The 59,692-nt window shown below is 38.2% G+C and overlaps 1 long non-coding RNA gene across 2 annotated transcripts; it reads left to right on the top strand.

Annotated features, from left to right (window-relative positions):
* The first annotated feature begins 996 nt into the window (after positions 1-996).
* LOC123478379 (uncharacterized) lies at positions 997-37,614 on the top strand. 2 transcript variants are annotated; one of them, XR_006653571.2, is made up of 3 exons: positions 997-1,122; positions 9,873-9,977; positions 36,520-37,614. It is a non-coding gene; the product is annotated as an uncharacterized lncRNA (long non-coding RNA). The 2 variants fall into 2 exon arrangements; XR_006653570.2 differs by lacking the exon at positions 36,520-37,614 and adding an exon at positions 31,297-31,913.
* The last annotated feature ends 22,078 nt before the right edge of the window (positions 37,615-59,692 follow it).

The following is a 59,692-nucleotide window of genomic DNA, read 5'->3' as shown; positions in this document are numbered from 1 at the left end:
TTTGTTGATGAGATCATACCTTACTTCCTGTAAAGGGCATTGTGGGGCTGCAGAGGTTTCTGGACAATGAAGTAGAAGAAAAAGTGCCAAATGGGGGCACAATATTAATTTCAAAAACTACAAATACTAGTCTTCCAACCGGATGCTATGCAAACAATCAGCGAGAATCGTTTGAAAAGACATCGCTGTCCAGAGGTGGCCACAAATGACCTTCATGTGCAACACCCTGGTTCTTAAAGCGAAGACGTTGTCCCTGGTCCTCACAGTCATCGTATTCGAGTTGAGAGGGGACCTACAGGAGTTGTACCTTTCCATGACACTGGTCCTTTTCCCTCCCGCAGCACCGTTTCCACTGTGCCGAGGGTTAGCGCTGTGCTTTAATGCCAGAGCAGGGAGACACAGTCTACCCGCTTCCACCCCAAACTCACCAAGGAATTAAAAGTGATTCAGAGCAGACCACACTGTAAGTGCTGAGAAATCACGTAAGTGCTTTCTAAAGTGATGACTGACTTGGTTCGTGCAACAATAGAATGTCTAGGTGCTGGATATTCACTGGGGAGCAAAATGGCGGGAAACAACTCCCTGTCTTTAGGACACTCAGCATGGTACAGGTGTCTGTTTCATTTTACCTGCTCTGTCCCCTAGCTTCTGAATTCCACAGCAATGGTTTCATTTATTTGATAAAGTGAATTCCAGAACAATCTGGGGAGCTGGCTAACTTGCATTCTGCAGAGAGAATCAGAGAAGCAAGTGAAAGCTTCAGAAATAAGAACTAAATTTGAATTGGGCGTTAGTGTGATTGAAACAGCTCCAGGTGCCCGTTGGCTAACCCTGGCAATCTGACCCTGGGGATTCCTTTTTCCTGACAACTGGGTTCAACGGCCTTCGGCAGTGTGAGTGAGGTGCCCATAGCTTCCAGGAACCTGCAAAAAAACCCTGTGGGGATCGTTTCAGTTCACCACTGAATCCAAAAGACAATGATTTCAATGACAAAGGAGTACCTAAGCCAGATAAATAATTCATCTCTTTCTTCTTTTAGTGTGAAGCTCACTCATGAAGAGACCACTGCCTGGACCTGCAGCAAGAATGGGTGCAGAAGGCTCTACAGATAATTTGGAGGAGGTGAGTTGATTTTTCTTAATAAAATTCTTCATTTATTATGGAACTCATAAGGAAGACTCAGAAAAATCAGCTTGTCTGACGAAATGGCCCTAAAAGTTTTTTGCAGCTATTTAAAAGGTTCCTTTCATGCCTTTGCCTTCAATGATAGGGAATAAAAACAGCAATAGCAATTTTGCTTTTTTAATAACTGAAAATGTAGAGCAAAACTAAACAAAAAAAGAGTATTAATTTTAAAAAAAAGCACAACAGAATTTCCTTTATTCTTTCTTAATTTATTGTTTGTTAGTAGTTGCTTTTAGGCATTTTAAAGCCTCTGGGGATCGCAGTCCCCAGGAAGACACTGGTCTGCTCAGAGGCTCCCAGTGAGCGTGACCCTAGAGATCAAGGCGAAGCTGGATGTCTATCCGATTTATCTTGAGAGTCACACCACATCATTGGTTCCACATCCAATTTGTTAAGCACGCCTTCAATATCAAGTCAGACATAAGAGGAGGGGAGTTAGATTCTACCTTTCAATGGAAGGAGTAGCAAAAAATTTTCAGCCATCTTTAAGTTGCCACAAAAGAATTGAAAACCAGAGGAATAGCCTAAAATCCCCGTGTCGTAGATGGAGGTGCTGCGACAGGACATCAGTTCTGAGTAAGTGCCGTTAACTCCGAAACCCAATACATGATGCTTAGGACTTCGGGAAAGCTTTAAGTAAAAAATTTTCTTAGAGACTTGCCACATTGCTTGTGGCCTCTCTCTAATAAAGAATACCTTTAGTTGGCTGCTTCCAAGTTCTTGGGAGAAAGCCTTTTAATTCCTATTTACTTTTCGTAAGGGCTAGGGAAAAAAACCCAATTTTCAAATTGAGTGGTAAATATTAACAGAACCTGTGGAAAGGGGAGTGATCATTGCAAATACTCTGCTTTCCGGGTTTTCCGTCTTCTGTCACCAGCAGTTTCATACTGCAAGCCCAGTTAGGGTATTACCCGGAAAGGAAGGCTGCCCTTCAAAACGTCTGAAAGGGATAGAGATCATTGAAGAGGGTACTGTCACAGATCGGCTTCTCAAGAAGCAGGATCTGATGAAAAACCTCTAGAGAAGTTGTACAACAATACAACAACACGCGTTTAATTAATGCTACTGTACATATTCTTCAACGTGGTAAATGTTACATCAGGTGCTTTTGGCCATAATTAAAAAAAAAAACCCAGAAAGTAGATTCTGGGATGATTTTGGAGTTCAAGACATTTACTAAGGATCCAAAACTATGAAAAGAAGGAAAGGCAGCAGCAGGATTGGGTAGAGGCAAACAGTCGAATTGCTTATGCAGGCCTCATGAGAGACTTAGAGAGAGAACCCAGCAGGACAAGCCCCAGAGCAAATGTTGTTGTCCCACCGAGTGTCCACCTTCAGACTCTCACTAAGCTGCTGGCTGCAGGCCACCTCAGGAGGGGTGTGACCTTGGTTCAGGCAGCTCCAGCAAGTTCTTAGCTGAGGAGGGGTCTGGGCAGTGGAATGGCATTCTACTGCCATTGCTTGAGACAGAAAATATGACGATGACAAAAAAAAAATGACTTTACTTTTGCAGACATCATCAGAGATCCCTGAAGGAATGAGTCACACAATTTAATGATAATTTTAGCACACTGAAAATGGAATTGAAGAGTATTTACTATTGCTTATAGCTAAAAAAAATCTGCTCCTCTGTTTTGACACACACAGAAATCATCAGTTGACACGACAGTTAAAGGTAAAAAGAATATGTCACAGGGTATGAGTATGAAGAATGTAACATATTTAAGCTTTTAAAATTTCCACACTATTATATTTATTCTAATATCAATTCTTATGGATTTCTTCTGTGTTTTTTGTGTGTATATTCTTTTGTGTATGTATGTATATGTTTTTGTAAAAACAGAGCATCTAATCCAACATATGATAATAAGATAAAATTTGAAGCTTAAAAATGTTACTAAAGAGAAATTATGTTGATTCAGTTTTTAATATTTTCATGTAATTTTGCACTTTCAGATAGAACAACGTTTTCACATTTTTAACCAGAATATTTTGAGGTTTCAAAGATCTCACTTGCTCTCAGCATAAACTTAAACAAATTCTTATTCTCTATAAACCTCAGTTGCTCATCTACAAAATAGAGACATGATGGCCTGCCCTCCACAGGATCACTGTGAATGTTAAATGATACTGATACACTATTATAGATGGTTTACAACAGTGGTTGGCACAAAGAAACAAGTCAATATGTGTAACTGACTATTCTGTGATACTGGTAATTACCCTTTCATTAGCAAAAATCAGCCATTACCATATGCTACAGTTTTGCAAAAGATATTTGTTGAAAAGTAATGCTTTAGTAATGGAAATCAAAAGCTCTAACCCCAGGGTTCTGTCTCCAAGAATTTTCCAAATCTGTCACAAGGTGGCCCCAAATACATATCCTTCCTGACTCTGCACTCATGGAAAATTAATCAAACAGAAAGAAGATACTGCAGCAAATAATCCATGGTAATAATAACCCAAAGTATAGATGGTCCACTTAATAATCAGCTCCATTTGGCCAGAAGAGAGAAAAGCAAGCCCCATGTATTTGAAATGGGCAAGAAGGCAGCAAAATGTGTCTAGACATTTTTCTTCAAGGCTGGTTTCAATAGAAGTGGTAAATAAACCATCCTGTGGGTGCTGAACACTTCCAGTACATGGCCTAGCATGTCTGAGAAAAACCTCTAATCTTTTACCTTTCCCCTATTTTATAAATTGGTTATTTAGCAATTACTTACCTTTTGGCTTTACCTGAGTACTTCTTTCCTCTTTATCCTCTCCTACTTGTAACACAGAGAAAAACAATGGATTATAAATGATGTAAGACCCTGGCGGGAAAGCCTCAGATTAAATGTTTTATAAGATCATGACTAATTCATTACCTCTTCCTCTCATCTCAGAATCCTTGAAGTCTTTAGATGGAGCCTCGAAATTTTTTTCCTAACAGTAAAAAATTCTTTCCAGGCTAGGTAGTATAATACTAGAGGCAATGCTTAGCAACTGATAGCAACTAATAGATACTATTTGGGCAAATTGTAAACAATTAATATAGGGGAACTGAGCATATAAGAACAACTGCATGTAGTTAAGGGTCTTAGCACTAGAGTCAGATATTTGGTCTTGTAGTTTGACGTAATAAAAGTGTAGGTTGGATAAGTCTCTTCAAGTAAATCCTACTTAGTTCATAGAGGTTTTGTGAGGATTACATGAGATAGCATGTAAAATGTTGAACATTTTGTTTGGAACGTGGTGAGGACGTAATAGTCCATTTTATTACCATCACTGCTCTCACTCATGCTACCGTGGGATAATGAAAAGAATTCATTTAATTTCCAAAGGAAAGACCCAAACATATCCCTGCTGAGATTACTCAGCTGATCCTGAACTGAGCCTCAAAACCCACCTCTAAATGATGCGATATCTTCCGTGGTTCTTTGTTTTGTAGATGGACAGGTGGTCAGCAGGGTAGACAGACAAACAAACCTTGCCTGCAAGGTTCGTTTGAACAGGATGATCTGAGTATAAACTTTAGCCAAAAAATATAGAAAATTATACTTTTGAGTGAGCTTATAGATTTTTCAAAGCAAATGAGAGAGACCTGATTTGATTGTGTATACTTTATCACACATTTGATTTTTATCTCAGGAAAAGAAGCAGAAATAAGATGGAATTGTTAAATTTGGTAATCATCAGAAGCCTTTCCTGTACCTGTCCTGAAAGTAAAAAGACAAAGCTAGACAGTCCAATTGCAGTGTAGGTAAATCACAGTCCATAATCAAATGTGACTCGCCTTATACTCGAAATTGCCACCTAACGTTTTACATGAATTGTGAAAACTCTGCCGTGGATGATTTATGGCGAGGGCTTCTGCAGTCAGCCGCCAGGACCAGAACCTTGGACAGGATTTGTAACACTAGTTGTAAGGCACGTGTTTGATATTCTCCTAGTGTGTCAGAGAAAGGGATCAGTGCTTATTTTCCACAATGAACCTGTTATTAAGACACAGTTGGTTTCATCAAGAATGTAGCTGTATGCCTAATACATTTCCAGATGGATTCAAATGCAATATTTACACATGATCTTTTGAAACATATCAAAAACTAAATTATGCTGTTAATGACTAAAAACTGGATTGAAGATTAGCATGTTTATTTATAGACACACATGAATAGTTAATGACGTGTGCACACACACACCAGGCACTCTGTTGCATGTTTTATATATTATTCCATTTAATTTTAACAATAACAAGTGTTATTATCTCCATTTAACATATTAGGAAACTAAGAGCTTGATACATTAGATTAGTGATTTCCAAAATGTTGGCTATGTACTATCTTATGATGTAATAATTAATACACATAAAAAACATTTACCAAAGGTGTAAAGTGTCAAGCATGATGAAAAGTATAATACAGTGAATGTGTGTGAATGCATACTGTAAACATCAAAACTAGAACTTTATCCCTATGATCAAATCTGTGGGCTCTACCAATCAGTCTTCTTTCCCTCTGCTTCCAGGGACAATTACAACCCTGAACTTTGATTCATTCTTATAGTGAGACATGTAGCTATTTTTCAAAATTAGCCTAGGCATTAATTTATTGGCAACATTTCTTTGTATAAAATTGTATCAGTGGTTGGGCAGTCATAGATTTAATCTAAACACTGGAAGCCCAATTCTAGGATTTTATACTTTCTGCTCAAATGTCATCAGTTTGTTCTGTGGTTTTAACTCAGTACTTACACGTGATTTCTTGACAATCAGTTACTTTGCCCTGACTCAATCAGAAAAAACTGAATTTAGCATTACAGTTCAAAATAGTTTTCTTAAACCTTTACAACATTGGAGATTAAACAGTAAGATAAAATGCACTATCTCATCATTTTTTACCAGTTTTTTATGGTGCGAATGAGAATGTGGAAAATGTAAGAAGCCAAAAAATGTTTTCTGCTGTTCATTGTATCTTAGAACCAGCAGCTTGCAGAAATCTCTTCAGCTTTTACTTTGGTTACTTTTGCAATATACCTGCTACTTGCGAGTCACTGGCTATAGGCTTTATGTCCATATCATTCAATAATTTCTATCTGAATTGTTGATAGAATTGATTAGATGACCCTTCCTTCCCCTAATCAAATATTTATTAAGCACCTACTAAGTGCTGGGAACTATACTCAAATCTGGGGCTTCAAATATGAAAGGCTACAATCAAGGGTTTTAGAAAATCATACAATATTTGTCCCTCACCACCTGGCTTATTTCACTTAGTATAATGCTCTCCAGTTCCACCCATGCTGTTGCAAAAGGTAGGAGCTCCTTTCTCTCTGCAGCGTAGAATTCCACTGTGTAAATATACCATAGTTTTTTGATCCACTCATTTACTGATGGGCACTTAGGTTGCTTCCAGCACTTGGCTATTGTAAATTGTGCTGCTATGAACATTGGGGTGCATAGGTTCTTTTGGATTGGTGTTTCAGGGTTCTTAGGGTATAATCTCAGCAGCGGAATTGCTGGTAAAATAAATAAATAAATAAATAGAAGATCATACAATATTAAGATAATATCAGTGTATTCATTTTTAATTCATTTAAGGAAATGTTTACAAAATCAAATAGAATCCAGATGTAAGAGAGTCCTAAGTGAGTTTGCGTAGGCACTGTGGGTGCCTGGAACTCTGGAGTATGACCCTTGTGACAGGCTGCTGTTGCCTTGAGCAGGTGTCCGTGGAGGGTTGCAGGTTGGGCACCTCATCTCTCCTGTGTCATCCCTTGTGGCCAAAAAAATGCACACACTGAGTAATACGAGTGCCCAGCACTTTAATGATGGCTTGGGAGCAGCTAAAGGAGAAGTACGAGGTGGGCCTGGTGTAGCTTCTTAGGCCAGAAAATATGAAAGTGCTAAGAAACAGAGGGATCTGTCAAAAGGACATGGGAGCCAGCTTGAGGAGTAGTCCTCGTGGAGGAGGGGAGATGTGAGCACAGGTCTAAAGGAAGTGAAAGATTTAACCAAAGAGATACCTGGTGGAAGAGAATTCCAGGCAGAATAAACATTCCTGAAATGGAGGCATGGTTGCTGTATGTTTAAGGAAGAGGGAGGAACCAGTGGGGCTGGAGTGAGGGAGGGGGAAGTAGTCAAAACTGCCACAGCAGGCAGGGCCTTGTGACTAATTTGTAAGGACTTGGGCATTAACTCTGAGTGAGAGGCAAGCCAATGGTGGATTTTGAGTAGAGCAAGAGTCCTGGTCTGGCTTATATTTTGAAAAGACCCCACAGGAAAGTGTTGCGAAGAACAGATACAGGTGAACATAGGCGTCAAGTTACCAGTTAGAAAGCTATTGCAGTCATTCCGTGGCTGAAGACAGCAGCCCAGACTGGAGGGTCAGACCAGGAGGGTACCAGTGCAAGTGGTTAAAATCTGAGAGTAGAGCCAACAAGATTTCCTGTCGTGTTGGATGTGGAGTGTTTAGAAAAGAGAGTTGAGGATGACTTTTCAGGTGGCTTACAATAATATCCCAGGTGACACATGCGCAGATAGAGACCATGGAACTGGAGCGGTTGGCTTGCACTCAAACGATGTTGTGGAGTAAAGTGGGTAATAATTGGTGATAAAACTGCCATTTTTATTTGAAATGTAGGTACTTATCAGTTTAGGGCATATTTTATTCTGCCTTCAGCCTTTATTTCAAAAGCAGCCTCATACTTAACTCCACCCCACAGACAACCCTGCACTAGCTGTCTTATTTCTCTTGTTCTGAACCATCAGTTTCTTTTGTGCATTCTTGATGTTTTGCATAATAATTATAAAAGGTAAATATTTGGGGATATAAACCCCAATGTTTTTAAGGTATTAGTAATTAACAATGAGGGGAAGGGGGAAATGTGCCCCAATACTCGTGTGTGTAGTAGTAGTAGTAGTAGTAGTAGTAGTAGTAGTAGTAGTAATAGTAGTAGTAATAGTAGTAATGTACAGCCTTTTAAAGTTAACCTTTTTCTCTTTCTCTCTTTTTCAAATTGGGGACCGGACTTGACTGGGAAAGCTAGAATCAATTGATAGGGAGTTTGTCATTTTCATACTAACCTGGACATATTATTATAAGAGTTCACTATGCAAAATTGCAAAGCCAACAATTGTGAAGCTATTTTCCTCTTTGTCACCTTCCCACCTTTATTTCCAAGCTTTTTTGCCCATCACCACCCTTTGTCCCTGAACTCCCTGCTAGAGCTTTGTCACTTTGTCATGCTCTCTGGTAGACCAGAACCTGCCTTCCAGAGCCTCCACCTCTCCTTCCAAATAAAAATTACCTCCCCCCACATGCCCCAGCTTCACCCCCACCTCATTGCTGCAGATCGATAAGGAATTGATCTGGTTATAGTGCTTGATCCTAAGATTAATGAATGAGCCAAAGCTTTTCCCAAAGAATTTGAAAGAGAATTTGCAGAATGAAAAGCCATCTCTAATAAGATAATATGTGGGGGTAATATTTTATTGCAGACTACCTCTTTTTGAAAAACACCCAAACAATGCACAGACACAAGCCCCCCCTCCCACACACTCCTATGCTCAAAGTAAAATTGCTAAAAATGAGCTTTGTGGCCACATGAGATTCTTTGCTCCCATACCCTTCCCCTGCCTTCCAACTCACCTTGTCATAGACAGCTTTAAGTGTAGGGTAGGTTTATGTGTATGTCATGACAATTTGCTCTTAAATGCCATTCTCAGCTTCCTGGAAGTAACTGTGAATCCGTGCATTGTTTTATCTGGAGGAATGCATCCTTATGAAATTTGAAGGCAACATAGTCTTGACTGGGTCAGGGTGAAGGGGATGTAAAGAACGAATGGGCCCTTCAGTATTTTCAATGACTTTGTTTCCTTCACTCAGAAATACTTTACTCTCTCTGTATCAGAATTAAATTATTGCGTAAAAACAAGAAAGGTCATTCTTTCTTTTTTTGTAGTCCAAGAACATTTCCAACTACATCAAAGTAAGATAACTAATGGAAGTGTTTTAGATTATAAACATAAGAAAGTACAGCAGAATTAGGCCCATTCCTGATTTATGTATTGAGGAGGCTCCCAGTGCCGTTAACTCTGTCTCTCCTAGTTTGGGGTACAGATAAGTGCTGGGAGGCTCCATGAGAGATGGACAAACTGCCTGAGAGGGTAGGAGGTTTCTCAACATAATAAGTAGAATCATGAAAAGGAATCAAGAGCCTCTGACTCACAGCCTGTGTTTTCTAAAACGAAACCACATTTAGAAGTTTAAATTCATAGCCAAATACCTCCAAGCACCACTAATCAGAGGGACTGTGAGGAAATCAGCCATCTGGGAAAAATACCTAAGAACTGTAACTTCTTGCACCAAGTGTTAACCACATCCCCAAATTGTGGCGGTGCCTTAACTTTGTTTACTGTGATGTAAAGCTAAAGAAAGGAGGGGCAGAGCTGGGCATGGCACTATCACCATCCTGTCACTAAATGAAGATGGGCGTTTGGGGGTACCTTGATCATTCCTAAAGGCAACATAGGATCAAAACAATACAAGCCAAAGAACTTTAAATTGGGCAACTGGATAATGGAAAGCTAAAGGATTTTACAATCTATGGAATATCCAGAGAGAAAAGTATTTCTGTAGACAAACTATTTTTTGCCATGTCCCCATTTTTAAAAAGAATTGCCATGCTTTTCATTCTTTCAAAATCAGAGCTTGAGACAAGGCCTTGCGTGCTGTCAGTTCACTTGTGAAGAGGTCCAGGACACCGGAGTGAGGAAGTGAAGAGGAACAAGGTAGGATAGACAGCCACTACAGGTAGGTGCACCTCATGGAGTTGTGGCTGTGGGCAACAGGGTTTCTACTTCCTAGAAATTTCTAGGAAGCACACAGACTGCCTCCTAGAACTGTTTGTTATAAAGGCCTGGAGTCTAGAATATGTAACCGTCAATTCTCCTCATCCAACAGTTGGTTCCCTGGGGGCATTAACTCCTACCCCTACTTGTAGCTGTCCTTCTCCACTGGCCAGGCAGATTCCCGTTACCTCCAGGAAAGTTGTGAAGACAGAGTGCAGAGAGATACCTGCTCTCAACGTGGGCAGCTACCAGTGCAAGGTGAATCAGAGATTGTATGGGAGTCATCTACACAGTTGTGATTGCAATTAAGGGTGAGTTTAGGGTATGTGATGTGGAAAACAATAAATGAATGTCAGGCTGCCCCCTGCACCCCTCAGAGATTCACTAGCTCACCAGGTAAGTTCACTCAGTCACTGAGTGTTAGTGGGACAAGCTACACTCCCTACTACTGCAACTAGTCCTGAGCCATCGTCAGTATTTGTCATCTCCCTTCTGCACACTTGCTCAGATTTTTGTTTCCCTTGGTGAGGAATTGAGCTGATTTCATTTGCTTACCTGGAGGGATAACATAGACCTTCATCCCTGAGGGGTTTTAACTTGTAGCTGTCTTGCCATTATTTGTCCAGTTTTTGAAATTGCCCATTTTCTATTTTCCCATGGCATAGAAGCACCACAAGCCTCCATATGTAACAGCAGTGCTAATTTCTCATGATAATCAGGGTCAATTATATCAACCAGAATAGTAACTCTTTTATTTATAGGCTGGTCCATGAGCATCAGGGGTCCAAAGTGACCAGAAGAAAGTTGGAGTTTTAGGTTCAATGGGACACTTTGGTGAGTTCTGGTACCAATGCTCTTGGAATCAAAACTTTGATTCGTCAGATCTTAGCATTGTGAGTTCCAGAAGCACGAAATCTGCATGTCGGCTGCTGGGCATGGTGGCTAGAAAGCTGAGTGCTACTTCTCCCTGGTATTTCCCAGACCCTGTATGTATTCCAGCACCATATAATGACCATTGTTCAAATACAAGCACCACAGCCCGGAGGATAGCACCCCTCCCTGCTTTGAGTGTCATCCGCAAGCCGGGGGTGCACTCTAGGTAGAATGTAACATCAGTGTTTACCTACGTCTGTCATCATTGTCACAGAGCAGGATCACGTGGTTTAGGTCAGAAATCCACTCCACTCCACCATCCTCCTAAAACCCTAACATTCCCTTCCCCTAAATAATCTTTCCTCTGCTAAGTCCCAAAAATTCATGTGAAAAACTTTAGCCTGGCTCACTTAACATTCTTCTCAATTCTTTTAGCCATCTTCCCCTTCAGTTTTTAAGCTTCAAGTGGCTTTTCTTAGATGAGTTTACTGCTCTTTCTAATGAAAATGAAACTGGGTTTTAGTTTTAGCTCCTTCCAGACCTCCTAGTATTCCCTCCTCCGACCAACATAACAGAGATCCTGAAACACACTAGCTCCATCCTTCGATGAAGGAGGAAAGAGGGAGAAAAGAAGAAACATGGAGAATACTTACTCTTCTCATGCCTGTTCACATTGAACAAACATTCAAGTGTACAATGAATTCGTATATAGTTTCTCTTCCTATTCAAGGGAACCATTCACCAGAGTGTCTGAGGAAGGGAGCATCTGTGCTGGGTCTGGTCCTTTCCTGAATGTTCCATGCTGCTCTGTCCTACACTGTTTTTGCAGGAACATCCATTTCTGGCTTATTCTATTTCCTAGTCTATATTATTAATCTCATATCATTCTTATTCTATAGTTAAATATTTATTAAAATCAAACTTCAGTTATTGAGTTGCCTTTATTATTTCACATCTTTAGAATGTTTTGCTTTCCTTCAATATGATTTGTAAAATATTATACAATACTTTTATCTTGGAAAAGAGTTGTGTGATTTTGCAATTCTGTTTCTCTAACCTAAACTCCCTATGTTTGGCGGGGAGGGGCAGGAGGAGGGCTTTGCCCCAATGAGCATTGTCAGCAACCTGTGACAATATAACGTGTCAGTTCCTTCAAGGTCTGCTTGGGATGCAAGCTGGAAACACCCTCATTTCACACTGTTACACTCTTTCCCTGGGTCTCCATTAAGCACCCCCTCAAAGCAATAGTTAGAGTTGTTGCTATTTTATCTCTTCATTCCCAAAACAACGTGGGCCATCTATTTTCATTCCTCAGAAATTGTATCACTTTACTGAGAGTAGGTAAAAATGTGTACCAGGCCTTTGACAGTATTTCTGGCCTTGTAAAAACATATAGGGAACTACGCACTAATAAAGAGTGACTTATTCCTGTGATACCACATTTCTCCTCCCAAACAAAAGCTTGGATAAGGCCACAATATGAAGAATTTTGTGTATTTTGTTACAACAAACAAATGAATCATATTGTGGGAAAGAGCAAAGGGAAAGGAGAGAAGTGGAGAGAAAGCCAAAGGGTACGTGAGCCTCAGCTCTCGACTTAGGATGTTTCTTCCTTCTTTTGGCAGCTGGAGCAAGGGGGGAATGGAAGTGTAAACAAGATTGGGAGAATGGGACAGGGACTGACTTGTATCTCCCTCGGAGAAACATTTGGCTGTTTGAGTAGCTATTTCGAGTTGTTTTCCTGTTGTATTAGAACATTGACAGATGTTTCACTTTAACTGAGCCAAAGCTCCTTATCCCAATTCTATATGAACATTTTTTATTTTGAATATTTCTATTGCCATAGCCAGATCCAAAGTGTTGAATATTGGAGTAGCTATACAAGTTATAGGGTTGCCCACAGGGAGAACTTCATGTGACTGAGCATAATTATCATCAAATTCAAAAGAGGGGCTACCCCTGGAGATGCAATTAGGGAGAGTCCTCAGCAGCCACAGCTGCAGTGGTAATATTTCAGTTCCTAAAGGGAATGGTAGACATACTATTTATTAGATTATTTTTATAGTGCTTTGAGTTTCTGAAATATTTTCCTATAACAATTCTTAAACTAATCAATTGAATAAGAATAAAGAATGTACACTTTATGATTATTTATCTGTCAATACTGAGGATGTCTTACTAGCTCTACACTCACTAGTAAAAAGGTAATAATACAACAGTATGATAACTCTTGCAAAGGCTTTATGCAAACTGTGTTCTTCATTTACTCAACAGGAAGGCATTATTACGTGATCACGACGGGGTGTCATGAAAGGATTTTTTAACACACCCCTTTTTTCCCTCCTTTCATACATCATGCCCCTGCTTCTAGTCCTGATGTGCTAGGAGAAGCCCAAAGGACATTTTGAGGTTTTAGAGCTTGGACAACATATTTAAAAGAAGAGAGATTTGAAAAGGGGCTTCCCAGCTGGCGTGATTTCCCTCCCCCCACCCCACTTCCTTGCAGGGACTTTAGGCCACGTCCAGAGACAGTTCTGACCGTCACCACTTGGGAAAGAGCTATTGTTGCTATCTACTGGGCAGAGGACAAGGATGCCGTGAAACATCGGACAATGCACAAGACAGCTTCCTGAAACAATTGTCTGGCCCACAATGTGAATAGCACTTAGGTTGAGAGACCCTAAGATAAGAAGGGGTTCTGAAGATAAGAAAAGGTTTTGCTGGTGAGGGGCTGAAGTGGATTGAAGGATGGGAGGGGGTCATGACAGAGTGGGTCCTGGTGGGCTCCAGAGAGGGGGGGCCCGGTGTTCTCTCTCCCAGAAGAGTGTTGGAAAAATAGTAAAACCCCAAATAAGTTTGTGAGATCTGATAAAAAGCTAAAGAAATCTGGGCAAAAAAGGCTTCAGATCACCTCACAGAACACGGAAATATGCACCAGCAATGACATGGAAGAGACGTAATGATTCATCTCTTCTCGGTCCTTTGCCAGGAGCTGCGGAGAGAGCCATGCACCTGAGGGCTTTGGACAGATAGGAACTGTGGACATAACATGGATGCCAAGCAGAAAATTGATAGTGATGTCCAAGGGGTTACCCTATGATTTCAGTTCTGTGTCTACCTCCTAACTTAGAAATTATCCTAACTTAGAAAAGGAAAGAACCTACTATCAAGTGAGCTCATGTGTCCACCACCCGGGTGGAATAGGATTAAGAATAGGAAGTGAGGTAGACTACAGAAAAATAGATATATTTCTTGTATACTTGTGCTTATAGAATAACATTTTATCTACTTCACCATATATTCTGTTACTTAATTGATGTTTTATTTGAAAATTAAGCTAATGATAATAAATGTTATCCATTTCTTCAAAAATTACCCATAATCCTTTAGCGGCTCCACAGACCCCAGATCTTACCATCCTTTGCCTGCATGTACAGGTGTGCACATCTCAGGTAACAAGTGGAGGGAGTGAGTTCTGCAGTTATCAGTAATTATGTTTTTGGGTAGAGTTCTTCTTTGGGACTCGAAAAGTTGCCTACTATTTCCATTGAGATGTTTATTGGTAACCATTAGCATAGGTTGTTGTATCTCTAAATTAGGGTGGCTTTTCATTACCAAAGAATAAAAGTCTAAAGTAAATCATGAGCTTTACTGCCTACTCTGTGTGTCTGTTGTAATATCAAAACAGATTCCTGAACAACCATAGCATTTTAATAGCCAATAAAATGGTGATTCAGAAGGTTAAATACCCACAGCCACAAACCACTAACATATGAATATTTTAGTTATCTGGAAGTCCTATTTTTTAAATATACATAAAATTAGAAAACGAACGTATTGTGTAAAAATCAGTTAGTCTCTGACTCTTCCCTGAAATGTCCAAGGCCATTCATTGTTTTCAAAAAATGCTCTTCTAAAGATTTTCAGAGTTCAAACGGATTTGTTATAATGACTTTAAACATTCTTTGGCATTTGCTTTCTTTGATGTCATAATGCTGAAGAGAATTTTTGCCAGTATGCATTCTATTGCATTGCCTCCAGTTCACTGATGTGCAAATCCCAATGTGTCTGACGTCAGCCATGCTTGTGGCCACTCAACCAGATTCCTTGGGCTGTGGCCTGGTCTCTGGAGTGGTTATATCTATTGTCTAATAGCTGGTTCAAGTGTGTCTACATGTTTTATTTGATGAATTATGTGGACATAGGCCTTGAGCAAAACCAGATTAAAGACATGGACTATACTGTGGTTGATTTGGTAGATTCATGGAAATAGCAGAAAATGTTGAAAATACTGAATCAGCAGCACAGAACAAAACGTAGCGATATAATCCATAACACCCCACATAAAATCTGTAGTGAGTTTTCACTCAATACAAAGTGCTGAATGATTTTTTAAAGTATTTTTATTGATTATGCTATTACAGTTTTCCCAATTTTCCTCCCTTTATCCCCCTCCACCCTGTCCCCAACCCTCCAGCAATCCCCCCTTAGTTCATATCTATGGGTTACACATATAAGTTCTTTGAGTCCTCTGTTTCCTATACCATTTTTTATCTCTCCCTGTCTATTTTATGTCTACTAATTATGCTGCTTCTTCCCTGTACATTTTCCCCCCTACTCCTTCCCCCTCCCCACTGAACTTCCTCTGTGTGATGTCCATTTCTCTGATTCTGTTGCTGTTCTAGTTATTTGCTTAGTTTTTGTTTTTGTTGTTTTCCTTTCCTTTTAGGCTCATTTGTTGATAGTTGTGAGTTTGTTGGCATTTTATTGTTCATATTTTGATCTTCTTTTTCTTAGATCTTCTTCATTTATAATACATATTTTCATACTCCTTTATAAATTACTATAAAATTCTGATCTCTAAGTGTGAAAATATGTATTATAAATGAAGAAGATACAATGAATTCAGTTCTTTGTAAGCACTGAAACCTTAAATGAAATGAATTTATACCTGAAACTAATACAAAATAACACTGAATGTAGACTATAGTTGAAAAAAAATGAAAATAAATAAAATGAATTTCTGTACAGAGTGTAATACTAAATTCTATCCACAGAGACAGATAGGTTCTCTTTAGAATATGTTTATTGTCTACTTTTCATAAGTCACGAAAACTTGGAAATAAAAAGATATGTTTTTTGTCATTCAAGAGTTCACAATCAAGAGTGAGAGAGACATTTTATTATTATGTTGCAAGGAATGACAAAATTACTGCAAATAGAATTACATAGTTAATAGCCCTATTTATAAAATGGAGAAATTTAATATTGGGTAAATTAATATTATCCAACTCTTAAGGCTATTGTGATGATTGCTTGTATTATCTTAAGTGCTCAAAATAATGTTTGATGCATATTACATATTACCAAGTGTTAATGCTTGTTATCATTATGAAGACTCTACTTGTTCCTTTGTTCCCTGGTTCTTGTACGGCAGTAGCTACCATTAAGTGCATGCCTAGTATGTACCATATAGTTTACCCCAAGTAATATTTTATTAGTTCTTCCAATATCTCTATTGAAGTGTCTATTATCAATCCTGATTTACAAAAGGGAAATGTAATGTTCAGAAATCCAATAATTTACCCAACTTCAGCTCTAGTAAATCCAGAGCTGAAATTACATCTATGCTTGTAACATAGATGTTGGTAACATCTATGCTACCAACGCACACAGATTACCACAGAGAACATAGATGAAATGGCTTAGTTCTTCAGGAGTTCTTTTCTTTTGGAGATTGGCTCTTTCAACCCATTTTGCTCCCCTTCAGATCAAAGAAAAACCTCAAAATAGAGACTTACTATAACTTGTAGGGCCCTGGGAAAATATGCAAGGTCAATTCAATGCATTTATTTTTACTTTTTTGTTTTTTTAATTGTATTTTTTCCATTACCATTTTGTCCCCTTATACTCCTCCCCTTCATGCAATCACCAAACTGTTGTCCATGTCCACGAGTCCTTTTTCCTTTGTGCTCAATCCCTCCACCCTCTACTGTCTCCAACACCTTAGCTGTCATCCTGCTCACTATCCATGAGTCTGTCTCTATTTTGTATATTTTTTCAGTTTGTTCATTAGATTCTACATATGAGTGAAATCATGCCGTAATTTTTTTCTCTGACTGGCGTATTTCACTTAGCATGATGTTCTTCAGGTCTATCCATACTGTCGCAAAGGGTAGCAAAGTGGGAATAGAAGGAATATACCCAAACATAACAAAGACCAGTTATGACAAACCTACTGCCAGAATCATACTCAATGGGCAAAAACCACAAGGGCTCCCCTTAAGATGGGGAACAAGACAGGGAGGTCCACTTTTACCTCTCTTATTCATCATAGTACAGGAAGTCCTAGCCATAGCAGTCAGACAAGAAGAAGAAATAAAAGACATCCAAATTAGAAAAGAAGAAGTAAAACTGTCTTTATTTGCAGATGGCATGCTACTGTACATAGAAAATCCCAAAGATTCCAACAAGAAACTACTAGAACTGATAAAGGAATTCAGCAAAGTAGCAGGATACAAAATTAATATCCAGAAATCAGTTGCATTTTTATATGCCAATAATGAACTAAAAGAATAAATAGAATATTCTAAAAGAATATTTTTCAAAAAGAATAAAATACCTAGGAATGAACCTAACCAAGGATGTAAAAGACCTGTACTCAAAAAATTATAAGACACTGAAGAAAGGAATTGAAGAAGATACACATACGTGGAAGCACATACCATGTTCATGGATCAGAAGAATTAACATCATTAAAATGCCCATACTACCCAAAGCAATCTATAGATTCAATGTAATTCCTATCAAGATTCCAATGACATATTTCACCGAACTAGAACAAATATTTCAAAAAGTTATATGGAACCACAAAAGGCCCCACATAGCAACAGTGGTCCTGAGAAAGAAGAACAAAGTTAGAGAAATCATGCCACCTCATAGCAAACTATACCATAAGGCTACAGTAATCAAAACAGCATGTTCTGGCATAAAAACAGACACATAAATCGATGAAACAGAATAGAGAGCCCAGAAACAAACCCACACCTTTATAGTCAATACATTCTTCTACTATTTCTTCCCTTTCTACAGCCAGCTTGTAGAAAAGACTGTATTTCTAGCCCTTCGTGAATAGAAAAAAAATTATTTGAGCATTGTGTTTCCCACATTCAATGCTTTGTAGAAAAACTTGTATTTCTGGGTGAATCATGTCACATTTAGAAAACATTATTAATGATCTCAATTCATTCCAAAGTACTGAGCAATCAGGAAAGTAGTGGACAAATGCGATCTGTGAGGATCAGTGCTAAGTGAAGCTAGAGGGTTGAGGCACGCTTTGCTGGGCCAGGGAGTCCGCTCATGGCCCTGTCCAGCCTACCCTTCCTCAGTTTCCTCCCTGTACATTTCTCAATGTAAACTAAATATGATTAAATTAGATTTTTAACAATACTCAGCTCTCTTATTGAATGGGAAGCTGTATTTTTATTGTGTTAAAACCTAAATATGTGTGTGATTATATGTATGTGTGTATTCATACATGTGTGTGCACATACACATATATATTTAAAGGTAATGAATACCTAAAATTGCTAACTATGTGCCAAGATTGTTCTAGGTATTTACATTTCATTTAATCTTTAAAGCAGCTCTGAGATAGGTATTATTATTATTCCATTTTCACAGATGAGAAAAGTGAGACCTAAAAAATTTTAAGTAAGACACCCAAGACCATAAGGCTAGTAAAATAAATGAAATTGAAAAGCTAGTAAAAATGAGAAGCAAGACAGCCAAACACTGATCTTGAGTTTTTACACATTATGTTAGACTACTTCCTATGTTCTTTAGAAAGTCTGGAAAATAATGAGAAATAAATGTCACCCATAATTATACTGCCAAGAAATAATCATTGTCTATATTTTTAAAATTTTGTGTACATATAGAATATTATGCTGGTGCAAAATATTCATATTTTTATTGATATATCATAATGCACAATTCAAAATATTATGAAGTGCTTGCATATTATTACTTCATTTTCTATGGGAAATTGGTATTTAACTAATTCCCTGTTTTTAAGAATATACATTGCTCTCATTTTTTACCATAAAAATATTACAGTGATATTTTGTGTTTAAAATTCTTAGGCAATTATTTAAGATTATCTTTTAGGATGTATTTCTAGAAGTTTAATTCCTATGCCAAAGACATGATTTTGTTTTAAAGCTTCAGACTTTTCTGAAGGAAAATTTATTCAGAACTTCCTGCAAGACTTCCTGTCTATTCTTTCTGCCTGTGGACCCCTTGTTTACTCTTCTGTAGTGGCTTGTAACCCCAAATAATTCTGAATTTCCAGTCATTTAAAGGACAGCTTAGTTTCCAATATAGGTTATTTTACCCCTTAAATGCAGGCTTTGGGTTCTTTAGTGCTTTCTGGACCCAGAGATCTCTCTGTGCTGCCACTTACCCCAGAAAGTCTGGCTCTCCTTGGATTTTCCCAGTCTCTATCTCCAGGCTTTCACATTGTTTCGGCCTCACAATATTATTCAAATGTAGATTCTACTTCCTGGTTCAAGCTAGTTCTATTATTTCCTAGCTTCTCCGGTGGCTGAAGGCTTTGTTTGGGAGGGCAGGGTGGAAAGAGGGAGTCTGAACAAACAGTCCCTGTATTTGAGAACAGCTACATGTCCTCCTCCTAAATTCACTGACTAGCCCGGAGTGCTGGGCTCTGTGGTTAGGCTTTTGCTTGGAATTGTTACATAACATATCATGTCGAGGCAGGAGGGAAAGGGAAAACCTCCCAATGCACAAAAATGTCTCACAGACGTGACCTGAATAGGAGCCCAGATCCTAAAGATAAGTAGGGCTGGGAATAGTCTCAGCACCATTAACTCAACACTTCGCAAAGTCACTGTGAAGAGATAAGATCTCATTTCCAGTAGCACACCGGGTGCTACATTCACATTGCAAGCAAAAGATAGGATAACACAAATTAGTTAGCTGGCAGACAAATCTCAATTTTGTAATGGAACGTATAGGAAGAGCTCACTGAGTTGCAAAGAAGACAACAGTGGGAACCTTCTGAAGACCATCAAAGACCAACTGTATTGTCCATGACAGCTTCCCATTTAGATGAGATATTTGTTCCAGCCTTATGAATACAGGGATCAAAGGAAGTAGAATCCTGTGAATCAAGTTCAGGACTAGGAAATAGGAATCAGAACACCTGGGGTCTAATTTCAGCCTTGACAAGGACTTTACATATTTGGACAAGTTACTTTAACTTTGGTTTCTCAATAGCAAGCGTCTATTATGAGGAAAATTACATTCTAATAGCAAGTGCTGGCTATGAGGAAAATTACAAGCAACCCATCCAGCTCAAGTTCATTTGGAGAACAGGTGAAAATAAAAATAAGTCACTGTTCAACTCACAACCCATGTCATCTTTTAGATGTATGCACGTGTGTTTTAATATTGTTTCATTTTTTAAATTTATTTTTAATTACATGTATGTCTTAACATTCATATTTATAAGGTTTTTAAATAATGGAAAAATTGTTCTGATATTGTAGCATATAAGAGTTAAAATCATTCTAAAATGTTGGTCAAATATAAATATTCTAAAATGTTGGCCAACTCTAACAGAGAACAAAGTCTTGTAAAAACATTAATTGGTGACAGCACATCTCTTAGATTATTCATTTATGAAAAGAAGAAAATCACAGACTCATTCTGTCAACCATATGTTGACAGATCTTTGGAATCGTGGAAAAGGAAGTTGTCTTTCTCAAAACACTGTTTAACATTTATCTCTACTTACTAGTAAAATTTCTTAGCAAAGAAAGTGTCCTGGTGGGGCACCTGTCATTAGGGAAGAAAATCGAGTGATGATGAGATAATTCAGTAACAGGCAGCCAAGGGCCTGGAAGGCTTCAGAATTCACTAAAACAAATATGGATTGATTGTCTATGACCAAAAACTTGACCACGGATAAGAAAAACTAGAACATAAAATGGAATCAAGTGTAGAATTTATTTTAATGTAAAACCAAACAGACTAAGTAAAATATATTATAAACACCATTTTGTAACGAGATTTTAGAGCAGAAAGTTCCTTGGAAACTAATGCATTATACAGCTTATCAAAGAAGCATGCTATTAGCAATAGAGAGAATCTTTTCATTTCTAGTATCAGAATTATTATTCTAATGTGAAAGAAAAAGAGAGCCTATGTTAATAGATCTCTAAGGATCTAGTAAACCAGTACATGAAAAATACACTGAAAAAGGAAATTCATGTATTTCCGCTTGACAGAGGAATCAGATAATATGTTAGGCTGCAGGTCCAGGTTTGCAGTTTGTGTCATCAGTTTCCAATTTATACAACTAGGTTACATTCTAACATTTTCCCATCCAATGTGGTTTGTTAGTATCCAAATGTTTTTCTCTAGAAATAGTGTTCTAAAGGATGGATCACTTCACCGAATAACCCTTGTCCTGGCGGCCCCAACACACACACCCCCTTACGCTCTTTCTATTCCTAAATGTGAAGCAACATAGTGTAGCACAGGTTTGGGGAACAGAACGTGGAAATATCCACCAGCAATGGTTATGGGCTAAATTAGTGGCCTTAGGAAATTCACTTAATTTCTATTAACATCATTTTACTCATTTGAAAATGGAAATAATAATGACTTTTCTCATAGGGCGGTTAGTTATGAGCATAAAGTAAGGCAAGGTAAGCAGATGCTCTTTGACACTGCCATACCCTGCAACATGTTAGTTAGTCATGTACTCCTGTACTCCTTGGTCCAGCTGCTCTTTGGATTTAATCACCCTGTGGCAACTTTGTGGGAAACTGAGTGCTGTTTATAATGTGTCTACGGAGGGAAGTGCATTATGTGGCAAGAGGGGCTGCAGTAGATCAAATGGTATAAAGTCCCCAGCTGTGGTGCTGTCAGCCAGCCATCTAGCTAACAGAAATATTTCTTCACTGCCTCTCCTCCCCTTTCCAGCTGTAGTGATCACTGTGTCCAAGAAAGCAATATACTGTGTATCTATTCTCGCTTCTCCGGTGGGCTCATAACCAGTGTTCACCATATTATCCTCCTTATTTTCCTAACTGCCTTGGCTTTGTTCTCCACTTGTTTCATGTATATGAGATTTGTGTCTTTTATTAGATTTTAAACGGTGTGAAGGCAAGACCCATATTTTGCATCTGTAGACTTGGAGTACACAGCAAAACTCTAGGAGCAAAATCGATGCTTGAAAAATGCTAGGTGGAAGGCAGGAGGGCACTTTCCAGGTGATGAGAATGCTTTCATAAAGCTAGATGGTGAAAAGGGCTTTGTTGCCTCCGAGGGGTATTAGCAAGATTGTAAGGATTGCATTGAGCAAGAAGGAAAGGCAGAAGATCCAAACCACAGGAAGGAGTGGTAATGACTAGATAAAAGATCCATGAGCAATAGCCCAGCATGAAGTTCTTGAGAAGCAAGTCATTTGATAAAAATTTTAAATAAAAGCAGCTTCTCAAGAAACAGAGAAGTGCCATATATCAGAAGATTATAAAAATACAGTTTTTAAAAAATGGGAAAAGAAGATAGAATCTGGTAGGAAGTTCATTTTCAGGAGAGTATTCTATACTGAGTAAGTCTAAGAAACGGAAGTCATTCAGGCTGCAGGGTAGATTACTAATTCATCTCATTTGTCATCCGAACCACCTACACACGAGAGATAATTATCTCTGCTTTCCGAATTTTGAGTTGTGTTGGCTCAGCTAAAGTCTCAAATCATAATTACAAAATCTAATATTTTTGAATATGTGCTATGTGCCAGGACTATTTCACCTGCTTTGTCTGGATTATAATATATTTAAGTACTACATTAATGTAATGATTTAGGAACTATGAAGGAAACTGCAGCTCAGAAACTTGAAATAACCTGCCCAAGGCTGTACTTCTCACAAGTGGTGGAGCCAGGGTTTGAACTCAATGGCCAGTATTCCTAAACTAGCTTTCTTAACCTCTGTCCACAACACCTCCCCAATACTTTTTTTTTAAAAAGCTTATTTATCTAGGTGGTCTAATTCTGTGTGTTTTCATGGGGGAAAAAACATTTCCCTCTAAATTAATATACATGCCGTCTCCTTCCCCCAGTTCATTAACATCACCCCTTATACTATAACCCCCTCCACTGCCCTGTCTGTTGGTCCTTCCATCTTGCCTTACTTTTCGTCTTTATTCAGTGGAGAACCTTGCACAATGGCTCACTGCCCATCAGTGGTCTTGGCTAATTTCTGTTAGGTGTTAGTGGGAGTCAGATAGCAAGAGGTCTGGCAAGTGAAGGGGTCGGATTAGTTTGGTTCGACGTTTGTCCTTTTCTGAAACCGAGAACTCATGATGCAAAACAGTGCCTCTTCTCCTGCCTGTCTTCTCACCAAGATTGTCTTTGGGACTAGATATGCCCAGGCTGAAGTCAAGGCGTGTGCCTTTCATCTCTCAGAGCAGATATGAGAGGGAGCCCAGAAATGATGGGGGGTGTGCAACTGCTACTATGTGCTTACTGTGTACCAGCCTGGTTACTTTGTGCAAATTATTCTGTTCGATCTTCACAGCAGCCCTCAAGTGGGAAGCATTCTAATTATCTCAGGCGGAAACGGAGTGGGCCTAGTTTTAGAAAAATGCCCTCATTCTTGCTGTCTTAAATGACAGAACAGGAATTCATTCTTAGTTTGTGTGATTCCAATGTCAATGCTCTTTGCACTGTATCGACTGTATCTCAAGGGCTGGGAGTTATCAGGGGTAAAGAATTATGGGACTGCAAGCTCCTTGCATGAATGCATTTTGAAAATAAAATCTGTCCTTTTGGGAGCTATCACTAGGCTCTTCGCTGAACACTTTGCATGTTATCTAAATCAATCCCTCTTAACTCTAGGAATTGTTAATGAATATGAATAAATGTACGAATACATAAATGAAAGTGTGGAATCCATGTTTAGTTTTGAGGGGATAGCAGGAAGTTCTAAGTGTTATTGAAGTACATTAAATCTCATAGTAAAATAAAAATTATTTCTGTATTGCTGTGTGTTTCAGAAAGAGTGCAGCAATATTTTCTGTTTTGATAAAACTGAACAATCGTTCAACAAGGCGTTGATGCATAGTTGTTGCTTAGTGGGGAAGATAATAAAGTTGGCCTTTTATAAAGATAGAGAGCATGTTTTTCAAGGCTTTTTTGAACATAACTCAAAAAATTGACATTAGATCTAGACTCCACGATCTTCTTGTTACAATTCCTTTCTAACTGAATGACCAACGGTGTACAATTTCTCTTTGAGGTATATTTAAGAGTAGCAGAGGGAAATTCTCATTCTGATAATGTTTTAAGTCACTGCTCTTCTCTCTTAGGACATACCGTGTATATTTCCTGGTTCCTTGCCTTTGCTTTTGCACTCCACTCCGTCCGAATTCTCTTCGTCTTCCTCCCATGCCCCATCCACCACCTCGCACCCATGTTCTCAGTCACAGAGGTCCATCTTAACTGTCTCATTCTTCACAAACTCCTCAGAAAACGAACTAATCCTGGTGTTTAGGCCTATATCATAGCACTTTCCCCAAGCCATCCTAGTCTCCATTAAATTCCTTTAGCATGCCAAGCTCTTTCCCATGTGAGGGCTTTATGTTTTCAGTTTCCTCTGCCTGTGTGTTAGGCACCTGGGGGAAACTGTGATTTGTTTTCTCTTTCACTCAGACTATAACTGCCTAGTGAGAAACTACATTTCCTGGTCGCCCTTTCATCACGGTGTAGCCTGTTACAAAACCGAAGGGATATGGGTGAGAATGATGCACTCATTTAACCCCCTCAACACCATATAGAGAAGGCACTGATACCATCATTATTCCACTTCACAAGGAAGACAAGGCTTGCAAAGTTTTAGAGGCCTACTCTAAAACAATGAAAAGTTTATACTTTCCAGCTGAGATTCTTCTACGCCCATATATTTCTGGTGATTTTGGTTTGCAGGAATCAAGTGCACAAAGTCCAGACAGTTCTCGGACTTCTGTAATTGAGATCCATGTCCAAGGCAGGCCAGTGCCATGGCAGCGTGTCTGAACATCCAGCTGACCTTCCTATATAAGGGCTACTTCAGGTCATCTGTTTAAAACTCTTCCTAGAGGTCCAGCCCCTTGCTGGTTGGCAGTGGTGGCAGTGGAACAACTGTAGAGGTCCACAGGTGAGGACGACAGAACCACACTTTCAACCTGACCGCTCCGTGACTTGACTGAGCAGAGCCTGACTAATGACCTGGGGCTGTTAAGTGACAAAGAAATAAACTTCTGCACTGGTGAGTCATTGAATTTTAGAGTCCATTTATTAACCATTATCTCCAACTAATACACCCTGAAGCACTTTTCAACTAGTAGTAAATGCTACTGGTATTTCAGGTCTCAGCTTAAGCATTCCTTCCTCAGAGAGACTTTCTGAACCTCTGGATCTGGACAGTTTTTCCTCTTACATCCTAACATGTGACCCAGCGTTTTTCTCTTGGAAATCTCAGCACCATCTAGAACTCTTTTTCACTTTTGTGATTATTTGTTTCTCTCTCTCACTGGATTGTAAGTTCCAGGAGCTCAGGGACCATGCCTGCTTATTCCTCAGCATGAACACGCTGTCTGGCTCTGACCTGACATTCGATAAAGGTTTGTTAAGTAAATGCAGCTCATGGTAATAATTTGGAAAATCACTGCCCTGTATTGAATGTTGAGAATTTGTGAGAGTTGTACTGTTCTGGATACATCACTTCATTTAAGTTTCTCTACGACATACGGAGAAAGCACTTAATAATAATTTACTTGTCCCATTTTTCTAGGATAAAGCAGTTTAGCAAGCTTCAGCCACTTATACAGGGTTGCACAGTTCAAAGCTTGTATTTTCAAGTAGGGGCAGTGCTCTGTGCTCCTGTATCTCTCGATAGCGTGGTTGTCGGGTGCACAGCACCCAGGCAGTTCTGACTGAGGAAGCCAGGATTTGTACTAATTGAGATTCAAACCCTAGTGAATTGAATTGTGACCACACCTTGGTAAGCCAGTTTTGATAATAACAGGCCTGAATGCCCAGCTCTCCTTCCTACGTAACTGCAACACTTACCCTCTTGTCTGTATGTGACTGCAACAGTAATACCGCTTATAACTGAAAAACTACCCTCTAAAGCAGGGGTGCTCAACTTTTTGGCATCTCTGAAATCTGCTTTCAAATTCTGGTATCAAATCAAAAAGCAAGGCTGCATGTTTTTTGCTGTTCACAGGACTGTTTTTAGCCAATGTGTCAAAATGCATAAAATTGTGTGCCTTAATTTGAGCTTGCCATAATTTCAGTTTCATTTGCAATGCTGTTATGGTTTGAAACATGGTATTGGTAAGTTGGGTTTCACCTTGAAGACACACGTGTAATTCATTTAAATGAGTGGTTAAATCCACTAAAAAAAAAAAAAAGCTAAATCTGTAAGCCAGTTTTATCATCAAGTTCCGGCACAAATTTGTTTTTTGATACCATAAATGACTCGATAACATGTCGCAAATCAAAAATCTTTTCAACATTTGGCTTCAACTTCGCCATCTTACTTCTGAAAAGTAAATGATGTTGCCATAGTCAGCATCCGTCCTTTTAAGGAATTCCTGGAATTGGTGATGATTCAGTCCCTTGGCTCTTAACGACATTCACAGTCTTTATGATGATTTGTATGACGTTATCCATTTTTAACACTTTTGAGCATAAATTTTCTTGATGTACTATGCAACAATGCTTCATTGAACATGACTTTTGGGCTACGATTGCATCATCTACTAATTTTACACGATGGTGCCCCGGTGATGGTAGGTGAAAGAGAGGGACTTGTGAAATGATCTTTTAAGAGGTCCTGTCTAACACGGTGACATGATGGTGGATACAAATGGTGTCGGAAGAATTCAAAGTATAAATATCCCGTTGCTGACTGAGACTGACTGTTCAGTCTGAGCCACTGTGACTTTTTTATATGTTTAGGGAAATCCACTGGGCAAAAGCAGTGAAACCGTGAAACTTCACTTAATTCACACCACAGCTAATGGATTCATCATATTAGGCTGTTAGGCCTCAAGTCAGTTAGAATTAGTCTTTGGGCTTAAGAGTTTGCATTCCTTCTGCTCAAAGAAGCCTGGTTTGATAAAGAACTCAGATTATTATATATATTTTGGTTTGCCAAACTTTCACACTTGGCATAACATTTGTCTTTGTTTGGGCAAAATAAGCACCATAGCATTTAGAAGAAAAGGGAACAAGAAAACTAGGGAAGGACCTAGTAGATTCTAGACCAGTGGTTTTCAAAGTGTGATCTGGGGACCCTAAGGAGACCCTGAGACCCTTTCAGGGTGTTTGTAAGGTTGAAAGATTTCGCAACACTAAGATGTTATTTGCCTTTCCCACCCTGATTCTCTCAGAGTATGTAATGGAGTTTTTCAGAGAGTGTATGATTATGACGATCTCATGGTTCTGATGGTTAATGGAATATAAATTGTATTTAAAATTTTCTTTTAAATTCTAAGAAATAAATATTATTAGTTATAATTCATATTTTTAAGAAAACTCTTGGGGATCCTCAGTAAATTTTAAGCATTTTATGGGTCTCAAGAACAAAACATTACTGGTCTAGATAATACTGTTCCAAATAATAAGTTCCAAAAATATCAGTCTTGAGTCTGACCTAAGACTATTAGGATTAGTTCTGAATGTTTGGTGTTAGACAAAATAGTCATAGGTTCTTTCTGTTTGGTCCTAAAAGTGCAAAACTATTACACAATGCTAGAAACATCTTGATTTTCAGAATAAAGACTTTCTTTATCAACCTATTATTCCTAAAAGTAAAACTGAATTTCTGATAAAGCACATTATAATACTTTAACCTTAACAGATTTTGCAAAAATGCTTTTAGCAAAAAACTGGCTCATTTCTGGGATTTTCTAAATGTTCCTTCTGGCAATATCTGATTCTGGATGATTTTAATGCGGAAAACTCAAAAAAGGTTCCTCAGATTTTACTGGTATCTGTGGTCCACGTTACCCCTACCTATGTTGTCTTTTTATGTCAGTGCATGATTTTGAGGGACACAAGGGAATGAGAGGAAAGGGAGAATTCCCACTGCAGTGGTAAAGGGTAGAGCCAGTTGGGTCAAACATTTCACCAAGTGCATTTGTTGTGGCTTCTGAAGATTTCCTGCTAGTCATCGGCAAGAGAACTTACAGCTAATCTCTTCACTCTGAGAGTGACCAAGTCTTAATTTCTTCTCTTCTTTTGATACCAGTTCACCTATCAAACCCTTCAAAATTTTTTGTCTACCCAAGCTGAGTGTGTATCCCGACTAAGTGTGACCTTTAAGACCACCAAAGGGAATTTCCTGAGTGTTGTGCCACTGGATGGATCTGTATTCACTTCCAGCTCCCTTCCGGTGCTGAAAAGGGGCTACCACTGAAGGCTGTGGAATACGGAGGACCTTCTTCATATATGATTCTAAGAGAAAGAAGTCATCTCTGTAAATTCATACCAGCCTGACTCCTTCTTGACTGTAAGCCCAACCTCAGAATGAACCAGAAATGGGCACAATTTTTCTATTATTTGTCTGGACCTCATTTATTTACTTCTTCAGCTTTGCTTTGGAAAAACTCCTTAAGAAAACCTCACAAATGTATACTCTGTTATTGTGCCCAGGAACACACAATGCTTGACATCACATGGTAGTCTGACCATGCAAAGGGTTAAGAGACTGCAAGCTCCTTTCATGTGTACTTCTGATAATAAAATCTAACCTTTTGTGAGCCATCACTAGGTGCCAGGCTCTTTGCTGAGCACTTTGCATGTTATCTAAATAAATTCCTCATAGCTCTAGGAAGTAGATATTGTTATCATTTCTAATTTGCTAAGAAAGAGAAAGTCTCAGAAAGATTAAGAAATAATTTACCTGGAATTGGACACCGGGTTATCTGTTTCTGGGTCCATTGCTCTTTCCCTCAAGTGCTTTCTGTAGGCTTAGCACAAACCAGGTATTTTTTGTTCACCTACTTTAGGTTTACTTCTCTCCAATGTGTGTGTGTGTGTGTGTGTGTGTGTGTGAACATTTATGTAGTGCTTATTAATGTCAGGCACTGTTCTAGATCGTTCACTTCAATTACTTCTTTTAACCCATACAACGAAGTTTACACCTTATGAAGTAATTATCATAATTGTCCCATCTTGATTTGAAAAGAGAGGCTCTGTAAAATGTTACCTATATTGTATCACTGCAAATTAATGTCTGTCTAGCACATTGCAATAAATTAAATCCAAGGTCCTCTAAAGAACTCTTAAATAATATTTTAAAAATCATTGCAAGCAGAATCAGTCTTATGTTAAAATTTATATATGGTGTGCACCAAGTCTTGCTCTGGCTTCTTAATAGCATTTTTTCTCTCTTTCTAATTGGTGACTATGACATCTCTATGTTAGAGAGATTTAATAAACATCCTTCCTTTAGGGCCAGTGCAATTCTCTTGCAAAGATGTCAGGTTCAAGGTGTAGTTCAAACTGGTTAAACCATCTCCTATTTCCTGCACTTTTATGAGTTCACCAGCTCCAAACGTCATTCTATCCCCTTAAGGCATTCCATACATTTGTCATGCTTATTCACCTGATCTTTATGGATGGAGATTACTGGCAGTTAAGGCAACAGGAGTTTCTTGTTTTATGCAAATGATTTCCTCCCTTCTCCACATCATTTCACATATTGTTATGAAGTTTGGCATTCGGTCTTGCTTGACCACATCTGAAGAGAATTATGCTCCTTGGGAGCCAAATTTCTTCTTTCCCTGTGAGCTAAAGCTGCCTTATGAGTTGTATGAAGTAGCTTGAGGAAACATGTTTATTATCACAAGCTGAACTAATAATGATGATTAAGTATTCCAGCTGCTGAGCCCTTTAGTTTTGCACATTACTTGATGTTCACTCCAGCCAAGTGGAATGTGAGGGGAAAAGGCTTGGGACTTTTTTTATTGCTCAAGAAGATTCCTGTGGCATGTGAGAAATGTGGGAAAAAAACAAAGTTATTGTTCAGTTGGTTTCTCAAGCAATACTTTGAAATCTTTTTCAATCAAATACATCTTAAGTGCCTGCTTTGTGCAAAGCTTAAACTAATTGCTTCGGGGGATAATGCATGCTACCTGCCATTGAGAATCTAACATGATAAAATCCCGAGTGCACCCATGAGTAGTAGATAGGACAGGGTCAGAGAGGTGATGTGTGGTTTTAAAGAAGGAAGAAACCACATATGTATGAGATAAACAAGAAGAGCGTAGTGGAAACAAATGGCAGAACTTTCAAAACATGGGTAAACTTTTCACAAGTACAGTTGGGATTGAGACTTCTGGTTTCCAGTAATGTCAGCCTAAGCTATTGGGAGTCACAGTCCCACAGAAAATAGATAAAAAGTCTTGATATTTTAAAGTATTTTAAAAGTTGCAAAGCCAAAAATACAATGAATTATTAGATCAAGACTTGAAGAAAATCAGGAACTCAGAAAATAAGTGGAGCATGGAAGAACCCTTTTTTCTTAAGGAGATTTGTTAATTCCCCAAAATATGAACTTTAATTTTGATCTCCCACATATGACCAGTCTAATAGAAAACTGCCTTCAAAAAGTTCGTAACTCAGGAGGATGCACAGACAGAATAAAAAAGAAGCACGTGTAAACTAGCCCTCAACCATATTTCACATTGAATGGCTAAGTCCAGGTCATATTAAACCTCAAACTTTAAGATTTAAGGTGGGCTTGGACTGGTGGTGATTTGGAGCACAAGTCGACTTGCAGAAAGAATGAGCAGCTGACAGGAACTCAACATCAAGTTCAATATGCTTTATTTACTGCCAATAAGTATATGACTACATCCATGTAGAAACTGTGTGTGTGTGTGTGTGTGTGTGTGTGTGTTGGTGGCACTATAAAATGATACTTGTAGCTTTTACCTTTTTTAAAAAAAACTGGTGCCATTAATGACAAGGAATCTGTCTGCTTTTGTAACTTTCTCAGACTAATATACTGGGTGAATATTTAAGTCAAAAATATCCTGTTTACACATCTTTCTCGCCATGAAATAGTTTCTTTCATAGTATTCAACATTGAGTAGTGAGCCCTTTCAAAGAATTTCTATTTTCAAAATGTAGTAACCATGGATCATTATCCTCCGAGAACTTGTAATAAAAAAGCAATTTTCCTTGGAGGGCATGCCAGACACTCTCCCTCAGTTATTTGGACTACTGTGGCATGTCACTCGTCTGGTGCACCGAGGCTGTAACCAGGATCATTAGCCACTGGAAATATACGAGTATAAAATGCAGAGTATGTTTTTTCTTTCAGTCTCCATTGCTGGATCATTGTCAATTTTCTGACTCCTAAATGCTGGCCTGGGCCCAAGTCAATCCTGTGGCCTCTTCTCAATGGACCTACCATCAAGACCAAGATGAGTTTATCCAGTCCTGCAGCTTTAATTACCACTTGTGTGCTGATGATGCTTCCACTGGTACCTCCACCTCTCGCCTTTCCTCTGAGCATCTGAACGGATGTGGCAACTGTTCTGCAATTCCACATAGATGTCTAACAGGAATCTCAGATCCTGCTTGTCAAAAAAGAACTTTATTTATCCCCCAACACAAACTTACTGATCCCTCATCTTTATTTAGTAAAAGGCACCCCCATTCACTCAGTTGCTAAAACCAGAACTGTGTTGCCTGCCTTGACGCTTCACTTTTTTCACTCTCTGCATTAAATCCATCGGCAAACCCTGTTGACTCTAGCTTCAGAATATATTACTCATTCGATGTTTCTTACTCCTCCTGTTGTTAACTCCTTAGTACAAGCCACAGTCGCTGTGTGTGCCATATCTACTGTAACAGCCACCAAACTTGTCTCTTTGCCTCCATTTTTGCCCTTCCATCCTCAGTATTCTCTACGACCAGGGGTGTCGAACCTTTTGGAGTCTCTGGGCCACACTGGAAGAAGAGTTGTTTTGGGCCACACATTAAATACACAAACACTAATGAAAACTTATGAGCAATAAAAGGTTTTAAGTAAATTTACAATTTTGTGTTGGGCTGCATTCATAGCCATCCTGGGCTGCATTCATAGCCATCCTGGGCCGCATGTGGCCCATGGGCCGTGGGTTGGTCACCCCTGCCACACTCTAGGGAGACTGATATTTTAAAATGAAACAAAGCCTCTTATTCTCTTACTCTCAGTCTTTCAATGGCTTCCCACTACACTAAGAAGAAAATCTAAAATTTTTTTCCATAGCTGCAAAATCCTTTATTAGAGTCTCTGGCTACCTCTCCAGCTTCATTTTGAGACTTTTCCTCTCACTTATTCCACTGTTTCAACCTTTATTTTCTTATTCCTCCTTATACTTGCCACTCACAGTTTCATTCAGGAACTTTGCTCCTGCTCTTCCATCTGCCAGGAATGTTCTTCCACCAACAGTCACATCACTTCTTCCCTCATTTTAATATTTTTTCTGTTCAAATGACACCCCTTCTCATAAAAGTTTTTCTGGAATATCCTAGCAATTTCCTTGCCCATTTTTTTTCTTTTATTTTGCCTTATCTTGCTTTTCTAATTTTTTAAAAGATTTTATTTATCTATTTTTTAGAGAGGAGGAGGAGAGGAGGAGAGAAGGAGAGAGGGAGAGAACCATCAATGTGTGGTTGCCTCTCACGCGCCCCCTACTGGGGACCTGACCCACAACCCAGGCATGTGCCCTGACTGGGAATCACACAGGCTACCCTTTGGGTCACAGGCCGGCACTTAATCCACTGAGCTACACCAGCCAGGGCTCATTTTTTAAATATAAATATTAGGCTATATCATAATATAACCTAATATTATGTTATATATTTGTTTATTTGTTATTGTTTTGCCTTCCTTGTCAGCACCACCAAGACAGAGCTCACCAAATACTCAGTTTCTAGAAATCGGCCAGGCAAATGGAGGAACTTCAACATATCTGTTGAATTATTGAATAAATGAATGAATGCAAGAGTGCCAGGTTCTTAGGTTACACAGAATGGAGTTTTTATTTACTAAAAAACTTTAAGCTGGCTTGGTCCCAGTGCTGAAAGAATCTATTTTCTCTCCATTTTCTAGAATCTGGCCTTGCAAACCAGTTAAACTTAAATAAAAGCAGTTGCTTATTCATTTTACATAGCAAGATTACTAACTATCTTCATCCTATTGTATCTGCTATGGTGATAATAACAGAAACTACCTACTTCGTAGGATTGTTGTAGAGATTAAATAACAATATATAAGTTTTGAGAAGCTGGCATATATAGCAAATGCTCAATAATTATTATTTATTGCCATTAATACTACAGTTGTTACTTTAAGTTTGGAGTTTCTTCCTATATTTATTTTAACCAAGAATGGGTTACTCTCATTCCGTGTATCTGGCGTATGAGGGAATTCATTAAATGTTACTGTAGTACTTACTCTGTCCGATATAAACTGCTCTGTTCTCACTTTATACGGAGGTCTGGGGCCACAAAAATAACTGCAAGCTGTGAATAGGCAAAGGCATTCTTAATGATTATGGGAAAAATTCCATTTTTTTATTACCCTTAAAATTTTTGTGAAAACATTAAAGTCCCTCTTATTATCAATTATTAATGTATAGGGAAATAAAAATAATGAAACTAAAGCTTATTTAGTACCCTGTAATTTTAAATATTATAAACAGTACGAACATATTTTCTTTCTTTGTAAAAAGCTTTTTAGGAGTAGCTGAAACAGGGCTTGTCTTCTCATCGTGCAGCTAACTTTTTTCTACACCGTGGCTGTTAGCTCCCTATCCAAATTTGAATGTGCATTTAACATTCTGTCCTTTATCTATCCTCTGAAGTGACTTTATTTTATTAATTAATTAATTTATGTCTGCTTGCATCAATTCCTTTGAGATATCCTCATCCTTTTCATCACAGCCGCTGTCCTCATTGATGTCCATAAGTTCACCTTCGCTAAGTTCCTCTGGCTACATCACAGGGATTTCTGCAAAGGCAGCAGTGTCAACACTCCCAGGGTCTGCTACTTCTTCTAGAAGTCCATTTATATTTGACTTGAATTTCATGTCCAGATTTATCATTTTTCACTTAATTTGCTGCACTTTGTTCTTTGTTGGCCAATTCCCTCTTTTCATGATCCATTTTGGGAAATATTGCATGTGTTTTTCCTACAGGGAACACAGGGAGGCATCCCAGCTCCCCTTGTGGCTGTCTGTGTGTGCACTAATAGCAGACGTGCAGTGACCAATCACACAGACAGACTTTGTAGGAAGTGCTGTGATTAGTTACTGATCTCAATGTCCATCTGTTATTTCCATGGAGACTTTTACAATTGCTTATAGTTGATGATAGTAGCTTAAACCAGGGAAACAGTAGTGAGAAGCTGAAGGTGGTCAGATTCTACATATTTTTAAAGGTGGATACCACGGGGTTTCCTGACAAAAATAATATGCAACGTGTGAGTAAAGGGAAGTCAAGAAAACCTTAAAAACGTTTGGCCTGACCAATTGAAAGGATGAAGTTGGTGTTGACTATTTCGGAGAGAGTTGTAGGCAGGTCAGGGTGTTGTGCATGTTAACTCTGAGACATCTATTAGCTATTCAAGTGGAGATGTGGAGTAGGAAGTCAGATATACAAGCATGGAGTTCAGGAGAGGGTTCCAGGGTGGAGTTATACGTTTGGGAGTGATTGACCCATAGATGATATTTAAAGACATGAGACTGGCTGAAATCGAGATTTATTCTTTTTCTCTTCCTCTGCTTTGAATTTCTCTTCTCCTCTTCTCATTCTGCTGCTTCTGTATTTTCTAGAATTAGAACAGCAGAGATTAAAGAGAAAGAGAGCAATGTTTTTCTTTTTACTTAATTGGTACTGTTTGTGGTTCTTTCTGGGCTGATACTGGCTGGTCACGCATTATTTCACAGCAGGCTTCACATTAGCTCTTCATGAGCATGTTGGTTACTTCTCTAAATATTCTTAGACAAAATACTCTGCGCCTTTCTATTCCTTGATGGCGACCAGGCGGGATACAGACTCCACCTAACTTCTTATGAGACCCTCTCCCAGACCTCTCTCCCCATGGCACTCCACCTTCCACTTCCTTCTGCTGCTGTTTTGTTGATTTAACAGGAGAGCCCTTTGTAATGTCTCTTAAAGATGACTTATGCCATTATACTTATAAGTAAAATTTTTATACATGGTAAAACAGACTGGAAGGAGATATACTAAAATGATGGCAGTAGTTATGTTAATATACTTAGACTCAAGTATTTTCTCATCTATTATCTAAAATATGTTATAATGTGGTTAAAGGTCTTTTTCAGTGAAAAACTATAGGTATATAGCATTTTTGTATACAAATGCGTATCATATATTTTGTATACAAGTATGTATATGGTCTTTTTGTGTAAAATACAAAATATTGAGGTACATAGATATATATTTAATATAAAAATATTATATTTGGTATTTACTTGTATATACACACACAAACATAAATGTATATAATAAACACACACACATACACTTATGTTTAAAGTTTAAAGTTACATTTATTCTTCCCAGAAGATGACACTGCCATAATATATTAATCCATTTTAAAACGTGAACTACTTTAAAACATTCCCAGTTGAAAGATCTTTTAAATGAGGGTTCATTATTCTTAGATATGACGTATGCGACGCACTCATTGAGAAGGCTTTGTTCCAGCACTCTGAAACTAGAGATGTATGTTTAGGAGAGGGGTGGACAGTAGGAGGCGGCTTTATATTTCCTTATCTCAATAAATTCCTATTTAGCATATGTGGGGGGGGTGGTAAAGGGAATCCAGCAGGGTTTTTTGTTAAGATAAAAAGATGACTGTAGAAAATATTTTGAAAAATTGAGTTATCAGGCTTAAGGTGCATCTCCTGGAGGAAGGAAAACTTACTTTCCAACACAACCCTGCCAAACAACTATAAGGCATTAATTAATGTATAATGATGAAGACAATAAGAATAATAGGAATTAAGCTTTGCAAATTGTTGAGTGTGTAGAAAAAATAAATGATATATACATCTTAACCAAAAGGAGTAAAAGGATGAGTTTTAAAAATATTAGCATGAATAATAATAATAATAACAAATAATCACTACCATTTACTAAAAGCTTGTTATATGCCAGGTGCTTATGTTAGCATTTTATATGTATCTGTTCTAACAGTCCTGTCAGTGGTGGTGTGGGGGTAGCTACTATTTTTCTTCTTATTTTACAGAGGGATAGACTGAGTCTGAGAGAGGTTTAGTAATGCTACCAAGGCACACATGTGTACACACGTGTACACATACCTGAATTAAGGGAAAGATATACTCAGTTCTTAGACTGGAAGAGTCAATATTATAATTATATCAGTTTTTCCCCAATTAATCTAGACTATAAATTATATTACATTATTATATTAATCTATTTGTCTGTATTAATTTAATCTATAAGTATATCTTCAATAATACAAGTATTTTCATTTTCATTGGAATCTGGCAAATTGATCCTGAAGTTCACGTGGGAAACAAACAGTGGAGAAGACGCCATGGAGCCACTAAACCTGGAGAGTTACAAGGGAGGCTAAACTCCACCGGATACTGAAGAGTATAAAGGGATAAAAAATGTTAATGTCTTTCTGTAGTACTTATGCTGTGATTCCACTTTTCAATATGATTAAGGCCATAAGTATGTTCATGGCTTTCCTAACTAGTCACATAATAATCATCTATATATCTGGTAACATTGCTGTTCTTTTCTTTTAATTTATTTTTATCTAGATAGCATTGACTTACAACATTATGTAGGTTTTAGGTGAATGACATAATGAACTAAATTCTCAGGGAGATTAACTATATGCTAAAGAAAGCATTTAAACCCATGGAAGCAAGGATGAGCAAATAATGGAGTTGGGGACAAATGGTTAACCATCTGAGAAAAAGATAAAGCTGAATGCCATCTGACTCCTTATACCAAAATGATTTCCAGATGGCTGAAACATCTAAATTTGGGGAAAATGAGTTTTGGTATGGGAAAGTGCTATGGAAACAAAACACAAAGAGATGCCATTAATAAACACTTTCATGAATTAACTATACTGAAAAATAATATCTTTGTTGGGGAAAAACTGAAACAAAATTAAAATACAAAGTACAAAATAAGTATTTTGCAATTTATTTTGCAGAAAAAATATTTGTTTTGTACATAAATATCTATTACAAGTAAATGATAAGACCAATAACCAATAGAAAAAATTTCCCAGAAAGTAAAATATAAATGGCTGCAAAAAATTGAAAAGAATACCAACGTCTCTAGAGACATCCAAATTCAAACAACAAAACAGTTTTCACCTAGCACTCTGACAAAGATCAAAAAGCTTAACATGCTGCATTATCACTAGGATGCTCAGAAATAGGCATTTTTAGTCTATTAGACTAAATAGTCTAATTAGTCTAATAGTCTAATAGTTCAAATTAGTGCAAATTTTTTGGAAAAGTTTTAGCAATGATTATTAAACTGTAAAATGCACATATCCTATGACTCAGAAATTTCTGTTCTGTGCATTTATCCTACAGATATACTTGCAAAACATGTACAGAAAAATAAATATATAAATATTCACTAAAACTTTATTTATTGTATAAAAAAATTAGAAACACCTAAATATCCATCTGAAGAAACTGGTAAACTAACAATGGTACATATTTGCAATAAAATATCCTACTTCCACTCTGCATCTTGAATGAGTAAGTGAAGAAAGAAAAAAGGGAGGGAGGGAGGGAGGAAGGGAGATGGACTGAAATGAAACCATACTCCCATTGTGTCACAAATATGTTGGTGCATGTTGGTAACCGCCCTGCCTGGTTTCAGAGACTGTAACTCCCCATGGCTAAGGCTGAGTGAGAGACCTTGAGACCCTAAGCCACTAAGGAGACAAAGCTTATCTCCCTGGCAGGAGCACTGCCTCTGCCCCCTTTACTTCACCCTGCTTGGCCCCCAGTGCATGACTGGTTAGCCAATGACAGGTAAGATTTCTCAAGGGAGAGATGACCTAAGACAGGCTCGGTCATGAGAGGGCTCTGAGGGAGGGCTTGGGGGGCTATGGAAAAAAGGGGTGATGGACCCTTGCCCCTCAGCTTTGACATGGCCTAAGTCCTCATTCTGTCTGCAAGAAGTCTCCTAACCTCTTAGCTGCCTAACTTCCCTGCTTGACCTAAGCCTGAAACAATGCTGGAGGTGGGTGCAGCCTGATGCTGAAAAGGGTGGGTTCCCCAGGGCAATCAGGCCTGAGAAAGAATCCATAAAATCCTGTGAAACTTGCTTTGCTAATACCCTCAATTTAAATGATAAGGGTCCAAGCATGAAATGATTTTGTTTCCCCAAAGTTTTATGGTCCTTTAGCTATCTGACCCTGACTCAGAATAAACCCTTACAGCTCTTTGAATATTATCTATTATTTGATCATTTCTGCCTGACAATGATTGATGAACTTTCCATATACGCCCTGTATTCCTGTGCAAATTAAGCCAATAAAAACCTGTCAAGGCAAGGTTCGGGGTGTTCTCCTCTTGAGAGAGTGGCCATGCCATCCCTTTTCCTCCACAGGACTTGGTAGTCCATGTGAATTTGTCTCATTTCAGCCACAATGATGCAAACACTATTGCCAGTGACTGTGTCAGATGCATGCAAAGAACATTTCTGGGAATATATTGAATTATTGGTAAAAATCATTACTCCTAGGGATGTAAAGTAGACATCTGAGGATTTGAGGTGAGAGGAAAATTTATTTCTCTTTTTTTCTAAAAAACCCCTACATAACCCCTTACATTGTTTGAATTTTTATTATGCATATGTTCTTTTTCAATAAATATAACACATGTACCCACTTGATGTTGGAAGTTTTGGTCAATGGGTAAGAAATTGACTTTCAGTGATGAGCACAATGCAATATACAGATGATGTATCATAGAATTTTACAGTAGAGACTTATATGATTTTATTAACCAATGTCACCACAATAAATTCAATTAAAAAATTCATTGAATTTTGTATGTATGACATATACAGAATGATGTGTGCACATTATCCCTAAATTAAAAGGGTAAATGTATTAATAAGAGTAGTAACAAAATCTCTGTAAAAAATAGCAAATTAAATAAAATGATGTGATAGTAGGAGTGCGGATATCTTTTTTGACCAGATTGTCCCAGGAGTATCATACTTTGAATGACTCCAAGAGAACTGGTTTATAGTTGAGTTTTAACTAATGTGTTTTGAGGCAAATCTTAAGAATAACAAATAATTTTCATAAAGGATCTAATTAATGGTCTTTCTTAATTATTGATTGATCCCTCTTGTAGATTAGGGACCCATCTCACCTGGTGAGATTTGCATGTGACAACAATCACTTTGCAGTGACTGACCAAGATTGACTGAAATAGGGACATACTAGAGCCATGGAAACTGGTTAGGAGGTCATTTCAGGGATACAGGTAAAAGTCTGAGAAGGCCAGAACTAAGTTGGTGGCAGAAGAAAGAGAGAAGAGGATTAAAGGAGTGTTGAAAGGGGTGTAGAAATGACAAGACCTCAAACCTGGCTGGTTGTGGGGCAGAGGGAGAGGGTCAAACTGTAATGACCTCGCTTAGGCAGCTGGATGAACTGTCATGTAATAAAATATAAAAACAGTGGAACAGTGGATTTGGTGAAGATAATGAATGTACCTCCTTCTTCTTGAGCTCTGTAGCCCATGGGATCGAACATAGTTAGGAACAAACATGTGTGTGCTTCAGGTGGGGCATACTGGTGAGAGGTTGGGAGACAATTCTTTTCAGCAGTGACGATTATTGAGTCTCAAGGGAAGAGAAAAATCTCCATGGGAATAATGAATTCTGGAAGGAGATTTGGCTAAATTAAAATGATAACATTTTTGTTTGTGCCAAGAAGAAAATGCAGAAGACAGACATTGGTCCAGACCAAGATTAGAGTACCAGATGACCAGTGAAAGGAAGCTGGTAGAGCTGGCAAAGAGTAGCAGTCAGGATGTCTTAACCTGATGAATTACTGCATCATGGGAAAGAAATGCACCTCACCCAGAAATACACAGAGGGTCTCTTTCTGGAGGTTCTATGCCTCAGCATTCCACAGAGGCTGGGTGCAACCAGGGTGGAGCTGGCTGGAGCGGAAGCAAAGGAAGACAATGGAGATAACAATCTTGGCATCATGCCTTGTTTCTGCCACTAGCTGGCGTTAGGATCCTTGGCAAATCATTTAAATTTGTGTTAACTTGATCCTCTGTGAAAAAAGGGTAAAATGTGAAGCAATTGTCATTTTGACCTCCTGGACTGCCAAGGAGAAAATGCGCCAGATTTGAGGGGTATAGGAGGGCTTCATGGAGGAGGAAGTGACATACAAACTAAAATCATTCTTCAGATCTTAGTTCCTTTAAATGTTAAGTTAGCTGAAGGAAGGGTAAGAAAGCAGGGCAAGGGGAACAGATCCAAGTAGAGGAAACAGTATGAATAAAAGCTTTAAGCCAAGAAACAGATTAGTACCTTCAGAAAGACTATTAAGTAATAGGATAGACTTCTACAGCATAAATAGGTGAAAGAAATGTACTTCTTCAGTCCCTGCAATCATCCTTTAAAGTAGATATTAATGTTCACATATAAAAGAAGAAATTGAAATTCAGAACAGTTACTTCATTGAAATCACATATCTTGTAAGTAGACAAACTAGTAGGGTCTGTGTGCTCCAAATCCTATTTTAACTATTGATTTTTATCAATTCTGCACATTAACATATTTAGATTGGTGGGAGGGGGCAGTAGTAACGAAAGCATACTTTTCTCAATGTATCCAGCAGGTTACATTTTGAAAAACTCAACCTAAACAAACAAACAAAAAATTACAGTGAAAAAAATGTAGTATGTGTGGGTCATTAACTATATAATGTTTGAACCAGGAACACAAGGAAGAAAATTTTCTTGTCAAAGCAGTCAAAGAGATCAATGAATCACTAACCCTTGCTGCTTCTTAGTAGTTTATGCTATCCTTTAGAAACTCTCTCATATTTAAGCAAATCTGGTCTGTAGATTTGCTTAAATTTGTAGCCCTGATTATTTATTACGAATGTACAAAAAAACAAAGCAATGTAAATTTCTTCTACAACTAATTCACCGAGAGCAATTCCATCTTAGCAAAACCATGTATGTATTTCTGTAGGTCCGCTTCAGATTAGATCTATCCTTGAGTTCACTTTTTGGAGTGTTGGCCACATAGTAGGTCATTCCATGGTCTTTTCTTCATATTTTGGCTCTTGCGGGTTGACCTCAATGGAGTTGGGTGTGAATTTTATTTTTCTACTCTGTTTAGGTTCTACTGGGCTTCCTGAGTATGGGGGTTTCATTGCAATCATTATATTTTCAAATATTATTTATTTCTTGCCCATTCTCTTTCTCCTCACTGTCTGAACTCTTTTGAGGGATAAGTTGGATATTCTTATACTAGTCTTGAAGTCTCTTAACCTCCTTTTTGTATCATCTGTGTTTTTATCTCTGCTGCATCCCAGATGCATTTAAAATAATGCATCTGCATTGATGATGCTGCATCTTTGATGCATTTGTCTCTATAGCTGAATCTCATCCACTGTTTAAGTCATCCAAAGAGATTTTTCTTTACATAATCATATTTTTATTTTTAAAAGTTCCTTTGTTTTTAAAACCTTGCTGTTCCTTTCCCTATTGTTTATTTTTCTGACCCCGGCCAATCTTGGTTTCATAGTATCTTATCCTTTCTTTATGATTCAATTCCTTTGAAGTCAAATGATTTGAAACAAATTTATAGTGGTCTCCTTGTTGATTTTAACACTTTCAATTGAGGGGTGCTGTTTATTGTGGGTCTTAACTCTTATTTAGGGTGGATGGGTTCTCCAGAGCTTTACAGATTTGGACTTCGGGCTCATCTTCAGAATGGCTTTCTCTTTGAGACTCCCGTGGGATCCACCCTTCTGGGGCAGCTTTACTTCCATTTCTGCCAGATACGGATCTGGACCCCTTTTATGCTACTTGGGGGTTCCCAGACCATACAGGTGTTATAATGGAATTCCAAACCCACTTGAAGTTAGACTGTTAGTAGAGACTTCTCAGGGGGAAAATTGTGTTTTTTCCCCCAATCATTGTTTGCGTTGAGGCAGACAAGCTTCCTTATCACAAACCTGTGATTTTTACTGAAGGTTCTGATTTTATACAAGGATCTTTGTTACAACTCTATCTTACCAAGATGCGCAATCATGTTATCTGTCCTAATGTAAGATTAAAATGTCAACATCTGGGTTATTGATAAAACTACCTCCAGTCCTCACCCTGTACAAGCTAATTCACTTATCTATTAAATTTCCTCTCTTACAATCTTCTTTCACTTTCAAGGGACCTTGGGGAAGATCCTGAGGGATTTCCCCCCCACTTTCTGGAGAATTAAGCTATCCACCTGAAAAGAATTACACCATATCTTATCTAGTGTTTCTAGGTGATTTGTAGTTTAAGGGTTTCTAGATTATTTTGTCCAAGCAAAATGTTTTAATAAATAAAAAATCACCTTCTGGAACCTGAAGTGCCATACACATTTAACCTTTCCCTAGTTTTGCGAAGAGTGCTCTCGGAGTTGTAGAGAGGCCCCTGAGTTGTCTTCCAGCTACTCTGCAAATCGCCTGCCTCCCGCTGGGGCGGCTCCTGGTGGCCGTGTCTCGGTAGTGCGTTCCCACTCTCCTGTCCACACATGTCTAAACCAGGAGTGGTTGCATGACTCAGTTGAGTTAACGGGATAGTTTCCTCTTGAAATTTGGAATTTTGTATTTTAAAATACTCTGAAACATCTACTTGTGGTTCCAAGATAGTTCATTTATTAAGCTCAACCTCAGAGCTAATGGTTAGTGTACAGCTTAATAACGTAATTATTATTTTTGCCATGGTCCACAGCAGTAATACTTGCCACCTGCTTCAGTGACTTGGTCTGTATATTGTGGATAAGACAATGTGAACAGATACCATAAAACTGGCTTTATAACAATGGCAACACTTTATGATATTTCATGCTAACTTTCAAAGCAGCTTCAATTTTATCAACTCCTTTTAGCAACCCTACAAGGGATAGAGATACCTTGTTTAGTGTTGTTTTGCCATGTGTTCGTATTTACTACTGAGTACAGAGATGTTCAGGTACTTGCTCAGAATCATAGAGCCCAAATCTTTCTCTCTGAGGGCTCTTTGGGGGTATCACCTATGTAAAAGGCAATAATTTCTCCTAGGGAAATGTGTTTTGCTGTTTCAGCTTAGCTGGCTTTGTTTCCCCCCTTGCATATATAGACACTTGCATGCAGTGATAGAATCCTTTGGAGGCACCTGCCCAATTCATTCATTAAAAAGCTCTCACTTCTCTGGAAACTGCTTCTGCATCCTACAGCAGTGGGTCCCAGGTAGCCTTGTTAGCACCATGTAACCATGGGTCCCAGGTAGCCTTGTTAGCACCATGTAACCATGGTCCTTGGCCACACTTGACTGGACCTGTGTGGATACCTGAATCATTATGGCCAATAAGGTCTCCTATCATAAGAATTGGAAACTGAATTTTAGGGAAAACCATTTACTTTTTGTGGGCAACTTGTCATAGAGACTAGGAGAGCAGAAAGAAAGAAAGACAGAAAGAAACCTCAAGCCAGCAGAGAGAGAGGCAAAGACGGAACAGATGTCAAGAAAATTTCTGAGGGCTCTAGTGCTTATGTACTGAATCCATTTCTGCTACATAGTAAATATCTGTGTCCCTCCAAAGTTCATATGTTGAAATCCGAACCTCAATGTGATGGTATGTGAAGGTGGGGCCTTTGGAAAGAAATTAAGTCATAGAGTGGAACTTTCATGAATAATACCAGTGTCCTTAAAAAAAAAAAGCCAGAGATCTAGTTCTCTCTTTTCCACCACAAGAAGACAACAAGAAAATAGACAGGAAAACCTTCACCAACAACCTGACCATACTGGCACCCTGACCTTGGATTTCCAGACTCCAGACTGTGAGGAATAAATGTTTGCTGTTTAAGTCACCCAGTCCCTGATAATTTGTTATAGTAACCTAACCCCAAGTAACTAAGACAGTTTCTGAAGAAACATTCTTATTCATTGACTCTGTGAGAATATCACTGCTCATCTGTTGATGTATTTTTCTTCATAAACAGTAAGAAAAAATAATGTTTATTGACTTACTATGGTGTTACATATGCACAAATTCTAAGAAGTTCAATAATTAGATCATTACTTTAACACTGTGTTTCCCATCTCTTCTTTCTGTGATCTTTCCTGGGTCTTGGTGGTCATGAATTTCATCCCCCTCCTCCTTACATTTCCTAGGATGGATCACTTCTACTCTCGGCTGATGTTATCTGTTAGGTTTGCTTAATTTAAAAGTGAATTCTCAAAATTTAAGAAAATTTTATTATACAACTGTATGACATCTCATTTCTTTCTTAATGCAGTCTATTTTAGCTCTTATAATGAATGAAAAATTCCTGTAAAAGAAGTATTTCAGTTTTGAACACTGTAGATAAATAATCTTACTTTATACTGAGACCTAAAGTTGCGGGTGACTACAATGGAGTGAAGGTTAAGATCTTTGGAGCTCAAAAGGTTGAACATTGAGACCAGAGTGTTGGTAAGTTAATTTAAAAAACCATACTGATGTTATTAAGGATGATATCAAAGGATGGGGTGGAGAGAAAACCAGTGGTCAAATGCCAGAGTTAGCTAGGAAATTAAGTGGACCAAAGGGTTGTAGGGGGACTGTGTGGAGGAGGTGAAATATTGAGCCTAACAGGGAAACCTTTCACCAGCTCTATGAGTTTTGGGGACTGCCTTTCCTACATAATGGAAATTGTATCACCTTTCCTTCTATTATTCTCCTCTCACGTAGCCAGTCACCTGATTGAAAACAATCTTTAGGTCTGCAGCATAAATAGAGAAAGCAGTTCATTATAGTCCTAAATTGGCATAAGTTGGTGCTACTTTAAAGAAAATTCTGAAGGGTCCAAGCTCACGATCAAACCAAGGGCACCTGATATCCACGGGACATGATGGTCCTTGTGTCAGCCATCAGTTATGTCACTATAATATAAGCAGAGTGACATGCAACTATACAGACATACTGAATGACTCCTGTGTAGTTGTTTGTAAGAAAAAAAAATAAAGAAAAAAGTGCATGTATTTGGTAGACTGAAAATTAATAAGAGCCACAATTAGATACTTTATGTGTATTATCTCCACTTCTCCCATGATAGATCAAAGTAAGAACAAATGAAACAACTTAAGAACAACTTAAGCTGTAAGTAAGAACAACTTACAGCTGGTGGATCTGGAACACTGAACCCTAGCTGCAGGACTAAAAAGCCCAAGGTCCTCCTCCCACATGACATCATTCAACTGCTAAGGGGGCCCTCAGATGAACCATAAGCTTCACATACCCTTAATTTGTTTTCCATTTTATTTTTCAATTTAAAAATGACAAAATTTAGGCTTTTTTTTCATTATGATCAATCATCTCTTTCTTTATACCCCTGCTATGACTTAAAAATCTAAAAAAAAACCCCACAGAATTCTTTTTCATAAATTAATCCAAATGCACTCTGACCATCCCCTGCCAGTCCTCATGATAGACTTATTCTAATTTTATTGTAATTCTATTCTAATTTATAGAAGAGCCTGTATATTTTCTAAATGCATACTTATGCATACTTAATTAAAAGAAAATAGAGAGCACAGATATGAATGAGGGCATCCCTGGTACTAATTGTACTTGTCCAAAATCTCTTTGATAACAGTCGTCACCCATTCAGCCTCAGGATCCAAACAAATTAGTTTTCCATTTTTCAGTGTGACTGAAAAGAAAAGAGTGTTTTGATTAAACAATAACTGTACTCAACAATGCTTTAAATTTATTCATTAGAATTTCTGCAATAATTAATGCATATGCTTAAAATGAGCATATGATTTTCTCAAAATATATTAATTATATTATTAGAACATGACTTTTATTCACCTCAGAATGTACAACTAAATTACTTTTAATCAACTAAAATAGCATCTTTACTTAGAGACTTTTTAAGATATGAATTAATCAGCAAACACTTACTGGTCTTAGGATGTACAAGGTACCGAGCTAAACTCTGGAAAATCTGCCTAAGTATAATATCTTCTAGGCTGCCAGTTATCAACCCCTTACTGTGTATTTTGCAATTATATCTATGCTAATTTTGTTCATTTTTAGGCCCTTGGTAAGTCTCCTTTATTACTGGGAGAGACAGAACATAATTTGCTTATTTTGCTTATTTAAGTTAATTCTGTAGTTTTCAACTGCACTTTACAGAACCACAAATCCCTTCTCCCTTGAAGCTCATTACATGAAGAACAGATCACCTTACTACACTCAGGTTTTAAGTAAATAATACAATTTAATATTCAATTATAAAACCATAATGGTAGTAATATAATAATAGCTCCTTAGCAAATTGCCAATACAAAGATAGCCACAAAACATCACAAAGAGTGGTGAAAACTTGAAAGTATTCCCTTTGAATGCAGAAACGAGACAGGGTGCCTCCTACCACCACAGCCATCTCGGCCAAGTTAGAAAGACAAATAAAAAGTACAAGTTTTTTCAAAAGAGGAAAATCAGCCCTGGCTGGTGTAGCTCAGTGGATTGAATGCCGGCCTGCAAACGAAAAGAGGAAAATTAAATTGTCCTTAATCCCAGAAGATGTGACTACCCAAGAGTTGATGGTTTTTAATACTAATAAAAAAAAGGTTTTGTAGAGAAAAATCATAAAACATTGAAGACGTTATAAAAGGCCTCCATAAATTGGGAGCTATCCTATGTTCTTGAAATAGAAAACTTAGAATCATAAAGATATCAATAATTCACAAATTAATCTATAATTTCAAAGAAATTATACTCACAATTATAATTTAATTAGTGCAAGTTCACAAGCTGCTTCTGAGATTTATGAGGAACAGCAAAAGCCCAAGAAAAGAAAAGCCACTCTGAAGAAGATGGGGGAATTTTCCCTTCCTGATATTAAGAATCATTATGAAGTATTAATAATAAAGATGGTGTCCACGTATAGACAAACTGATTAATGAGACAGAATGAAGAGGTCAGAACCATCCTTACACATTGGGAGAACTCAACTTACAGCAGAAGTAGCATTGTAGGTCAGTGGGAAAATGATGACATTTTAATAAATAGTGTGGAACTATTGATGAAGTATATAGAATATAAAACTTTGATAATTTCATCACATCATATACAAAAATCAATTCTGGGTTGGTTAAATTTTTAAATGCCAAAAAAATTGTAAAATTTTAGGAGAAAAAATAGAAGTATATTTTTATAAACTCTGTGAAGGGAAGTTTTTTTGAGACAAAATGCTAAATCTGCTAACCAGAAAAGAGCATATTGTTAAACTCACATTTATGTTAATTAAGAAAACACCATATGAAGAATGAACCTATGACCCCCAAGTTGAAAAATGAGGTTTTTTTATCCAAATATCTAACAAAGGATTAGAATCCAGACTATGTAAAGAAAACCTGTGAGTCAGTGGGGGAAAGGATAGTATCCAAATAGCAAAAGAAGCAAAGAAGTTGATAGTAATTTCATGGAAAAGGGGACACAAATGCTCAAAACATATGAAAAAAATTTTCAACCTCATTAATAATAGATACATGTCAATTAGAAAATAAAAGATACCAATTTCTACCCATCACATTGACAAAACCAGTCGTTGGCCAGTATGTGAAGCACCAGATGATTAAATGTAGGGAGGCGTGTCAGCTGTAATAGCACGGCGATGCCTGGTGAGGTCGGAGATGTGAACACCCGAAACCCAGCAATAATTTTTAGATACTCTCATATACGTGAACCAGGAGACATAAAATGTTGATAATAGTAAAAACCTGGAAAGAACCTAAATGTGCACCAATTGTGGACTGGACAAAAGAATTTTGTATTTATTGATTATTTAATATTCCTACAATGAATATCCAAATACATCAAATTGAATTAACTACATCCAAACACATCGAAATGCATGTATTGAAGAACATAGTGTTGGATAATAGAAGCAAGTCACAAAACAGTATATTCGGTATGATTTCATTGACCTAAAGTTCAAAAGCAGCCTTAGTCCATTTCAGCTTCTGTCACAAAAATATTGACTTAAACAACAAATAGTTATTTTATTTCTCACAATTCTGGAGGCTGGGAAGTTCAAGGTCAAAGTGCAGGCGCTTTTGGTGTCTGGTGAGAATCCACTTTCTGGTTCATGAATGACTGTCTTCTTGCTGTGTCTTCCCACTGTGGAGGGGTAAAAAAGCCCTCTAGGGTCTCTTTTACAAGGGTTCTAATCCCATTCATGAAGGTTCCAGCTTCATGACCTAACCACCTTCCAAAGGCTCCTAATATCACCACATTAGGGGCTAGGATTTCAACATATTAATGTGGGGGGTGGGAACACATCCAGTCCATAACACAGAAAAATAAATAATAATTGTTTTAGGGTTTTATTTTTTAATTTTTTGATCATTTATTTATTTAGTGAGAGGGGAAGGGAGGGAGAAAGAGAGGGAGAGAAACAGTGTGTGGTTGCCTTTCGCACGCCCCCCCACCAGGGACCTGGCCAGCAAACCAGACATGTGCCCTGACTGGGAATCAAACCAGCGATCCTTTGATTCACAGACCAGCACTCAATCCACTGAGCCACACCAGCCATGGCTACTTTAGGTTTTATACATTGGTGTTAAAAAGATTTTTTAGAGCAAGAAATATCATAGTTTAAAACGGTAGTTACTTTTTGGCATGGGGTGAGTATATGATTTGAGAGTTGTATTAGTTTGCTCTCATAGCAATATAACATAGGCTGGGTGTCTTAAAACACAGAAATTTTTTTTTCCTCACAGCTATGGAGGCTACGGATCAAGATGTTGGCAGATTCGGTTTCTTCCGAGACCTCTCGCCTTGACTTGTAGATGGTTGTCTTCTAACTATGTCTTCACAAGGCCTTTTGTCTGTGTGCGCATATTCCTGGTGTCTCTCCATCTTCTTAAAAGGACACCAGTCATATTGAATTGGGTTCCACCCTTAGGACCTCATTTAAACTTAACTTTTTAAAGGCTCTACCTCCAAGCAGTCATATTCCGAGGTACTGAAGATTGAGACTTCAACATAAACATTTGCGAAGGGCAGAATTCAGCCCATACGCGAGTTTCACTTGTGGATCTTTCTGATGTACTAATTATGTTCTAGATTTTTGCCTGGGTAGCAAGTGAGTGGAGTATTATTACTCTTTAAACTGTATAGATATGTATTCACACACTCTTTTGCATCTGTGCTTAAGTAGAATCCTGAGGAGGCCCACGGAGTTTCTCTCCCTAACCGCCAGGAACGTGAACACCATGGGATATCAAACCCATGACTATGTCCCATTACATGGCAAAAGGGATTTTGCAGAGGTAATTAAGGTTTCTAAGCAGTTGACTAAATTAAAACAAAGTGTGATTATTCAGGTGGGCCTAATGCATGGTCCCTAAAACCAGGGAGCTGTCTCTGCCAGTGGCAGAAGTGAGAGAGATTTAAAACATGAGATACATTCAAGAGACAGATTTGAAAGCAGCTTCTGGGAGCTGAGCAACCCTGGACCAAGAATAGGGATACTTAGTCCTACAACTGTGAAGAGCTTAAATCAGACAACCACATAAACAATCTTATAAGTGCATTTCCACCCAGAGCCTCCACATGGGACTCCAGCCCTGCTGACACCTTCACTTTAGCCCTTATGAAACCCTAAGAGTTCTCAGAACAACAAAAGAAATAATAATTGTGTGACATGGGAGAGGTGTTAGCTAACTAACAGTCAAGCCACCTGGACTGCTGACCTACAGAGCAATGAGATAATAAATAGATTTATTTTAAGTTACTAAGTCACAGCAAAGTGTTACTAAGCAATGAACAACTAGAACAGTATGCATGGTATAGTTCACAATAAAAAAAGTTTCTATAAAATGCAGAAGTGTTTCCCACAGGCTCTAAGCTCTATAATTGTAGGCTGATGCTTCAGAAAGGTTGTCAAGCCCACCTCCAGAGCCATCATTAGACCATATCAAACTTACTGTGTGTTTCAATGTATAACGGAGAGGTTTTCAGAGAATTGAGATTATCCATGTATCCTTACAGAAGACCATGTATCTTTGCTTATTGTTCATGTTCATGGACTTCAACGTCCACTTAGCAGAATTTATACCCTAAACATGTTCCCACTAGGAGCCTTTTATTTTTGGAGCGGGTACATGATTTTTTTAGAAATGAGAGCATAAACACTGGGCAATTATCTCCCCCCACTGTTCAGGGATAATGCTCAGAGCCTGGTCTCCTATACTCTCAATTTAGTACAGTTGTAAGCAAATGCCCACTTTGAAAAGCACAGTACTACAAAAGACCCAAACAGACATTTTTTCCAAAGATATACACATGGTCCACCGACATGAAAGGTGTTCAACATCTCCTGTCTTAGGGAAATGCAAATCAAAACCACAATGAGCTACCCCTTTACACCTGTTAGAGCGGCTACCATCAAAGAGATGAGAGTAACAAGTACTGGCAGGGATGTGGGGAAGAAGGAACTCTCGTGCTCTGTTGGTGGGAATGTAAACTGGTACAGCCACTTTGGAAAACAGTGTGGAGGGTCTTCAAAATATTAAAAGTAAAACTACATGTAATCTAGCAATTCCACTTCTGGAAATACATCCAAAGGGGGGAAAATCCCACTATACCCCAGAGGATATCTGCTCTGCCATGTTCATAGCAGCATTATTTACAATAGCCAGGACATGGAGACAACCTAAGTGTCCACTGATGGATGAATATACAAAGATGTGAGATTATAGATAGATAAATATATATTTCAGATGTATATGGGTTCTTAAGATTTACTTAAGAAAGTAAAGTTTTTCAACACAAGAAAAAATATTTTTTCTTTCTTTACTTTCTCTTTTTTATTGCACCTATATGTATCTATATGTACTTTATTGTACCTATATGAATTGATGGACACTAAACTTATTGCAATAATCTTTTCACAATATACCATTTCAAACCATAATGCTGTTTACCTTAAATGTATGATGTATGTCACATATATCTCAAAACAACTGGGAAAAAGTTAAAAAAAAAAAGAAAAGTCTGGTGTTAGAAGCTTCTATTCTTCCCATATCTTCACTACTTACATAATTTCCTTTCTGCTGCAGTAGGCACCTTCAGGGGTCAACTGAACATTTGAGATGAATTTGGAAGGAATAAAGGAAGAGTGGATCTGAATACACTGACAGCACAACCCCTGGCTGTCACAGGGATCAGCTGTGGGAGAAAAGCAAAGCAAAACCCTAAGTAAGAACAAAGACAGCCATGATTTTTAATTCTTTACCCGAGATTTGAAATCAATGCAACAGGGCAGTCAACACACTAAATAAATACTGATAGAAGTATCTAGGGTGACAATCACACATTCAATCATCTGCTATGCTGATGATCAATGAACGTGTATTGAGCATCTACTATGTTTGAGAAACTGGTAATTATACTAGATCAATAATTCATTGCTTAAAAATATAAAACATTTATGTAATAGTAAAGTCAACTTGATTTCCCTCTATGAAAAGATGTAAACTTAAAGATTTTGTGTGAATTCTATCATTTAGAGGTAGTGATTTCTTATGCCTACCATCATTAAAATGAACACCCTAAACCTATTTGTAGTGATGTTCTTGCTATCATCTCTAATAAGAAAAGCACAGACCATTACAGTCACATATTTCTAGGAAGTTAAACAGATTTTTAAAAATTAAGTTAATTTAATAAAATTTTTGACACTCTGAAACCTGAATACATGTTCTGCTTAGGTATTGATTTCACAGTTTCTACACTTTTCCTAATGCCAAATACAATCTCATTAGATCCGGGATTGTGTCTGAAGTTTTCTACTGCCTAGAAGGGAAGGACAAAAGGTGTGGCTGGCTTACCAAAGATACCCAGGACAAGGACCGCCAGAAGTAGGAATGTTCGTGAGCTCTCAGCAGCCATGTCTGTGCTTGATGTTGATCCTTGTCTAAATGGTGGAATCAACACTACAGCCCCCTTTTATGTGCTCTCTGTAGCCCTGGGAATTTTCTGTGGTTCTTGCATTCTCTCTCTCCATTGAAGAATGAAAGAAGCAATTTATGGGTGCCTTGTTTGCAAAGTGACACTTCATAAGTGTCACTTACAAGCCAAAAAGGAAGCAGGGTTTGTTTGGCAAGTTTTGTTTAATTTGGGGTTTGGGGTAGGTTGAAGTGAATTTGTTGAATAGAAAAACGAACGTATTATTTGTGAGGGTGGTGAAACTTCGCAGTTGTTAAGAGCTCAGGTCCAGTTGCAGTTAATGGTGACTTGCAGGATGGAATCACAAGAATGTCTGTATAGGTTTCAAAGGTTATACTTGTACAAAGTAGGAAATTAAGATGCTTTTCCACAGCAAGTACCTGCTTTTGGCTTTTATGCTTATTTGCACAATCCAACTCACTCATAAAACAATCTGCCAAACTCTAACTATACATATGGTATAAATAATCTAAAAGGAAACTGAAGTTCAGACTATACTAACCCTTGTCCTCCAAAGAATAGCAAACTACGGTTTACTTTTGGTTTGAAGGCAGCATTTTCAACAAGCGTGAAACTGAATTATCTATCAGGAAACTATGAGCTTCAATTTTTGTTCCTTAAGATTTATAAGAGACCTTAATTTTACCACACTTAATACATTTTTTAGCATTAACAAATCAAACATTAAAGTGTTTGTATTTATTTCCTAGTGCTGCCATAACAAAGTACCACAGAATAGGTGGCTTAAAAGCAGAAACTGTCTCATGGTTATAGAGGGTAGAAGTCCAAGATCCATTGGCAAAGTTGATTAGTTCTTAGGGCTGTGAGGGAGGGAGGGAGCTGTTTTAAGCCTCTCCCCTCGGTGGTAGATAGTCATCTTCAGCTGCACATGGTGTTCTCCCTGTGTATATATGTCTGTCCCTGAATTTCCCCTTTTCATAAGAAGACGAGTCATGTTGGACTAGGGCCCACCCAAATGACCTCACTTTCATTTGGTTCCTTCTGTGAGGACTCTGTTTCCAAATGAGGTACTAGGGGCTAGGACTTTAACTGATGGATTTGGGAGGGGAACATGATTCAACCCATAGCAGCATTTAACTGAAGAATCAGTAATAGTCCAAATATAAACCCAGCTTGAATAATAAGATACTTTTTCTAATTCTCATTGAGCATTTCTTACGTGCCAGGGCCTTTAAATACCTGCTGGACACTAGGTATTTAAAGAATAAAAATTGAGTTTCTCCTCTTGAGAAGTTCACAGCCTGTTTGGAAAGACGGATATAAGCAAATTAAACACAAAAGGTGATCTCTGCTATACTAGGTATGTACCTGAGGCACCCTGAGGCAGAGGAGGGAAGACTTGGCCAGAGGAGGGGGGAGAGAACACGCCACAGGGGAGGTAACATTAGAGTGGTTAAAGATGAAAGGGTGCCTATGATAACAAAAGGCTGATACATGTTCCAGGCAGAGAAATGTGGAAAGAGGTGCAGCTTTGTTAAGAGTTGCTATGGTCTCAATGTTTGCCTCCCCCCAAATTCACATGTTGGAATCCTAACCCCCAAACCACATTGTTAGGAAGCAGAGTCTTTGGGAGGTGGTTGTGGCTCGTGAGGGTGGAGCCCACAGAAATGGCAGCAGTGCCCTTGTCACAGAGCCTCCACAGAGCTCTCTACAGCCTTGTGTCCTGTGAGGGCACGAGGGCTAGTCTGTGATGCCGGCACCCTGATCTTGAACTTCTAGCCTCCAGAACTAAGAGAAACAAAATTCTGTTTTTTATAGAAGCCACTCAGTCTGGGGTATTTTGTTACAGCAGCAGTTACAGACTAAGGCAATGGTTTTGGCATGCCAAAGAAGGGAAAAAATTATTGCAATCTCAAAATGAGGTAAATTTTAATATAACTTGTCAACATTCAATCGACTGATCAGATCTTGGCCTTTATACAAACCCAAAAGCTGCAAGTAAGTTAGAAACGCTATTCAGATGTAACCTTAATTTCTCTGAGTCCCATTTTTCGTCTGTACTAAGTAGATGTCATAAATACTGTTATCAACATGTGTAAATATTATAATGGTAGTACGGAAGTATGCAAAGATATGATAAGCAATGTTGAAAGACTCAAAATAATTTCACTTTTTAAAACTTCAAAGACAGACTTATGACATCATAGTAGGTGTTAAGTTTGTTAAACAGGTGGTGATAAAAGATCTAGGTAGTACTAGACCTACTAGAATCGATGCTAGACCTGGAGTAGAATTAATTTACAATTAGGTCTAGAGAGTTTAAAATGATCAGATTGTCATCTTCTAAGGTTTTATAGACAATGTATTTTATTAGTTGAATTTTTCACAAGCCTGAGACCTATACAAAGATGAAAGTCACTTTAAAAAATCTTGTTTTTAATTGTAATCTTATGTTTTATTCTTCAAAATATTTATGTACCTCAATAGACATAGACTATAATGTGATAATAGTAATGATCATTTATTGAGTTTTGCTTTTTATCAATAAACCTCTGTGAACTTTTTGTATATTATCTAGAAACTTTGAAAGGCATATTTCTTATAGATGAGGAAACTGAACATCTCAGAAATGTTAAGTAATTGTAAAAGGTTAAAAATAGCCACAAATGCTTAGCAGCTACTCACCTAAACTGTGGAATCTTTTTCCCAATTGCCTTGACTTTGTGCTGACTTTATGGATTGCTTTGGCCAATAGGAGGTGGTAAAAGTGATGTGGATACTCCAGGTCAGAAATGCAAATGACCTAGGAACTCCTACTCCTGCCCTCTTGAAATGCTGCTGTCACCATGAGAAGGTCACAGAACTCATCTGATAGAAACGTGGTGCCCAGCTAACAGCTAGCACCGACCACCATGTAAGTGAAGCAGTCCTGCTTCAGTCACCAGGTGACTGTAGCCACATGAGTGACTACAGAAGAGACCATTAGAAGAACCACCCAGGTGATCCCAGCCCACCTTTTGCATCACTTAGACTAAACTGATGACTTGTGGGATCATAAGCAAGAATAAAATGGTTATTGTTTGAAGTCACTACATTTTGGGAAGATGAGAGATAACTGAGAGAGTAACTTAGCAGATCATACAAAGTGGCTGAACCCACTTTTTACTTTAAATTGTCTGGTCACAATATTCATCATATTTCTTTTAGACTACCCAACAGTAGCGTGTGGTATGAATCAGCTGTTGGTTATTAATTAGCACTCTGAGATTTGTTCTCCAAATTTTAGAAGGCCAATCCTAGAATCAATATTGCAAGGTAATAATCCTCTTTGACAATTGTTGAATGATCTAGTTAATAAAAATAGCCTGGTACTAAATATCAGAAAGCTAAGTTCTAGTCCATTTTTAAATAAAATGGTTCTGTAACATTTGGCAATTACTTAGTGGTTTCTGAGCCTCTACAGTCCCATTTATAAAATGAAAGAACTAATTTTTTGTATGATTTCTTAGAATTTGAACTGAACAAACTCTTGCCTGGCTGCTATAAGATCACTTCCTGGTTTTAACATTTGACTGATTTCTTCCTCTCCAAATTATGTGATTTCTTCTTCAGGGAACTGCTGAAAGCAAAAGGCACAATTACAATTACCTCTCACTTTCAAAAAAATCACCTTTAATTTGGAGAACAAAATGTCAATAGGAGAACCATCCTCTTCACAGGTAAAAATTAGGTCCTGGGTGGAGGTTTGGTCGACTCTTCCCCCAACCACATCCACTTTAGGGCCTTACAGATACGGCTTCTAGGGTTTGACTTCAACTTCAGTCAAGAAGGAAAAATCAGAGGCCGATGCCCTGCTGTTTGGGTGATCTATGGCTCTCTAATGTAAGTCTAGCCATTCCTATTTCTTGATTTGAGTTGATTTTATAGTTTCTTCAGAATAAGGAAACAAACACAATAGCTGCTTGGGAAGTGAAGAAATTAGTTGTACTTCGTGATGGTCAGTGTGGGTATGGTTGTGCACTTTCCTGCTATCACTTCTCTCTGCCCCATTTCTCATTGTTTTCCCTCCAGATTCTCTGGTATTATACTTCTTAATAAAATAGTGCAAAAGTCTTAGCCCTGATATTTAATTTTGAGGGAATTCAAGGGATCTAATTTGGATTCCTTCAAAAGCAGATTCTGATAAAACACTTGTATGAGTAGTATGTCTTGAAGATGCTTATAGGAAGAACAAATGAGGAAGTGGGGGATGCAGGATAGGAAAGAGAAAAAGGCTAATAAAGTCTATGTCATAAATGAGATATCACTATAGATATCTATATAGATATATCTAGATATCTAGATAACTAGAGCTTCATTTTGCAATGGCACCTCTGCGAAACTGTACAATGTTCCTCAGAATTGTTCCACCAAGACTTCCATTTCCAGCTGTGCTGGAGTAAAAGAAAACAGTCCTAACCTTCTGCCATAAAAACAATTGTTTTTAGACATTAGACAACAGTCATTGAAAGACTAGGGTCCCTACGAAAAGAAACTGAACAAGTTTAGGTCCGTGATTACACCAGCTTTTTGCTGAAGCAATTCTGGAGCACTGAGCCAGGAGGAACCACAGGGAGAGCACAGTGGTCTTGAGGATTTGAGGAGACACAAGGAAACTGAGGTGACTAGAAATTATGGAATTGAGTTGAAGAAATGAGACATCCATTCAGAAAAATTAGAGGTCCAACATCTGCATCGAGGTTCCATTGGATCTCTTTGATCAATACAAAGTCACACATGTGCAGGGTGAAGCTGAGCAATTCTCAGACCTCACATGGGTCAGGGAGATAACTGAAGTCTGACTTTTTAGAGTGGAGAGAACTTGTGAACACTCAGGACCTTCAGAAAAGACACAGAAGGGACATGACTTAGCAATGCAGCAGTAGGGCAAAGAACTCTCTCTCGACCACCCTAAGAAAGCTGAAAAAGAGCCTCAGAAATATCAAATTGCTGCTCCAGTAACTTACTTGTTTGCTAGAACAGAAATCAGGACTCTAAAGTAAGAAAACAAAATCTGGACACTCATCAACACAAGATTCAAGATTTCTTACACCCAATCAAAAATTACTACACATGCCAAGAAATAGAAAAGTGTGACCCATGACCAGAGGGAAAAAATCTGTCAGGAGAAATAGACTCAAAAATGATCAAATTAGTAGACAAGAATTTTAAAATCACTATTATAAATATGTTCAAGGGTTTAAGAGAGAACATAAAAATAACATGAATTGGGAAGTGTAGCTATACATAGATATAGGTATGTCTAGGTGACATAGGCATAGATGTAGATGTAGATATAAATATAGATAGAGATTTAGGTATAGCTATTGATGTAGAAATAGATACATAGTGTAACTTCTAAATCTGCCCAACCAATGGGCACTGGAAAATAGAATATTCATCCACCGACTCCTGCCCCTCAGTGAGTGTTGCCACTGAGGGAATAACATCGCAGGCCATCCTGCCTGTGGGCTGAGAAAACTCTTTCTGCCATTTCCCCCTTCCCCACTCCAAAGTAGAGAACCCTCGAGGAGAGAATCAGAAGGATGCAGGAGACTAAGCTGAGAAGCTGTCAGCAGGAATGGATGTTGCACATTGCAACTGTGGGACTAATTGCTATACAGGATGGATATGGAGTGGGGCATCCACGGTGAAGACAGGACTAGCCCTTTCAGTTATTTTTTGTGTGGGTAAAGAGAAAAAATGAGAAACGGTGTCAGCTGTTACTCTGGATTGTCCCCATTATGCTATCGCAGGTCTGCCACCTCTGCCATCCCCCAGTGACTCTCTAGTTGCTCCTGGAAGTCCTGAGAAGACATCTCAGTAGATCTCTCCCAGAAGGACTCACAAGGACAGAATAGGGTCAGCCATGTTTCCTTCTTTTTGACTCTAGCTCCTTGGGTAACACTGCTCAGGAAACCTCAGTCACTGTTTCCATTGTTCTTTCCTGCTGATGACCTACAAAGTTGTGATGTGTCACATAGGATGCTTTTCTTACTTCCTTCACCCCATGACCACACTTCACACACCCTGTGTCCCATTTCCTGACATAATACTCTTAATGAGAGACTGTGTTGTATGTGTAAAGATTCAGGGCAACTTGGTGTGAAAACTGCACTACATACCCCTCAGTGCAAGACTGACACTGAGATGATGTCTGTGAGGGTGGCCTGAGGACCAATGGCATATTTCTGAAGCCATCACAGCAACAACTTCAGAAAGTTTATTCTGTTATTATATTCATCTTACAGAGGGGAAATGAGGTTAGGTGAAGTCAAGAAACTTGTCTAAGATCACACAGTCAACCAGTAAGAGGGCGGAAATTTACTCCAAAATTTATTTGCTTCTTTGAAACCTGTCTTTAACCACCATATAAACAGAAACATCTCCTTTCTCTTTTTTGTGGTCCATGTTCCATATTGACAAGAGCTAAGTGGACAGTTCAGAATGATTGAGACAATGTTTGAGTGCAAGAAGTGTTCTTAGGTATGTGAGGGCTTTATAGAGCCCTTGTAGTACTACTTATAAATATTTTCTAGTGTCCTTTGACTCATGAGTAGGGAATCAATGGCATTTTTGGAGCTTCTAGAATGGTTTGCATTTATTTACCTCTGTACAGTTCACAAATTTTCTTCTCATTTCATTTATAACTAATAACATTGAAGTTACGAAGAGATTATTTTTAACTCATTTAAGTGCAAAAAACAAAAACAAAGCAAAACACCCTGGCTGGTGTGTGTGGTTCAGTGGATTGAGTGCTGGCCAGTTCGATTCCTGGTCAGGACATATTCCTTGGGTTGTGGGCCAGGTCCCCAGTAGGGGGAGCATGAGTGCAACCACATATTGATGTTTCTCTCCCTCTCTTTCTCCCCACCTTTTCCTCTGTCTAAAATTAATAAATAAAATCTTTTTTAAGAAACAAAAAAACCCAACAGAGGTTGTTTCTTGCTACTTAAACCCTTATTTACCCAGCTACTTGGGACAAGCCAGAACCTGATCTCAAGGGTTCTGACTGCTAGTCCTGCCTTCTTGCCTCTGCTAAAGGCTTTTACCTAGGGCTCAGGATTTCCTGAATGAGTCCTGAGTCAGAGACAAGCACATACCCCACACATCCACAAACATCCCTGCTTTTAAGGTTTGGAATGCGGTTTCTTATAGATTATAGGAGTCTTTCCTTTGACATAGCAGTTGTGTTTGTCTTGGAAACCTGGAGTGCTGCTGCCAACATGGGGCAGTATTGAATGCCAGCTTCCAGAAGACTTTCTCAAGCTCAACAATCTATCAGGTTGCATAAAAATTACACTAGAAAAAGTGGGAACTAATGCACTCATAGCTTAAAATCATCCTATTTGATAAATAGGCATAAAGGATTGGGATAAACATTAAACTTACTGGTAGTTTCTTATAAATGAAGATTAAAATATTGAACCCAACTATCAGTTAGGTCTTTTCCTAGACGAAGT

The sequence above is a fragment of the Desmodus rotundus genome, chromosome 4 (genome assembly GCF_022682495.2).
Source record: "Desmodus rotundus isolate HL8 chromosome 4, HLdesRot8A.1, whole genome shotgun sequence".
NCBI classification, from domain to species: Eukaryota; Metazoa; Chordata; class Mammalia; order Chiroptera; family Phyllostomidae; genus Desmodus; species Desmodus rotundus.
The sequence above is the reverse complement of the archived record's forward strand: the minus strand, read 5'-3'. Positions and strand labels throughout refer to the sequence as shown.